This window comes from Amphiprion ocellaris, chromosome 5, assembly GCF_022539595.1.
Source record: "Amphiprion ocellaris isolate individual 3 ecotype Okinawa chromosome 5, ASM2253959v1, whole genome shotgun sequence".
NCBI classification, from domain to species: domain Eukaryota; kingdom Metazoa; phylum Chordata; class Actinopteri; family Pomacentridae; genus Amphiprion; species Amphiprion ocellaris.
The window spans coordinates 17,318,750-17,371,141 of record NC_072770.1 but is presented as its reverse complement, the minus strand read 5'-3'; the positions used below and the strand labels follow the sequence as shown (position 1 = coordinate 17,371,141).

General features: G+C 39.4%; 4 protein-coding genes across 7 annotated transcripts; 1 reads left to right on the top strand and 3 right to left on the bottom strand.

Moving 5' to 3' along the window:
* Positions 1-370: 370 nt before the first annotated feature.
* On the bottom strand, positions 371-5,056 carry tada3l (transcriptional adaptor 3 (NGG1 homolog, yeast)-like). The gene is made up of 9 exons (XM_023275965.3): positions 4,763-5,056; positions 4,008-4,255; positions 3,646-3,893; positions 3,378-3,483; positions 3,101-3,236; positions 2,860-2,963; positions 2,561-2,667; positions 1,028-1,219; positions 371-915 (listed from the first exon to the last, which is right to left on the bottom strand). The coding sequence occupies exons 2-9, from the start codon at positions 4,215-4,217 to the stop codon at positions 723-725; spliced, it is 1,296 nt and encodes a 431-aa protein (XP_023131733.1). The 5' UTR covers positions 4,218-4,255; positions 4,763-5,056; the 3' UTR covers positions 371-722.
* Positions 5,057-5,256: 200 nt separating this feature from the next.
* Positions 5,257-8,026, top strand: LOC111572316 (actin-related protein 2/3 complex subunit 4). The gene is made up of 6 exons (XM_023275938.3): positions 5,257-5,402; positions 6,116-6,234; positions 6,539-6,650; positions 6,754-6,849; positions 7,162-7,332; positions 7,495-8,026. Exons 1-6 carry the CDS (start codon positions 5,400-5,402, stop codon positions 7,498-7,500), a joined length of 507 nt encoding a protein of 168 aa, XP_023131706.1. The 5' UTR covers positions 5,257-5,399; the 3' UTR covers positions 7,501-8,026.
* Positions 8,027-8,806: 780 nt separating this feature from the next.
* LOC111572310 (6-phosphofructo-2-kinase/fructose-2,6-bisphosphatase 4) lies at positions 8,807-25,487 on the bottom strand. 4 transcript variants are annotated; one of them, XM_023275919.3, is made up of 14 exons: positions 25,279-25,487; positions 18,458-18,574; positions 18,194-18,290; positions 18,033-18,099; positions 17,858-17,932; positions 17,715-17,771; positions 17,502-17,623; positions 15,768-15,975; positions 15,516-15,662; positions 15,184-15,288; positions 14,337-14,466; positions 12,887-12,949; positions 12,705-12,769; positions 8,807-9,748 (listed from the first exon to the last, which is right to left on the bottom strand). In XM_023275919.3, the coding sequence occupies exons 1-14, from the start codon at positions 25,325-25,327 to the stop codon at positions 9,689-9,691; spliced, it is 1,362 nt and encodes a 453-aa protein (XP_023131687.1). In that variant the 5' UTR covers positions 25,328-25,487; the 3' UTR covers positions 8,807-9,688. The 4 variants fall into 4 exon arrangements, with proteins under 4 accessions (XP_023131687.1, XP_023131685.1, XP_023131686.1 ...); XM_023275917.3 differs by lacking the exon at positions 25,279-25,487 and adding an exon at positions 19,609-19,873; XM_023275918.3 differs by lacking the exon at positions 8,807-9,748 and adding an exon at positions 10,576-11,349.
* Positions 25,488-29,175: 3,688 nt separating this feature from the next.
* On the bottom strand, positions 29,176-48,530 carry mapkapk3 (MAPK activated protein kinase 3). The gene is made up of 10 exons (XM_023275934.3): positions 47,847-48,530; positions 41,179-41,318; positions 36,960-37,024; positions 36,532-36,611; positions 36,323-36,449; positions 36,044-36,119; positions 35,292-35,416; positions 34,111-34,196; positions 33,932-34,012; positions 29,176-30,360 (listed from the first exon to the last, which is right to left on the bottom strand). The coding sequence occupies exons 1-10, from the start codon at positions 48,135-48,137 to the stop codon at positions 30,205-30,207; spliced, it is 1,227 nt and encodes a 408-aa protein (XP_023131702.1). The 5' UTR covers positions 48,138-48,530; the 3' UTR covers positions 29,176-30,204.
* Positions 48,531-52,392: the final 3,862 nt, after the last annotated feature.

Below are 52,392 nucleotides of genomic sequence, written 5' to 3'. Positions count from 1 at the left end.
ATTCTCCAGGATTTTCCTATACTTTTCATACAATTTACTCATCACCTTTTCAGTCATCACACATCCTGCAATGCCTTCGTCGTGGTTCTGAACTGTAATCTCAAATGAGAAGCTGACAACATTAGTCTGCACGATGACCAGAATTATGTCTGCTGTGGCTTCGTGCTCGGGGAAAAGCGCGTCTGCCTGCCAGCGCAGACATGGAAAATGGACAATTAGCCCATTAAAAGCGCAACACAACAAATGTCAACAAATCTGCCATTTGAATAAGCAACAAGTCTGTTTCTGTTGTGCAAGTTGGTGTCATTGTTTGCTCTGAAGCACACATCTCCTCTGATCTGCCTGTTTTAGACACATACAAAAACTGTCCTGAAGTGGTACTGATTTATTCCAACAGTTATTGTTTTCATAGCATTACAATGGTAAACAAAGTAAAAAGAAACAAAAGAAAAAAAAATCCAAAAAAGGTGTAAAAAGTCGAATGCATACTGAATGTTACCGATCAAATGAGCTTTCTGCTGATGGCATAAAAACTACTACAGAAATATCCCTACACAAATCATGCAGGCCTGCAGTAAACTGCATCTTACATCATTATGGAGACAGTTTTTCACAGACCATGTGGCATCTGTTCTAATTGGTGCCAGTTTGTGGGGGGAAAAAATGCTTCTTCCAACATTTTTTTCTGGGTGAAAACAAACCCACACAAACTGTTGCTTCCTCTATCCATCCAGTAACTTGAGGATGCTCTCCCTCTCCTTTAGTGCTTTCCAAGCCTGGTCTTTCTCCTTCTTAGTTGGCGTGCGCTTCTTCTGTCTGGCTGCCATGATTCGCCGGAATCCTTCCATCACCTCGTTGTCAGACACCCTGACCCTCTGCCTTAATTCCTGCTTGCGCATCTCTTCTTTCGCCAGCCTGTGAGACAAGAACAAATAAAATGTTTCACATCATCCGCTTCTCAAGGTGTTTTAATACACTTACAGTTAACTTAGGCAGTAAATGGAAACGCTGTCGGCCTTTATCTCACCGGAGCAGCTCCTGCTTTCTGGATCTGTTGTGAGCACTCAAGGCTTTGAGTTCTGCTTGTCTCTTCTGCAGCTCTGCAAGAACCTCGTCCTCAGAGTCTCCTCCTTGTCCCGGTCGCTCCTCAGAATCCAGCAGCCCCTGAGCTACCAGCTCCTCTTTGATTCGTGCTTCCAAGGAACGTGTATGAGGAACACTGGAGAGGTGAAGGAAAGACTGAAGAAATGAGACATGTTGGTGCAGAAAAGCAACTTGACAAGTAAATAACCCTATACTAAAGGTATGAATGACCTAAACTCACAGCTCAATGAGAGCCTCAGTCAAAATAATTTTACCACCAGTTTATTATATTATATATTTTAGGATCAGAACCAACATGTAACAGTCTTAAAAAGGAAAGCATCCCCAATTTTCAGACGTCTCCATCTTAAATTTTACCCCTCAAAATGTGAGAAACGGAAGTAAACAAACATATCTGTATATGCATAAATAATCTTCTATCCATGCATAGATGTAATTTCACACACCTAAGTCCTTTTCAGACATAAAACTGCTGCTTTATTAATCTGCTGAAGTGACGGCATTCTGCCTACAGACACAGGCCACTTTCACATTAATGCTCCTCATGGCTTCACTCAGACAAACTCTCTACAATGACATGAGGGAGCAACCTCACACATGCCATATACGACATATAATACATAACAATGCACTAATTAACAAAAGATTAAATCTAAACTCATATCAAATATACTTAACTGTCCAGAAGCCTAATAGCCTAGTTTATTTTGATTTCTTAATCCCTGAAATGTATGTCCACGTGTGCAAATAATCTAGCAACGACTATACCAAGAGAGCTGTGTTGGAGCTCAGGACTCAACTTGAGGATGGCCGCGAGGGGATTAATTAATAAATCTCATGTTCTGCCTTCACTGCAGTGAAATTATATCTTATGGACATTTCAGTTCAGTTAAGAAAACCATGGAGAAAAATGATTTGTGATTTCTGAACGCAAAGTCAACTTGAGCTCTCTGTGCTGAAATACGGAAAAAGTCTTTCCTAAATCGCTTCACACAAAGTATACAGGCTGTAGCTGTCTATCTGTTAATGTGACGACATGATACGGAAACGTTACTCGGTCTGACCTTGTGTAATTGTAGCCGCAACTTCTATGAAAAAGCTACCAGGTTGTTCATTTAGACATGGAGGCTACACGCTCAGATGCTGTCAGATTAACAGAAAGTAGTGCACGGCTGGACACACATTTAAATGATCCATGTTGAGTGAATTTATGTCTACTTTTGGGAATCATAGCTGCAGACCTGTGTATTATACATGACAGTGACTGACCCATGATAGCAATCTGGTTTTAAATGACCAAACACAGATTGAGCATGTGTCTATTACCATCCTGCGTCATGTATTAGGGTTTATGTAGGAGAGGAGTTTGTGTTAGAAAAATGTTGATCTTACGCAGAGAACTGATGTTGGTGTGTCAGATATCTCATACATTTATTTCATGTCACAAAGACTATACCTAAAAGCTTTTCCTTGACTACGAGGAGAAGTCCCAGCACCATCATTAGCATCCTTTCCTGAAATGTCTGGAATAGGAGAATCCTCCATGGGGGATATAATGTTCTCCTGAAAGAAAACAGAAAAAAAAAAAAAAACTATCTCAACAAACTGTGGTCATGTTTTAGTGTTCATACAACATTTAAACAATATATACATGAACATCTCAGATGCCACCTTTGCATTACTGTATTTTCAAATGCCATTATGCATTTTGGGAGATTTCTAGTAAAAGCTGGATCACCAAATATTCAGTCTAACCTCTACAAGGGCCTGTAGTAGACGCTGTGTGAGAGGACCAAAGGGACAGCCGTCTTCTGGAGATTCATGCTGGGATTCTGACTTTTTCAGCAGCGAATCCACATCTACGGTAGTTTTACATGAAGATGCGCATTAAGGTCGATGCATGCCTGTGCAACAACTACAGTCTGCTACGTTAGGACATGAGAGCAAACTAGTCCATGTACAGCCATTTTAGGTGCACGCTGTAGTCTCCTCTCACCTTTTGCATCCAGTTCAGACAGCGGCCCTCCCATGAGGTTCTTCTTCTTGTCGTTGGCTCGTGCTCCTTCCCTCTGTTCCTCCAGGAGATCCTCCTGAGCCCACCGCTGAGAGTAGTGTTTCCCCAGTGCTGGAATCTACAGATAACACAATCAGCAACCATAGATCAATGTATTTTCACAATAAACATTATACATCAAAATGGCAAAAATATAGTTGTTGCATTGAGTGAAGTTATTTGTAAAACTGCAACAGGTGTGGGATTTTTTGTGTCATACTTTGAAATACTCAGCCTCATCGTCAGGAGGTTTCAGAAGCTCCTCTAGCAACCGGATCTCCTCATTTGTGATATCAGCACAATATGGCTCAACTGATGCCCAGAATCTAAAAACCAAAAAATATGCCAATAGAAACACCAGAAAGAAAATATTTGATTCTTTTTTTATTTTTATTTTTTTACTACGGCACACAGATTAAAATAGAAACATAAATGAGAAAAGCCAAATATAACAGAACTGATGACTGATATTATGCAGAGCTGCTGACCTGTTGGGAGCGTCATTTTTAGGAGTGCGTGGAATGTCTTGTGGATCATCTGTAAATTCATACTCTTGAACTTTTGGCTGCAGGTTTTTGGATTTGGGTCTCCCAGGACCTGGTCCTGGCCCGTGACCTCCTTTGCCATCCAATTTCTGCTTCTTTGGTTTGTGACGAGGCGTGGCAGCAGGGTCTGGGTCTTTTCCCATTTTCAGAAACCGCTTATCTCCTTTCTTGTCCTGCCAGTCTGTGAGGATCTGAGATGCAGCACAGAAGAATGGAGGCAGAGCAAACAGTGGAAAATGTGTGTTAAGAAATGTGGTTACATGTAAGTGAGTTGTGGTGAAAACCTGATTTCACATAAATCCTACCTGTCTCTGCTCCTCCAGGGCTCGGAGGCGGCGGCTGGCTGAGGACAGGAGGGTCTCCAGCTCCAGCTGCAGGGTATCCAGCTCTTCGATGCCGATGCCATCGTCCTCTGAGCGTCCCAGGACAGCAGTGTAACGGGGACATACCTTGACATGCTCCACAGGTTTGAAGTCGTAATATTTCAGTGGGGGGCAGTCCTTCAGCTCACTCATGATGCTGTGCAGCAGGAACCTGGCAGTGTCTGATTAAACTGTGACAAGGAGATAGACAGTGTAGTTGATTGATCCATCGTAAAACTCTATCATCTTGAGTAAAAAGCGACTGCACTTCTCTTTTTTAGATCTTTAAGATTTTCACCTCTAATTCAAGAGACTGACATGAGATGAATCGTCTTAAACAATTGAAAGAGATGTCCAGTTGCTTTTTACTGATGTTCTGAGAATTAATATGACGTGGATTACTAAGAATCTACATAGACAGTTATTAAATTCACACACAGTGGAGTGCTGCTCTGTTTTTCCATCCATCTTTTAATACAAACACAAACACCCCAATAAACGGCTGCTTTATAGAGCAGCAGCCCGCTGGGCCCAAAATTGACTCAAGTTACTCTGAAATTTAAACAGTAGCCGCTTGTGCATTCACGATTTGAACACAGACATTTTACACGAGTGTGTCTGAAAACCACTAGAGCTGAAATGTACAAACGCAGAGAACAGACGTAAATTTTTGAATGTTTAAGAGGAACGATAATTACCGTCAGTGAATAGCGTCCATGTTGGAAACAACCATTGTGATAACAGGAGTGTCTAAAATTATTTCTAATCAAATTATGGCCTATTTTCGACAAAATGATACATTTAAGACCTTAATTAAAATTAAGACAGTGGTACAAAAATCAATCGAGTATTTAAGTCATAGCAGCTAGCAAAACAAACGCGACGAGTTTTAAATACAGAGACTCGATGCTACATTGGTATCATCGGAACAAACCATTTTCTGTCAAGGTACGTTAAAACAAATAATCTGTCGCTAAACTTGTATTTTAGGAGTCAAAAATGACACGAATGTATTATAAAGTTATTATTGTACATAAATTATTATTATTATTATTTTTTTTTTTTTACAAAAGTTTATAACAAGTCTTAACCTAAATGAGGCTGAGCAACATGTCTCCTGAATGGGCGCACCTTCGGGTGTGCTCGTTTTTAATTTTGTAACACTCCACCTGGGCGGAGTGACAGACGCAAACAGCACGATTACTCTGAGCGACGCTGCCTCGGGCGAAGAGTTACAACAGAACAAACGCACCCCAGCTTTACTTGACTATGTAGGATTTACGGAAGAGTCGTCCCAGGCGTGGCTGAGGAACTTCCGTCTTTTACAGCGCAAAAATGGTAAGTGTCCTGCACTAAATCTATCGTTTTATTTTGTAATTTAGCCACTTATCCCTGCTAACTACGGCTACATTCAAGGCGAGATTAGCTAGCTAGCTCCCTGTTGCTCATAGACGGGGTTTCTGGTTGGCTGCAGTGAAATGAGAGGACGGGCATCCTTGATACGGTTTACAGAAAGTAGAGTGACTGAGCTGAACTGTCTTTTCCTCTCGGCCCCTTTTTCCTCCTCGTTACTGTGGCTGTTAGCTCTCTCGTAGCTTTGACATTAGACGGTGGGAAAGCAGCGTTTGTCCGTAGCACAGACAGCCATGATGCTAGATGTGAATTATTTGGCTGCAATCTCGGTCACCTGAAAGCATCACAACCACTAATTCAATCCAAACCATTCATATCTATGTGAAATGTACTTCTAACTAAATTGCATTTGATTGGTGCTTGTATATTCCTCCTAAAATTACTGGTAATGACTTTTTCCAAAGTAAAAAGTGGGCAAACTGATATTTCAGCCACTGCATCCCTGCACACAGCTCATTTTGGACACTGGTCAAACCTGAGCTCATAGACTGACCCTGCAGGCTGATTCACCACACCAGACTGGACTGGGAGGTTCACTTTGCATGTACTCTGACCTAAATACCGAATAATGTCATCCAGCAAGACCTTCCCTGCAGAGTTTTCCACCCAGGCATTGACTTTATTCATTTTGTCCTCAGACAGCGACTCTGCGCCCCTACTTAAACGCTGTGAGGGCCACTCTGCAGGCAGCCCTCTGTCTGGAGAACTTCTCCTCTCAGGTGGTGGAGCGTCACAACAAGCCGGAGGTGGAGGTCAGGTATGTTGCAGAGCGTTGATTCTCACAATTTGTCCCCCCCACTTTGCCTCTTCGTGTTTCTCCTGCCCTTAGGGTCTATGTAGATCATCTGCTGCTGTCACACAAGTTTGGACTTGTGTTAGAAAATCTAGGAGGGAGGAAAAATGACAGCATGCTTGGGCAAGGCTCTAAAATTATTCAACAGGGGCTTGTCACAGCCTGTTTGCAGGTGTCTTCCCAAATACGACGAGGAGTGTAAAGGTAACTACAACCACTAGGGTTCTGTGTTGGAGACTGAGAAGGCCTGTTTTTGTTGTCATTACAGGAGCAGTAAGGAGCTTCTACTTCAGCCGGTGGTGATCAGCCGTAATGACAAGGAGAAGGTTCTCATTGAGGGATCCATCAACTCTGTCAGAGTCAGCATTGCTGTCAAGCAGGTAATTAAAACTGGCGTGATTTTGGCAGTTTTTTTGAACCGTTCATAATTATCTTTCACAATCTAATGCGCTTTTTAAAAACTTCTGCTATAATCGACTATAGGCTGATGAGATCGAGAAGATCCTTTGCCACAAGTTCATGCGCTTCATGATGATGAGAGCAGAGAACTTCTTCATTCTGAGGAGGAAGCCAGTAGAGGTAAGGGATGGAGGAGGGGGGGGGCTAATCTGGCATGTGTGCAAGACAATAAAAGCAGTGACAGAAGAGGATTCCATATACAGTGTCTGTATGATGAGAAGAGTAAAGATATAAAAAGAGGAACTGTGTAAACTCTTTAAATAGCTTTCGTCATAAGGCTGTTCATACACAGATGTAGAAACAGCACAGACTTATCTCATACATCAGTAATTGCAACATCTGTTTTCATTGAATACAGTTAGTGATGTTTTTTGTTGTTCTGACTTTTGTCTCTGATTTCTTTCTTTCTCATTCCTTCTCTTCTGATTTCAGGGATATGATATTAGCTTCTTGATTACCAACTTCCACACGGAGCAGATGTACAAACACAAGTTGGTGGACTTCGTCATCCACTTCATGGAGGAGATCGACAAGGAGATCAGCGAGATGAAACTGTCCGTTAATGCCAGGGCTCGTATTGTTGCTGAAGAATTCCTCAAGAACGTAAGTGACTTCTTCTCTGCTCTTAAAGCTCAAATCTTAATCTTATATGTGTTTTTTTGGAATGCATTTAAAGTCAGACTCGCGACTGTAATTTAATTGTGTGCCAGTGTTGTGCAAAAAAACAGAAAGATGGAATCTAATTAGACCTCATCTTCTCTGCAGTTCTGATGACAGTGTTGTCCTCGGTCCGTACAAGCCTGGGAACACTCAAAGAGCCAATCGGCACGAGAGAGGAGAGCTAAAGGAGTAAACAGCCAATCAGCGAGGAGATGAGATGAACGTGACCAATCTGGCATTGACAGCCTTTGCACCCGTCTTGAGTATTTCCCTGTACTCATGAATATCAATTACTGTATATAATGAAATATTTACCAGTTTCATTTTCAGCCACTTAGAACAAATCCCCAAACAAAGGCGGGTCCTTAAAGTATTAATCAAGTTGATAGCCATGAATACAGGGGCATCAAGGACGTGTTGTTGCAATTAAAAACAACCAGGTTTTTGTATTTTGTGTATGTGAGTCTGTATGTTCTGTCACTGCTGTTTCAAATTTGTCTCCAAATTTTCTCTGTTCAGGACATACGTGTTTGAGGAAGTAGTCTGTGTGGCATTAATTCACATGGAGATGTCTGTAAATGGAAAAAAAACTCACCATGACCCCACAGTGAGAGACAATAAAAGTCTGTTGTTTGTACCTTTTGGTGTTCATATTCGAAAACTGTCATTTATGGTTTGCTGCTCCTATAAATGGATCACTTCTGCTTCGAGGAAGTTGTCTTTAGTTAGCACTTTGGCCACATTTCACCGTACACACAGTAGCTGTGTTATTTCAGCTGGGAGGAAGGGGAAGTGCTGCAGACAGTAGGTTTTTGGAGCAGCGTTTGTTCTCATTTACATCTTTGTGATCCAAATTCTTTACCTTTAGAGAAGAACGTTCTATTTTATAGATATATATGCTATTTAAATTAACTTTTTTCTATTACTGTTACTGGCTGGATATGCCTCTACAGAAGAGGTAACAAATATAAAGGCCCAGACTCTTTTCTTCATCTACCATCAGCTTCTGATTGTGAGCAGTCAGTTAAAAGCATCACAGTGTCACTACATCCCATCAGCATCTTCCACAGATCACCAAAAAATATTAAAGCTTGAACAGTTAGTTGAGTTGATAGTTGCTTTTACATAAAATGCTTAACATTCTGTGGTTTAGCTTCTTAAATATGAATGTTTGCTGGTTTGTTGAGTCTCCTAACACAGTAAACCTTTGAGTTTTTAAACAAACAAAACTCTGTTTATCAATGTCAAAATTTGTCAATTTTTTTGGTGTTTTTCTGACATTTTATTAACCAAACAATTTACCAGTTTATTGAAGAAAATAATGGCACATTAGCTGATAGTGGAACTAAACCCATTACACAGAGTATACGATGACATAATCAAACGCATCAGAAAGTAGATCCCATTTAAAGACTGCTTGCTTTAGAAAAATACCGTGTTTATTATAGAGGAGCTGCTGGGCTGTACATTTTGAAGCCATGACCCACATCAACAACAACAACTGAGCAAATGTTGCGTGTTTTTTTTTTTTTTGCATTTCCATGCTCAGATATGTTCTTAACAAAAAGCTTTAAGTAGATTTAATTTAATCAAAGATGTGTGTAGAATCATCATTTAAATATTTCTTTCCATTTAGAAAAAACAGTAGATGTACTGTGCACCACATAGCTACAGAAATTCATTATTATTACCCAGTCGTATAAAATTTCAGTGACTCTTTGTACACCATAGAAAACCTAATAATAGTGACCCAGTCCGTTCACGTGTTCGTTGAACCAGCTCACACTTAAAACAGTACGCTTTGTTTTCTGAGTAGGTTTGTAACCCACAAATTGCACGTTCTCACTGAAGACACCTTCACATGAAACAATGATTGCACAATACAGCAACATGTCGCACCTGTAGCAGAAAATCACATTATTTGATGAAGTCACGTGATCAGTACTTCTAAACATACACCTTCAGTGTCAATTCTACAGTACTAACACCACACTGGATATAGTAATACAGGAGTCTGCCGTGTGCAAAGTGTGCACCCCTCTGTGCAAGAAAGATTAATAAATAACGTGGACCAGCTATGATCAGTACCAAAAACAGATGCCCAGACTGTCATGTGTTCTGGTTGAGCCCCTTTAAAATCCCTTAGATAAGACAAGAGGTGTGTTTGTGTGGCAGCAGAGGAGGAGGAGGAGGCACATCACCCCGATGGTCACCAGCGAGAGCAGACAGGAAAGGTCCGTCACAAGAGGAGGAGAGAGGAAGAGGTCCAACTTCAGCATCACTGGCTCCTACAGAGCCATCAGAGGTGAGGAGGGACGGTCTGCAGGGCGTCTTCAGTCGTACGGTGGATATTCACATTCTGGAAGGAGGAAGGTAACAGTGTGAGACGTCATTTTATAGGGAGTCAAAACACAGCGAGGCTTTACAACTGTGTATTTACCACATTAAAAACACCACAGATCACCGGTCCTCACTGTCAGCACACCATAATGTGTTTGAGTCTTGATCTCACAGTTTTAAGGTAAGTTTTCCAAGAAATCTGAAAAATTTACAGCCCCATCATCCAGACCCAGTGTGACCGGGTAGCAACCACGTTTCTCCACATGTGAAACTTAATATTTGCCACCAGATGTTGCTTAAAAAAAAAAAAGAAAAGCAGTCAGCCTATTAAGATCCACCTTTATGGCAGCATATGTGATCACCATGTACATAACACGAAGCCTTTGTAGCATTTTTTTTGTTCATTTTTAAAAATGTAATTTTTATTTCCAACAACATTTACACAAAGCGGCAGTATTACAACAAGCGCACACTGTGGAATTACTTTCACTCTGAGCAGACAGAAATCTGTGTACGGCACAGTGAGCGTTTTGTTCTGGCTGATGAATGGCAGCAGTTTTTGCTATTCACCCCAGGGGAGTCTTTGCATATGAATGAACGAGAGAAATCTCAGTCTTCAGTTTGCTCGGCCAAGAAAAGCAGAGACGGCACTGCACTGGACATTTGATCTACAGAAAGTGAAAATATGAAGGAAACGGCGAGTCTTGTCTGATTTCCGAGTAGCATCAGACATCCATCAGTTTCTTTACCTATTTTATGTTTTCCTAATGTTATTAAGCCGTCAAGCAGCTTTCAAGTCAAGCTTTTGAAAATGAAGCACAAAAAGAGCGTAGTAAGGATACGTGAAATGGTTCAGTGGAGTTTATTCAGAAACAGTAAACAGAAATACCTTCATCTTAATTCTTATTAGTGCTATGAATATACTTCACATAGTTTAACCCAGAATAACAACGGACTTCTGTATTTCCAGGATCTTCATTAAACAGTGCTAGACATCCTAAAAGAGCTTCTGAAGAAACTAAACAGTTTATTTTCTTGTGCAAAATACAGAAAATGCACAACGTTGTTCTTCCTGTTGTGCAGTGAAAGTAAGATTAGAGTTTCCTGACTTGTACCAACAAATATATGGAGTGATGAGACACTGGTTAAAGTTAAATCAGCTCAACAGAATCAATGAGAAAATGAACGACACGCAATCAATGCTTCAACAGAAAACGTGCTGGAGTTTGATGACTTCACAGTTGGGATCACAGCATCATTCAAAAAAAATAAAACACAGCTTCATCTGCTTTTCATTCATTCTCCAAAAATAGGAGATTGTGCACGACATAAGATCCGTGACAGGATTAATAATCGAAAATTAGAAACTGGATTCCAGTCAATTATCACCATCATCACGTCTTAAAATGTAAAGTGAAGGAAAAACTGAAGAAAAGACACAGTGGAGAGAGATTCAATCAAAAGATTTGGAAGGTACATTGTGCATCTGAAGGGTTCAGTGTGCATAATGAAGGGTGAGTGTGAGGGGTGGGGGAGTCAGGGGGTGAGGGGGGCACTGCCTCATTGGTGAGCTGGCACTGTTAGCAAAGCCTCCTCTGACATCCGCGACACGTCTACGTTCTGTTCGATAAAAAAAAAACACAGACAAAGAGGAGGACGAATCAAAACACAGGGGAGACATGAAATCCACTGCGCACAGACGAGGTGACAGACTTGGAAAAAAAGATCATTTAGTTTTTCACATGGTTGAGGGTTTTATCTTTATCAGCTGTATAAGTCAAGCAAAAATCAAACCACGCATGCATATTTCTGTTCTTGCTTTTCTAAGGTTATCTTTTTTAAAATGCATCAGACAAAACAACAAAAAAAATCCTACACTTGGGTTTTAATGGTAATAATCTACTAGAAACCGCAACAGTGAATAGAATACTTTCTGAGCCTTTAATTATAAACACAATAATCCTCTGATTTAAAAATGCATATTATCTTTTGAAATAAATCTCCATTTATTAGAGCCACAACCTTGAAAAACAGAAAGAATGAGCAGATATTTAGCTTTCTGATGCTCCTTGAACTAATCATGTGACGTGCCATTCTGTCAGAAAATTTAACCACCACTAAAAATCATACCATTTCATCAAAATGTTTTATTATATGGACATCACTTAAAAATTCTAATTAAAAAAAAAATAAGAAAATAAGGCGTTTGCTCTAACCACATTTTTTTTCAAAGAAAAAAAATCTGCATAACTCAGCACAACTATGACAGCAACTCAGCTACGACCAAGATTCACATAAAAAAATAAATAAATTCTGGGACTCTGGTTCAACTGCAGCTGTGTTTACACAGAGCAGACAGGACATGGAAACTAATTCTAAATGGAAGTATCTGTAGTATGTCGAGCCACAGTGTTTTCCTAGTATGTGTAAAACCTGTGAACATTTGGAAAATGTTGTACATGATGATTTTTGTACAGTATTTTGTTTGTTTTTCTACATTTATGGCATTACAATTTTGTCATACTACACAAAAGACATTTTCAGCTCTCTACTTCTAGCCATGGTGGTGTTTTTTCCATAGAGGTGCAGGACTTCATATAGCAGGAAGTACAAATGTAACAGAAACAAAAAACACCCAGAAATTGCCTGGGGTTCAGAAGGCTCACAGAACAGGAACATAGTTCACTCTGTGGCTTATTTACCTAAAGGGTGTGTGAGTAAAAAGCTGTAAGAGCATTAGCCATTGTTTCTGGTAACCTACAATCCACAATAATCTGGTGTAAATCCTGCTCTGCACTCATTATGAAAACACGGCCGTCAGAGCAAAGTGCAGAAAATAAATCTGTAATGTCTGCACACCATGATGTTCAGCATCTGAAACTATCAGACCAGCCTCTTTGCCAACCACATCACCTTGCAAAAAGTGGGTCAGTTGATGTTGTGTGTCTGCTTAGTGTGTGTGTTTTTATACCCACCTCGGGTCTTTCTCTGTGTGTGTTGACTGCATCCACATTTAGGCTGATGGACTCCACTTTACAGCCTAAGTGTACATACACAAGGTTTGTTTCATTAGCTCAGGTAGCAGGACAGTTTTATTATGTTTTGGAACACAAAGATGTATTTTGTGCATCTCAAGCTAATAGGAGAGCAGTCCTACCGTAGGCCACCGGTGTTAGCTTCAGCACAGTGTGCAGTGGGCACTTCAGATATGGCAGCTCCTCTGTATGGACAAAATATCAGTATATCTTATATGAAACTGCCAGAAGAAGCAGGAAACACCAATTTCTATACACTGTTCCTGAAGATTTCTACTATCTGTAATTTAGCCGTTATTGTTGTGTATTTTGCAGTCAGTACCATGTAAACTTCTGTCTAAAAACTACACTGTGTACTGTGTCATTTAAAAAAACTGAAATATGTAAAGTAAAATTAAATCTATTTTTCGGGGCCATAGTCTCCAATTCTGTCACGTGACCAAATTGTCATTGGTCGGATAATCTGTGGTTTTATTTTTGTAAGGAGAAAAGTGCCACATCAGCAGCCTTCCAGGATGAATTCATTATTTTTGGCAGCAGAAGAAACAGACTACTTGTGAATAGCCCCTCGTTGTCACAACCCTGAGCCGGCCCATCCATCACTTATTTACCATATACTGAACATTTATTCTGAGTCTTTTTCCAAATTACTTTACATTATGTCAAATAAGTCATCAGTGTGGCTGCATTTTGTTAAAATGGATAGACAGTGTTTCAAACAGCTCAACAATCAACATGGCGTATCACCTAAAAACAGCAGGCTAAGTTTTCTGCATTAATATATTAAATAGTTTTTGTGTTGGTAGTAGTACACATGCACACTAGCTCGACTCCTGCTGTTGTCATTCAAGTACAAAACAAGGCTAGCTGGCAAAGTGCTCTTAGTGATTAATTTAGTTATTCTAGAGATTTTTTCTTTGTGCCACCAGTTGATTGGTTAAACTGTAGGTACAGTCAACTAACATTTTCTCTGACTACAGCTCTTCTATTTTTGCTACAGTGCTCTGGTCTGCAACATAGAAATTGGGTCAGTCAGCCAGGAGTGTAGCACACATTTTCATTTTGGTTCTATAAAAGTATGTCAGTGCACAAAGCATTTTATTTAGTATTCTACCAGAACAAGGTGTGAAGACACTCAGTCCTGAATTAGGATGTGATCTCATGTTTCTGACATGGATAACGCATAAATATTGATCAGGGTGATCACCAGTGTACAGAGGTGACAACAGTTCATAGTCTGGTAGTGTGAAAATGTATTGAATATAATGATAAACGCACAATATGCTTCAGTTTCCAAACGCAGCCCATCAGTGATTCTTCTGGTCAACCAAGAATGTGTCAATGGTCAAAACTGAACATTGTACACGTTTTAATCGAAGTAAATGGGATTCTGAGACTATATGTGCCCAGCTGAGTGTACATGTCCCTATTATTTCTGGTCTGTGACTTGTAGCTTACATTAATAGTGAATCCCCTGTGAAGTTAGTGACTTTTTAAAATAATAAAAAATGTAATTCAGTGATATTCTCCAAAATTCTCTCCTCCCCCTTGAGGTTCAGGTAAAAGACGGACCTGCAGTCTTATCCAGAAAGTAGGCCAAGAGGCAGCGCATGACAGCCTGGTGGCAGATGACCAGCACGTTCTCCTGCCTTTCCAGCTCCATGATGACCGGCTCCAACCGCTGCACCAGGTCTTCATAGGACTGAGAACAACAAGACATTGAACAAAAATCAGATTAACGGAAAGCAGAACAATAAGAAATAGTAAATTCAAACTTTCACTGAATCCGTTTTCTTTACAGATGCTGCTCAGTAACAACTTGGAGATACATTGACATTTTAGCAAGTGGAAAAATTCACACTGGCTGTCTAGACAAACCCTGGCTTTAACAATACATCCTAAAGCGCTCCATCAGCACCGTCCACATGGGCAGCTAACTAATGCCTGTATCCATCTTCCTGTGTGAGATTAATGGAGGAGTAATGAGATGGACGAAAGGTGAGAACAGACCGGCGGGCATTCAGGCAGACAGTTAACGACCTGACCCCACATATTTGGCACACACTCGCTGTCACGGACAGTCACGGACCAATGTGAAGTCTTTGTTTACCGCAATCTAGTGTTTAACCAAATCTGTCCAAGAAGCTGCTCTCCCAAGCTTGAGGTTCATTAGCAGAGTGTAAGTGGCGAGTAGCCATCTGGATGTAGTTTAATAGTGTGTTTGTGCTTGTGTGCGTGAGTGGAATGAGAGAAAGAAAGCGTGTTAATATGCTCACAAAGGAGAATCAAATCTGCATCAGGAATTTTTTTAAATTCTGAGACACACTGCCCATAAATGGAAAAGTACTTTATGAATATTTAACCAGACAATACCTTAAAAAAAAAAAAAAAAAAAAAAAAAAAAAATGTAGCCACTGACCTCTCCTTTCGGGTACCGATAGCGATATTTGTCCTGGTCTCTTAAGGCAAACTCTAGAGGGTAGTGGTCCTGGATCTCTTCATACATCATCTCTTCACACACCCCCTAAAATGATAAAACACACACAGACACACACACACACACACACACACACACACACACACACACACACACACACACACACACACACACACACACACACACACACACACACACACACACACACACACACACAGACACACACAGACACACACACACAGGTCAAACGCTATGAACACTGCACAAAGAAGTAGTAAACTCAAGTGCTTGGAAGCAAAGAGAGCTCAACTTACAGCATCAATCTCGTTCAGGACCTTCCACTGTTCGTAAGGCACGCTGAGAGCCTCGGCGGTCTGGATGGTCCTCTTCATCTGACTGGTCCAAACCTTCAGGTCACTAATGCTCTGTGCCTGGATGAACTGACTCAGCTTCTTGGCAAACTGCACAGAGCGGATAAATGAGTGTTTAGTGGGTCATCTTGTCAGGAAAAAGGAAAAGGTAATCGTTCTGTTGGCACATCTCTTGTATCGTAATGTTTGTTGTACCTCTTTTCCCCTTGGTGTGAGGCCCGAGTCTCCCCCAATTCGACCCTTGACATTGAGCTCACTCTCTCCGTGGCGGCACAGGTAGATCGAGCGCGGCGTGATGTGGATGTTCATAAGGTAATAGACTATCCTGCTCTGGATGTGGTCCAACACCCTATTGACCAAGTACCGCTGACCCACATCCATGATTTTAATGTAGGAAAGATCCCTAAGAAGAGACAATTTATTAATGCCCTGATCCTTCCTCATACGTCAGAAAGAACAAGACGTTTAAAACATATAAGCATTATTGTATGGTATCCCAAGTATGGAAGCCAATATACAGTATCTCACAAAAGTCAGTACACCCTTTACATTTCTGCAAATATTTAGTTATATCTTTTCATGGGACAACACTGAAAAAATGACACGGTTCCAGTAATCCATGCCCTTAGTCTCCTTTACTTTAGCAAACTGTTTGCGGGCTTTCTTATGCATCATGTTTGGAAGAGGCTTCCTTCTGGGACGACAGCCATGCAGACCAATTTGATGCAGTGTGTGGCGTATGGTCTGAGCACTGTCAGGCTGACCCCCTCCACCCCATCAACCTCTGAAGCAATGCTGGCAGTACTCACACATCAAGACAACCTCTTGGATATGACGCTGAGCATGTGCACTCAACTTTTTTGGTCGACCAGGCGAGGCCTGTCCTGAGTGGAACCCGTCCTGTTAAACCGCTGTATGGTCTTGGCCACTGTGTTGCAGCTCAGTTTCAGGATGTTGGCAATTTCCTTATGGCCTAGGCCATCTATATGTAGAGCAACAATTCTTTTTTTCAGATCCTCAGAGAGTTCTTTATCATGAGGTGCCATGTTGAACCTCCAGTGCCCAGTATGAGAGACTGTGAGAGCGATAACACCAAACTTAATACACCTGCTCCCCATTCACATCTGAGACCTTGTAACACTAATGAGTCACATGACACCAGGGAGGGAAAATGGCTAATTGGGTCCAATTTGGACATTTTCACTTAGAGGTGTACTCACTTTTGTTGCCAGCAGTTTAGACATTAATGGCTGTGTATTGAGTTATTTTGAGGGGACACTAAATTTACACTGTCATACAAGCTGTACACCAACTAGTTTGCATTGTATCAAAGTGTCATTTCTTCAGTGTTGTCCAATGAAAATTTCTAATTAAATATTTTCAGAAATGTGAAGGGTGTATTGACTTTTGTGAGATACTCTATATCAGTTTGATGTAGCCTCCAGCCTCCACAGAGCGTGCACTTCTAGCTGAAGTAGGAGAAATATTGTGTTTAGCAATTACTGAAATTACAAATATTTGAATGTTCATAGATTCAACTCAATCGTTAATTTTTTTTGATGGACAAAATTATTATCTTTATGTGTTTTAAACTGTTTAAGAGAGGCTTGTTAAAAAATAACTCATCTGCAAACATGAGCAAAAACCAAAACAAACTCATTTCTACCCAGACTGACATGCGCTGTGATGCTAAGTGAAATAAACAGTAATTTTGGAACAATTTTCCTTCATCAATCATACAGCTGTGAGCATTTTTTATTCATACTTAGTGAGAGTTAATGCTGATTAGATTTTTCATGAAAGAATAAATTACTGCCAAATCTATTCAGGTTTAAGCGCCAGAATGTTCTTCTAAGCTGGTAAGGGCTGCATTTTTGCACAGCTGGAACATCAAATCTAACACCTCCTCCAGACCAGCTTCCACCTCACCTGTCCAGAACCTCATCCAGCGTCTCATAGGAGTTTTCATAACACTTGATCCTCTTCATGAAATCTTCCACTGCTTCTTCTGTGTTGCAGTTCGTGTAGTCGGGGCTGCCCAGCTTCACTTGCTAAACACAGCAACAGCAGAGGCGTCAGCACAACACGACCAGAGGCTTGCTTCTTATTTTGTGAAAAAATTAGACACACAAAGCCACTCACCACTATGTTCTCCTGTATGACATCTGGGTCTTCACACACAGACTCCACAAAGAACACCTGAGAGAAGATGGAAACAACATAGATTCAATATGGTCGTCAACAAAAGCAGCGTACTCACTTGGAACTGTGACCCAGCAAGTTACCTTGAAGCCATTCTGCTCTGCAAACTGGATGATAGTTTCCCTTCTTTCTCTGGTAGTGTTTGTGGCATCGAACACCTGTACAACACACACAGAGAATGACGTCGTCTCTAAACACTGCATTTTAAAAAAAGGTATAACTCATCACTGCCAACACACAATTTAACATTTGACCCACCGCAACTTGGCCTCCTTCCTCTGTGAGGTATTGTCGTACATCATTCAGAGCTGCTGAAGCACACTGCCTGCAAGGATCACAGATAAGCACAACCATAAATGCCACGTTGTCGGTAATTAAATAAATTACTCAGATAATCTGGTGCCCAAAGCCACTCTCACCTTCTGATCTTTAACCCCTCCTCGTTGTCCGGACGGAAGAATTCAAAGGACTTGTAGATCTTCACAAACTCTCTCCTGTACTGTCCAACATTGAACTCTGTGGAAAACAGTGGAGACAAATACCCTTCTTACAAAGACTTTAAATTTGCACACATCATACTAAATTAAAGGTTTCCTTTAACCGATGTTTCCACAGCTGTGCTTCTATTCATTAAGGTTTGTTAGAATCTGTTCACTGCAGATGACAACCCAGAGAAGCAGTACCTCTGGTGGGCACTCCGATCCAGTTGAGATAGCGGGTCAGCTTCTTGGAGATATAGGTCTTTCCTCTGGCAGGAAGGCCCACAGTCACAATCAGAGTGGGACAGTTGGTCATACATACTGTAGTGAAACACAAACAAGGGGGATGTAAAATTGATTTAATTGTCAAATTTGTAATTGCTCAGTCAGTCTTACTAGTTTACCTAAGGTTCTGTTCAACAGCTGTCTGAATGAATACAACCTTACATAATAAAAACATATAAAGATTTAATATTAACTTTAATGTGACCTTATCAGCAATGATTTCATTATAATCTTGTACAATCTGTCATAAAGTTAAGGTCACGTCACTCCACCCTGAGAATGTTAAAGCGTGGCAGAGAAGCAGAGGTCACAGTGGTCCAACGTGTTGTGAAACACTGCACTTTCGTCCCCAAGACATCTGGAGAAAGCAAACAGGCTGTTTCCACACCGAGCCGCTGTGTGCACAGATGACTGGGTCAGGGAGCATGACAGCTGTCCTGTGTGCTGCTTCATGCATTGGGTTTTAAGATACTGAGCATTATGCGGCAATTTTCACACACTAGCTAACTGAAATCTGAATATTACTGTTTTGCACCCAAGTGTGCCACTCCATCCAAAACACACGATTTTAACAACTCTACTGACTGAGTCACGCCATAGTGAGGAGCCACTGTCTATGCAGCAGATAAAAATACAGCAGCAAATCACTCACATGACTGCATGGATACAATTCCTGTTTTCCAACAACTAGAGCTTGACTTGGCACAAAGTGACAATGAGATGGGACATCATCCCTAGTGCCAGTCTTTTCTCCTCGATGCGAGCTGCTGCCTTGAGTGGCAATCGTGTGAATCCTTACATAACCGTGAGAGGCGGACGGCAGCAGGAGCAAGACATGAGGAGAACCCGGTGAACTGTGGTGGTTGCGTTGGTGACTGTGGTAACGCTAGCTGGTGCTTCAAAACACAATGATGCTAACGGAGCGGCGCATCAAGCTAGCGGCATTTATTCCGGTACACACGATGGCACCAACTAATAAAAAACTATCCAGAATTCAAAATATCTACGTATGAAAGCGCTAAACAAGGATGCTAGTGAACCTGTCGCCACGTCGTCGTCGTCATACGCACCCTTTCTCTGGGAAATGTGTTTTTCGGGCAGGCCATTTTTACACGGCATCCAGATCTTCTTCAGGGGGTTCTGGGTGAGTTCCCGCGGATTCGACGGTGCTTTGTCCTCCATTCCGTCTTGTGGTGAGGCGGAAGCGGCCGCAGCGGGAACACGGGGTTTTTTCCCGTGATGCTGCTCCGAAGGTGACCGGTGTTTCATCGGCTCTGCGGGGATGGAGACTCTCCCGGTGCCTTTTCTCTCTCTCTCGCTCTGTGCCGCCGTCACGTGCCCTCAGCTCTGTCCGCACAACTGGAGCCAACGGTCGGCCGTAATAACCGCAGCGGGGCGCAACGTGTTTCCTGCTCTACCGTAAGTACTTGTCTAGTGCGCATCCACAACACAGAGCGGCATGGAATTTCACCTATCACAGCAGTATGGTGGTTAAAGATAAACTGATTATCGATAAAACAGATAAAACTCTTGTTGTTATGCATTGTACATTTTCCTTGTTCACCGCCTTGTTTTTATATATATTTATGTCCAGTCTGTTATTTGTGTGTAAGGAGAGAAGTCATGTACAGTTGTATTATACACTGTATAATAACAATAAAACTGAAAAAACTGACCAATCTCAGTCCCACATAAACAGGAGAATGTCCTAATTTAATCGCTCCTATTTCTATTTTACATATTCAGTTGTAGTCACCCTTATTAATGAAGAAGCCTAGTTATGAATGACAGGATCTCTGCTATCACATGCCTGTAAAACATTACATGTAATGTATATCAGTCTCAGATATCGGTCATCGGCCTTTCTTGAGAACCAATAATCAGCAAAGGTATCGACCCTGGAAAACCTCTATTGGTCGATTCCTAATAGTAGCATTCTTAGATTGATTAAAACTGTGCCAAATGCTGGAGAACATTACATTTCATTCTTTCTTATTATGTACAAATAATTTTTTACATTACCGTTAACGCCACTGGTCACTTACACTTTTATTATTTTTGCACTACTTGCACCATTTTTGCTGCTGCATATTTCAGATTTAGATTCAGATTCAGATTCAGAAAACTTTATATGTCCCCAGGGGCATGTAGAGCAGGTAGTGCAACAATGACATAATATTTAAGAAATAGGGATTAATATATATACAAATCATAGCAAGTAATATAGGAATAAAAATAAAAAAGAGAGAAATGAGACAAAAAACACAGCTTGGTAACATATTAGTGCAAATATGTCATAGTAGTGCAAATACGAATGAAAAGTAGATGCAATCTGGCAATGAGGTAGATACAAGAATATATCATGTAGATATAAATTGTAGCGTGCAAAATGGCATAGGTCACATTTTGACATACTTCTATTTTAATATATACTTTTATATTCAACACTTACTTTTTATATCCTAAATTTCATTCTGTGTGCACTTGTTCTGTTCTGGATGACAATAAAGTCTGTCTAAGTCTAAGCAGTTGAGCTATTTCAATTGGCTTTTTTCAAAATATACATGTTGACAGGTCACAGCAGGTTAAAGCAGGTGCAATAGTAGTAACAGCTGCATGGAAACAGCTGCTCCTTACAATTAAAATCAGAAATACTTTATTGATCCCCAAGGGGAAATTGTTTAGTCTACAGTTGCTCCCATTCAAAGTCTTGGAAATGTAAGCAGTACAAAAATTATATAGATAAACAAAAGTAGCTAAATATGTCCTAAGAAATATAAACATAAGTAGAAAATGTATTAGCATAAAATGTTAAGTGTGCATTGTTCTAAGAAAAATAAAGTGTCTAGTGTAATAAATAGTAATGGAGTTATATTTGTGTTGTTGCACAGACGTAGTTATTGCACATTACTCAATGCCAACTCAAGAAGTGAAATGAAAAAATTGTTATTCGCTATTAACTCAGAGTGTCTGACACTTTCTCAACTTTCTTGATGAGCAATAACATTATATTAACACTAGTTTTTTTTTTTTTGTGGTTGACTGTAAGTGTTGCTTAAGGCTTGACGCTAGTTCAAGTTTGCCTGACTCACAGGAATGCGTTTGCAAAAGGTAAAGTCTGAGCTAACCGGTGAGTGTTAGGCACTTCAGCAACAGGAAGGAAGGCATAAGTGTAAATAACAAGAATGATGGCTGAACACTATTTAGTTGCCTTCTGTTTATCAGGCTCAGAAACTAGACTGAAGCCTTTGTTAATGATTATCAGTGCTTTTTTTCTGCAATGACTAGTCAAACCAGGGTGAGAACTGCAGAGGAAGCAGGTTGACTTTGATAAGAAATCCCTGAACACATGATCTGTGAAATTTTGTGACTCTCTATTTGCAGTACACCCTGTGATGCATTTTTATTTTTCAGTATTTTCACAACCATGAATCATGTGTAAAGATTAGGCTGTTACTGATGTTTGATTCAAGCATGAGGGTGATTAATCACTGAGGACCGGAAAAAGACAGCTGCAGCTACTTTTCTCACCTGTTTTCTCTATTCTTCATATTCTCATTAAGAGGCATGATGAATAAAATTCAATACTGAATTGAATAAAAGCCAAATCCTGTGCAGTCAAGTTCAGTTTCTGACCATGAAAAATGAAAAATTAATAGTATAGTTCACACACTGAGAAACTATTTGCTGTAAAATTGTAATCATTAAGTTTAATTATCTGCTGTTTTGTTAAGAATTTAAAGGGAATACCAACATATATTGTGTGGTGGTAATAAGTGTTAACTTTTTCTTATGCTGACTCTTCACTCGTTAGCCCACAATGTCCATAAGATGGCAGCATTACTCTCTAAATCTGTATGTGTGTTTGAAGCAGGCTTGCAAACTATCGGCATATTAAACCCCGGAAACTAAACTCATCAGGCCTTTAATAAATTGCATTTCCTATGACTGTAATGGTTATAGTCATATTTTGCTGTTAGTAAGGGGTCAGAGCTCATTTGTTTGTTTATGAGGTGTTTATAATATTTTGTCCACCTCAGCTGAACAGGACACCTTTTGCTATAATGCAGTCAAGTACAACACAGATGAGCACAGAGATAAATCCATAAAAGACCAAGACTTTGTGAGCAACAACTAAACAAGCTTTACAAGCTTTTGCAGAGTTGTGCTACTGGACTAAATTAAAGCACACAGGTACACTTAATGGAGAAAGGTTTTCAGGTTAGTAGGCCTATCTGTTCATCTGTTTATTATGTGGTGTACTGATTATTTTAAGCTTAGAGACAGTCTTGATGCTGGAGCAACAGGGCCTGTGACCTAAATATGGCAGAGATGGAGGCTTTCTAATTAAATGGCTCCTACGCTCTCTCAAATTCCCTGACTGCTCGTAGACGATAATATATGTCAGGTTCATCAGGTCCACAAAGAAATGGCACAGTAACTCATGCTAAGAATACATTTTTAGAGTTTCAGCTGGGCAAAGTAAACACGATGTAGAATTTTGCTTGTAGCACACAAACTGAGGCACACCCGCTGGATAAAAGTTGGTTGGGCAATGTTTATTGTGGGAGGCCTATTGAAAGTCTATGCACAGAGTCTGTACTGCTTATGTGGTTACACTTACAGACAGAGCTTCAGATCTATTTTGTAGTTTAAAAAAGTACCCTTTTGTATCATATTTAAGTTCAATTTTGAAGTATTTGAACTTAACTTGAGTATTTCCATTTTATGCCACCTTCTTCTTCCACTCCACTACATTATAAAGGGAAATATTGTACTCTCTACTCCACAACATTTATCAGACAGCTTTACTTACTTTTAGGTTAAAGATTAAACACAATGGATAAGATCTCAAGCTTTTTAGAAAACATTGTATTGTTATAGTTCAACTAGTTCCAACAGTAACAAGCTGCTGACACACTGATGCTTCAATATTAACAATCTAGGGAGCTCATATATAATATAGAAGGACCAAACCAGTACTTTACTTACTTCAACTACATTTTGCTGCTTATGTAGCATGCTTTTGCTTATGGGACATTTTTAAATGAGATCGGATTGGAAAATTTGATAATTGGAATTAGTGACACTAATAAACAGAGCAGACTCAGTAGTCCAAAATGCAATTTCACTGCATTAATGTGCAAAACAACACAGGGTGGACTGTTAAAGATTAAACCAGCAGTTTGCAACCTTTTTGGCTTCTTCCAAAAAGCAGTGTGTAGTCAGTCACATTTCAGATGTCTGAGTTGTTAACAGCTCCACTATTTAAGTTCTCTTCATAGAGTAAAATATGAATATAATCCCTCCAAACTCCTTGCATGGTTTAATTATAATAAACATTCAAATGATCCAATGTCTTACTGACAATTAGAGAAAAATTACAACAGATATGTGTATCAGAGCTTTTTTTTCTCTTTCCCTTTTCAACAATCGTGTTTGGAGTCCTCAGATTTTTCTTCTATCCCTGTAGGGAAACCTGTATATGGGTTGTTCTGCCTCAATTCATCTAATGCCAGTCACAGGGAATAAATAAAGGTTTTATAGCTGGTGGAATATCGAACTATAGGAAAACATGGACATTATCTGACCAATCACACAACTGATTTGTAGTATTCTGTCAAAGCACGGTTGTACCACGGAATACCATATATCCATATCATCAAACCTTCAAAATTTCAGGACTCTACCTACATTATTTCTGAAGCTATGCCACTTCAAACATTGCTCCACAGATTTGACGCAAAGAAAAGGTGCAAAAATTTGCACGACCCCAGTCCCCTCTAAGAATATCTGATAACCCCAGAGTTTACACGGGGGAATAGAGTTAATCCACATCAATCAATAGTCAACACTTTTTAAAAAATCAAATTGAAGATGTTTACGTGTGAACTCGCAATTGAAGTGGAGTGATCCATGTAAAATAGTTCAAACTGGCTCCACTATTAATAATGTAATGATGTCATATATAATAATATATCAGTCAGAGGGACTCAAACAGCATTTTTACTTGACTGCTTTCCTTTAGATGCTGGACTTTTACTTGTAATAGAGTATTTTCACATTGCTGCATTGCTTCAGTAAAGGATCGTAATGTTTCCCCCACTTTTGCTGCTTTACATGAAAAAAGTCAGAAATTTTCCAAGGAGGTTAAATGAGGACTCTTACACACTGCACAAGCACAACATGAACAGGAAGCAGATCTGAGCTCCTCCTCCTCCTCTTTCTCCCAGCAGCTCTGATTGCAGCCTGAACTACAGCAGAGACAAGTCATTTCCCAATATAGCACCCTATGTTAACGTTACACTGGGCAGTAAATCAGCCCGCTGGGGGATCGTCCGTTTAATTTAATGTCATTCATTGCATCCACAAGCGCACAACAACCATAAAACTACCTGCAACATCACTGGATGGGAAACTACAGTAACAGCAGCCCCGATGATACACAGCAAACATCTGATTGTTGCTTATTCTAAATATAAATCCAGCAAAAGCATCCTAAAATCACCCCCCTGCCTCTTCCTCATCCTCTGTTAGAATAATGTGCAGCTGCTGAGTGTGAAGCGCCTCTTCTTGTTATGTAGGGTAAAGGTCTCAGCGCAGCCACAAGCACGTCGACTCTTGTTTACGTCTTAGAGAGCTGCTCGACGTGCCCCCTTTTCTCTCTCACACACACACACACCCTCGGATTAAAGCTGCACGATCCACAAAGTGTCCCCCGAGCACACCGATCGTCTTACCCGCTCGGTCCTGGTTCTGCTTGGCCCGGCTGGAGCAGCCTCTCATCATGGGCGTCTGTCTGATGGAGCGCAGTTTCGAGGCGGACGGTGTGTACGTGCGTCCAGCAGCAGCCTGCACTGATGCTCTGAGAACACACTCCCACTGAGTGTGTGTGTGTGTGTGTGTGTGTGTGTGTGTGTGTGTGTGTGTGTGTGTGTGTGTGTGGTGGTGGTGGGGGGGACCTGGAGTCTGGAGGAAGGCTTTAGGAAAAAAATGGATGCAGTCAAGTAGCAGCCTACCTGTCCTCTGCACCCCCCTACACCCCACCCACCTGTTTTTTGACAGCTTCCCCCCACCAGCCTCCCACTGGGCTGGACTTCAGGATACTGTACACACGCTAAAATACACATGCGTTTCACAATTCATAGCCATTTCTTTATAATGTCACAAATATTCAGTCTTGAAATCTGGCATTTGCTGTAACGTCTGCACGTATCTTCTAGGATACTCTTTAAATGATGCAAAAAAAATATGACACAAACCTTATTGGAAATGTCACTTATTTACACGAAATGCAGTAATCTGGATCTTTACAGGCATTAAAACAGGAAGAGTTAAGAAGTTTGCCAGGAACAGTCCAACTGGCCAAACTTGTTTTTCTGTACTGACTATAAGTAGTAGTCACCACACTTTGGAATTTTTAATAAGTTATTTAGTATCACAGACTTTGCATGTGGTTTTATTTGAATTAATGCTCAAATGAGCCAATATCGCGATGAAATCAAAGATTAGACAAAAAAGTCCCAAAAGGTTTTTTTTTTCTTCTTTCTTCTATCATTAATCATGTGAGCAGCCCTCAGATAAATCTGGAGTCACTGTTTACAAAACTGTGTATAAAGTAGCTCAAACAATTCCAGCACTAACAGGCTGCTGACACACTGATGCTTCACTGTTGTTAATGTAATGATCTCATTTATAATAATATAATACTTTAATTACATTTTGCTGCAAGTGTTTCTTGCTTTCACTTAAGTTGGGGTTTTCATGCATAACTTCTGCTTGTTATGGGGCATTTTTAAATTAGATTGGACAATTAGATAATTAGGATTTGTGACACTGATAAACAGCAGAGAGTCAGTAACATCAATCTGAAAGCAAGGCTCAATAAATTCACTCACTGTAACTATTTAAAATTTGAATTTCACTGCATAAATGTGCATGCTTTTACTATTATATACCTGAGAGTCTGTTTAAGGCCTTACACTTTTTAATCTTTTCGTGCTGCCACTTACCAGGAAGTACTGCATCAGTTTCCATAGTTATGCTGATGACACACAGTTATTCATTGCTGTGTTTCCTGGTGACCAGGAGTCAATGTCCTTTTTAAATTTTACACATTAAGTTATGGAAAGTTGAGAATTTTCTGCTCAATCAGGACAAAACTGAAGTTGTAGTGACTGGTACTGAATCTCACAAAAAGAAACTCCAAGTGAATCCACAATAACTAACATTTAATCCATGTGGAGTGAAAAAAAATTCAGTTTTGCACTTCACACTATAGAATTATAGCTACAAATGCATTTTATCATTTAAAGAACATTCCCAAAGTGCGCCATTTTGTCACCAGTACAAAGACACTACTGCACATTGTAACTACCTGCAGGATTGACTATTGTAATGCTGTCTGGTCTCCTGTAGAAGAATATATCTCAAGTCAGAATGTGTTGAAGAAGACCAGGAGAACATACATTACAATACAGTACAGAACAAAAACCACAATGAGCCTTTTTGTTGTTGTTGATATTATGATCCACATGTCTGGAACAGGATCCCGAAGACATCGGAGAACGTTAATATTTTCACACACAAACTTAATAACTACCTCTTTAATCTGGCTTTTAATGGATTATTTCTATAATTGATATTACTTTATACATTTGAGCCTTTTTATCTGCCATTTAACATTTCTTTTAAATGCTGTTCTGTTATTCAGAATTAATGTCTTATACTGCTTTTGATATTTCTTTATTACATTTTTTTTTTTAAACAACAATGTTTCTTCAGATCTTTAGTCTGTGCTCAGGTTGAGTTCTTCATTTATGAAGGGATTTGGATGATTTATATTCTGTTTTAAGAGTGTTATTCTAATAAAGTCTGGTTGATTGATTGAATGATTGATAGATAAACAGTGATGGAGGCAGGCAGATTCTGTGAGAAGATTTCCATGGTTCTAGGGAAAGAAACTTTCATTTTTGTACTTCTTTTTTTTAAATTTTCAGGTATTACCAGTGTCAAAACCCCCCAACACTGTCCAAATCTGTAACACAAAAGCATAAAAAAATAAAGATGGAGACAAAGTACATGCATGAATTAAGTAATACGTTTATCACTGATTATCATACAATGCTATGACGTTGAGTAAACTTGGTCGGCCAGAGGAGACACTGACATGCAGTGAGCTGCAGCACTGAGACCCTCTGGAGATAAAATAAGCATCATGTGACCTGCCTGTGAGGACCTGAGGCTATTTCAGTGGCAGTAATGGCACCCTTGCTCGCAGCCTGTGATAATAATGACACAGACTGTCGAGCAAAGCCTGCAAATGCACATCTGTGGATGAATGCAGCCTCACCTACAAACACATTAAAGACTGCGGGAAGGAAGACATCGGCCCAGATCTAAACAAGACAATGACAATGAAACTTATGGAAAAGGAAACGGGAGCAAGTATGTCACTGCATGAGAGAAAGGGGGGAGACACAGTGGAAGGTCATAATGCTCTCCTCTGACCTTTAATACATTCCTCCCTAAAGGCCAAAGTGATCAAACCCACCCACCTCACCCATAGCTTCAGGCCTTATGTGTAACAAAGTAGTCAGATCTGTGCTTTATCACCGAACCTGACTCGAGATAAAACTTTTATTCTGCGCAGCATAAATGTAAATAACACCCAAATTCATCAGGACATTTCATATACGGATGCAACTTTTATTTTTTTTATATTTAAGGAGATACATGTGTTAATGAGGAGATACTGCATTTGATTATAGCTTATTAACAGTAGCCTTAATGAATCAATCAAAGGCATTGTTTCTGCTCCCTGTTGCACAGGCTGGGAATTGAAATGCAGCTTTACAAGACAAGAATAAAGCAACAGTTTAGGAATCCACCTCTAAAAGCAGCATATCCCACCACCTCCAGTGAATGATTGATGACATGACATGTGTTGGGTTCAGGTGTGCTTATTATGATGTCAGTTTCTGTGCAGCGGCGGGAGGATTGGTGGCTTCTGTGGAATAATACTAATAGGAAGTGTACGAGACACTGTTATGTCAACATCATATTGGTGGTAACAGATACATGTCATAATCGTGGCTGAACTTGTCTCAAGAGAGTCGCTGACTAATATAGAAAAAACACTTGTCACTGTGTCTCCCTGACTTAATAGGTAATTTGCAACACACTGTAAAATTCCACCTGCAAACACTCTCAGACTTTTTTATTGTTTGTCTTATTCAGAGTGCGTGTGCGTGTGCGTGTGCGTGTGTGCGTGTGTGTGTGTGTTTTGTTTCAAAGTCATATAGCAGCTGAGAGGTCATGCTTTAATCATGACCCATATTTACAGCAGGGAAGCCAAAATTCTTAGTTTCCCTTCACCCGTCCCCTAAATACTGCAGGAGGACCATGTGATCAAAGTGGGGGAAAGGTTCTTACCATATAAACTAAACATAATGTCGACCTTTTCCAGTTGCAAGTCAGATGGCTGCGTCCCAAATGACTGCTGCTGCTATTTATAGCAATCTCACAAAGCCCGAAAGGGACGATTAGAAAAACAATAGTTAAGACGTCCACATGAAAATGAATAAAAATGAATGTTTACATGGATTAGATGCATCCTACAAATTAGTTTTCCAATATTAATGGCAACACTGACACACTTTATTGCGAAGGGAAATTGCAGCCGCTATTTAGTAGAAGCATTTTTGCTCAACCACCATAAACACAAGATGCCTCTGAGGGAAAGTGTCACAACTCATCCATGTAGCACAACCAACTGTTACCCCACTGCTGTGGCCTGACACTGACAGGAAACTGCCTCACGTTGCTCCATTAATAGGACACAATCTTGATCTGCGACTTTCAGTCAAACATTTCACTCGATAGGGAGCGGGAGGCCATTTTATTGTTGCTTCAGTGTAAAATAATGGCTCGAGTTGAAGTGTATGTCGTTACAGAGGCTACATTTATTAACAAGACAGTGTTTGATTTTGCTTTGACCCTGAAAGGAAGGAAGGCAGTGACAGAAAGACAAGATGAAGACAGCACAATCAAAAACAAAGTGTTCTAGTTTCACAGTCTGTCTGCAGTTGGTTTCTTTGTATGTGTGTGGTCTGCATGCTGGTGCATAGTTGCAAAGCAGACCTCAAACAGGCAGTTGAGGATTAAACAAATTAGCTGTGTGAGTTATAAACATCTGAAACTCCCCATCAGTCAGTTAGAACTGAAGAAGTCTCTTGAATGAGAGATGAAACGTCTTCAAGAACCAAGAGACTTACTTTCTACTGAAGCTCCAGGGATTCAACAAAAGATTACCACTGCAAATGCTTCATGTCTGCACACACACGCACGCACGCACGCACGCACACACACACACACACACACACACACACACGAACAGGCAAGCTCTAAAAAGTACAAACATGTATAAAATAATTGACGGACAGGCCCACAGTGAGCAGAGCTGTTGATTTCTACTGACAAGAAACAGGTGATATCATGTCTTGATATGTCCTATGAACGTCCAGCATCGACACTGGTGCTCCAGTATTGTCCCTTTATTCCGGAGAACACTTCCTTAGCGTCCAGTCTCTCAGGAGTCCGGAGCACTCTCTAAATAATTTTTCTAGCTGCTTTTCTTTGTCATTCGTTGTTCTGTCTTCTCGGTCTCACTGACTCTGGCAGACCGTGGAGCCACCCTTGGCGCCTGCAGCCGCCTTCTTGCGCCTCTTGTTGAGCAGTGGGTTGCTGGACGTGTCGAGATCCTTGATCTTCACCTGGTCGTAGTCCACACGCATGGTGGCTAAAGCGCTCGTCATCTCCTCCTGTGAGAGACGAGGCAGAGGATCAGGTTTAGCTGAGTGTGTTGGCTCAACAAAGTCCACTATGGTTTGTAGTAACTGGACAGGAGGTGTACTATAACAGGCCTCTACTTAAGCCTTTCAAAGCTGGCATCATTCAAACTGGTGCTTTAGGAGTCTGAAACAATGTATAATAGCTTGACAATTTATTTGATTTCTTACTGAAAATTAGCATAGAAGATTTAAACTACTAAAATGCGGTATACATAGTAAAAAATAAAGACGCAACCAGCAGTCAGTTATTTTAAAATGGCATCCAGTGGACTGAAAACAGGATAAACAGCTGCCTGACTCTGCAAAACCTTACAACTTTTAACAGCAGATATATCTAAAGGTCATTAATCATCACATTATATCCAGTTTTTGTATTGCACTTGGTATTTGTTGTGTTTTCTGTGGGACTGATGCAGGCTGCTGGAACGATATTAAGTTTTTTTGTGTACACAAAGAAATGACAAATAAAGAAATCTTGAGTCTTAAATCATAATAAAGACAAAGTATATCAAGGTCAAGATGTGGTTTTAGTGAGGCTTCAATGCTGCTGTACTTCTCAGCAGGCAGCAGTTGCCAGGCAACCAGCAGCGACATCAGGAAGTTACTGCTACTGGTCTAGAAATATTCTTGTAAATAATCTGTTCATGTATGGATTTATGTGGATTATTATATTTTTGTATTATGTATTACAACAACTACAGAGATAAATGAGCACTACATTCATTAGGGAGCTTTAGACGTGTTAATAGAGTTTATTAGTTTTAGTCAGAATGGCTGTTTCCAGGCTTTCTGCTAAGCTAAACTTGTCCAAACTTCCTAAACTGTCAACTTTTTTGCAGCAAAACATAAACAAACATGTAATCGGTTTTCAGATATTAATTAGATTATTTGAGCAGGAAAAAATAAGCAAAGATGGACACTGAGGAGAGTTTGGGAACTGACGTCAAGAGACGCTGGAGCCAAAACCGGCCTCAGTCCAAACTCTCCAACTGTTCGTCCTTTATTGTTCAGAAATAAAGGCTATTCTGATCCATACTGTCGATGTAGAAATTTTGTTCTATTCCTTTTTTGTGCTTTTTGAGAAGTGGTTTGTTCTTTTCACAAGTGCAATCTGTGAAATTTTTACGCAACACAGCAGTGTCCGTTGCAGAACCGAACAGTGGCGCATTGTGTGCGTATCATTTTGGAGAATGGTCTTTTCATACCTTATCAATTCAAACACGTTCATTCACCTGTTGTGAAGGAATCTGCCAATCTACCCATCATTCACAGCCACTGAAATAATATGTGATTACCCAACATACTGGGGAAATATCCCAACACTGACTTGAAGTGAGGAAACAGTATATTCATTTCTTTGTATAAATCAGAGGGGAAATGTTGGGCTCTTTTTGTTCTGCTCCTTTGTGCTCAGCTGTTTGTGTTAAATGTTAAGCTGAGTACAGACTGTGACAACTTGTTCCCCCTGGTGGCAGTTAGGGGATCATCAAGATGGTGACAAAAATTTAAAAAAAAAAAAAAATTAAAATTTTTTAAAATTTCACTTAAGGATAGCAATCATAATCCTAAAAAATGTGTCCCGAGATTAATTTTACTTCTGAAATTCTATTTACTGTCTTTTAAAAGGTAAAAGGTTCCATATTGTGGTCATTTTCAGCAGCTTAATGAAAATGTCATTTGTCCACAGACTGGCATAATTTTTCAGCTCAAAATACTGCATAGACAGTCCATCTATCATGGCTGTATAACTAATAGTTATAGTCCTGTTATAAACAAACTGCAATAGTTTCTGTAGTTTTAAATGCAGCTGAACTGCTGTCTACGCCCTTTCAGGACTAGAGGACAAGACTATCGCTGCATCTCTGACTGACAGTATGAGATTAACAGTTGGCCACAGCTGCCACAGCTGCTGATATGAATGTGAAAGAGTTTGTGAGATCATTGCTTCTAATTTTCTCTGAGCAATCATTATACATGCAAATATGCTCCCTTCTTCTTATATCCTGTTTTTGTATTTATTTCTTGTATTGTATTTTAATTGTGTGTGTTCCTAACTACTTTGTTAAGCATCTTTGAGTATCTTCAAAAGCACTATATAAGAATTATGCATTATTATTATTATTATTATTATTACTATTATTAATAATGATAATGATAATAATGATAATAATAATAATAATAATAATTATCACTTTACATTAAATTTGAGTACATCAGATAATAACAATCTTGTAAAATAAACTGTATTTTAACAGTGCAGAACTGCAGCTTACTGGCTCCGAAGTGACTGGCAATTACATATAAGGACTAGGTTTTAGTCACTATTTCATACTCGCTCTGTTTTCTGACAACAGAAATAGAAAAATATGTAAATGAGAGCAACTTTGTGGGGAAGTCTGCTGTATTAAAATCCAGTATATGTGAGCCCAGTGAGCAGGAAAGAAGAAAACTGATGTAAGCACTGGCTGACTTCAAGTTTCACTGAGACAGAACAATCAACATAAAAACACAGTCCTTATTTCCTGGTTTCAGATCAGACTTAAAGTTGCCATCCTCTCTGAATTTCTATCAGCATTACAGTTTCCACAAAGCTCTAACGTGTGGACATATGATCAACCTTAATGTTAGCTAGATTAGCTCCACAATGCGTTAACACTAAGAATTTTAGATTGTTGTGGGGACACTGGCCTCAAAAATACAAGTAATCCACTAGATCTTCAGTTCTTTCTCTGCTGGCAGTGCATGAAGACTTTTATGTTCACTCCTGCAGCCAACAGCAGAACGTTTGGTGACCTTTCTGGTGGTCGAGACATTTTAGAGTTAGCAGAAGCAGCTGTAGAAAGTAAATAAACCTGGCGGACTGGGAGGCAGCTGCTTATTCAGAATGACTCAACTGGAATCAACCAGCAATGACGACGCAGGATTACACAAAGGTGGATGACTTGGTTTTTTGGAATATGGCAGCTCAGTTTCTAGTTGTGTGGAGGCTTGAGTAATGGCAGCTTTAACTTTAAACCTCCAAGTTTAGAACAACCACAAAGCACAACATAAATGGATTTCCATCATCTGTGACTTTTTAAAGCTGTGGTTAAAAGCGACCTGGATGGCATTATTTCAGTGTCAGTGTCAGGAGAATCTCAGCTTCAGCTTGAAAACTCCTAATTTTAGGAAACAGCGTTGCAAACTTAGAGATTGGAGTGGGGAATTCTGCTGTATTCTGGAAGGTCTAACACTTTTTCCCCCAATTCTAGAGACTAGAAATTTTGAAATCTAATCCTTAAACCGTATTAATTTTTTACAGTTTGGTCAATATTTGTGCAATACTTCTGTCACTGAAATAGGAAATGGTCTTTAGGTTGCTTTTGTAATGTTGAATATAATCTTTTTTTATGTCAATTTTGATCCCCTAAATTATCCCTATGGTCTCTGCACCACTGACCACGTCCTCCTTCCCTCTACAGTCAAACTACAGTTTTGAAATGCTGTCAGTAACAGGATGTAATGCCAACATATGACCAGAAGGTGTCAGTGTCGTTCTGACCTTTACATCCTCCCACATCTCTCTGTCTTCAGTCAGGACCCGGGTGGTGTGGAGGGGAGTGGAGGGAACCACCATGGACTGCTGCAGAGTGCAAAGACAAACACACTTACAAATGCAGACAGCTGGTGCACAGATAAACAGGACAGCAGGTATATGAAGAGTTTCTGTACTTGACATACATTGATCCAGGGGTGGTTCATAAACTGAGTGATGGTCATTCTCTCGTTGGGGTCTGTCTTCAGCAGCTGGTGGATCAAATCTTTCGCTGGGAGAGCAAAGGCAATGCAAAGATATTCACATTAGTCACAGCAACACACACCGACATGCAAATATCGCAAAGCTTTTCCTGGTCTCAGGCACAGACTGGCCTACTTACACAGCAAATGGGACTATTTGAGAGAGTGAAAAAATAGATTGAACAGAGTCACACGCTGTCATTGTTGGTTAAGACGAGAACACCAGCTGGCTGTTTACCCTGAGATATCTGTAAGGAGTTTAGGTGGGATTACTTGATATTGTCGTACAAGTGTAAAACTAGAAAAGCAAGAAATTGATTGTGAATGAGTGTGGAAAATGGAAATGACCTTTAGAAGGATTAAAGCAGAGTTTTTCCCATGTGGAGGAACTTTTGATGTCCCCAGAAGAGGCTTTTAGCCAATTTACTCAAGAATATTATGCACTTTTATTTATGAAATTATCAAAAATAACTGAAAAATTTAGTTTTTGCCAAATTCTCACCATGCACTAAAATAGCACTAGACTTGAAACTAATCTAAATTATAATCCACAATTTACCTGAAGCATGAAGGAAAAACATTTCCTGTATATTAAAACTCAGCTTTGGTGAGTGCACATACAATCTTAAGCGTAGGCAGCAGCAAGATGTAAACTGAAGTCCCATGACGTAGCATTTTATACCAGCTGTTCCCCATCCTCCCGCTGAAGTTTTCAATATGAGCATATCTCAACATGACTTAGTCATCCATCAAACCTGCAGAGTCAGAATCAGTGCAGCGCTACAGTTTCATAGTTTCCTCTGCAAGCTTTACAACAAGGTCAGACTTTCCACACTGTTGCAGACAAACAACAGCGCTGCTCACATCACATAAGTACTTTCATATCATTTTGATAAAGTTTTCTAGTGGAAAACAATAAAATTGTGCATTTGCAGCTTAGATGTTCTGCTTGGCCTCTCATATTGTGTACTGAATACGTCTGAACACACAGTGCATGTGTTGTAGCTGCCATGTCTTTCTGTATATGTTGTTAGATGTATGCAATGGTTGTGATTTACCAAACAGAGATCTTTTTATTTTTAAGATCTATAGTGGGTAATGATCTGGGTGGACCAGATTCTCACCTTCCTGAGACACCTCAGCCCACTCTGGATTAGGGAATTCATACTGGCCCATTCTTATCCTCCTCTTCATCCCTGGAGAAATGGCCTGGCCTGTGTTGGAGTAAAACGGAGGGAAACCACACAATCTGCAGAGACAACCACATAGAGACAGTCAGAATTAGTTTAAAATCTTAGATTCACCTTTAGTCACTGTTTAAGATAAATATTTTACACAACGGACAATATTACAAGCTTTCAAACCACAACACAATATTAATGATTAAAGCAGCAGTTTCAAATCTTGTTGGCAAATAGTGATTTTTCTTTTTTCCGCTCAACTCTTAAGCTGGTTTCATTTCAATAAGTATTCAAATGTTCCAATATTTTGAAAAACAAAAAGATTATAGAAAGACTGAAAACTAATTAATTTATCAAAAACCACATAGATGTATCAGCTGTCTCTCTGTGTAGAACTGTATACAAAATAGTTCAGACATCCAGCAGTAGCATGCTGCTGACACACTATTAAGTATCTAAATATGTATATATAAAAATATATTAGGCAGAGGGACAAAATTAGTACTTTAACTTTAACATTTCAACTACAATTTGTTGTTAATGCTTATGTACTTTTGCTTCAGTAGGTTTTTCATGCAGGACTTTTCCCAGAAATGGAGCATTTTTGCATTGATACTTTCACTTCTGTAAAGGATAGAAACACTTTTAGCACCTCTGGTATCCACATACAGAAATACTTGACAGCCAGTACTCACAGGATGTACATGATGACGCCCAGAGACCACATGTCACATGACTTGTCATATTTCTCCGGACCCAAAACCTCCGGAGCTTATCAGCAACAGCACAAACACAGACAACATGCAAATAAAGATTAGGGGCATACTGCAGAGGCTACAAATGACTAAAAAAGTATACTGTTTTCCTTTTTAAAATCTCTGTTAAACCGCTGTAAACACAAGAATCAGACTTTTTAAATGATCCATCTGTCAGCACACTTAAAGATTTCAAGAAAACGGCATAAAGCAACTCACCCACATAATAAGGTGTGTAGCAGGGCGTCTGCAGAGGGTTGTGTAGTGTGGTCTCTTTAGCGAAGCCAAAGTCTGTCAGTTTCAGGACCCCATTTCTCTCTTTAGTGGTGTACAGCAGGTTCTCTGGCTGTAGGGGGAGGCAGAAGAAGAAAAGATCAACATCCCAGCTTTATAGATCGTATGCTTTATGGTTTGGCGTCCACGCTAACCTTGATGTCTCTGTGCGCGATGTTAATGTTGTGGAGAAAGTCGATGGCCGTGCCAATGTCCCTCATAATCTCAGACGCCTCTGGGAGAAAACACATAAACAAACTCTCTCAAACCGGAAGCAATAATATATATTGAGGGGCACCAAACAAACCTGGGATTACGTTGAACAAAATGAGAAAAATATCAGTTAATTCAAAGAACCAGACTTGCATCATCGCTGTATATCTGGTACTGTTCATTTATGAAATTATAAAGAAGGGATTCAGTGCTTGTTGAGTATTTCATCAAATCAAACTGCAGAAGTGTTTGATATCAATGTGTGCTTCCTTTACGGTAACTAAAGTGCCTGAGTGGCTGAAAACAACATCTGTATATTCTGTCCTTTTCTACGTGTCTAATGTCCATCCATCCATCCATCAGTCCTCACCTTTCTCAGTAAAGGCCTGATCTCCTCTGGCCTGGATTCTGCTGAACAGCTCTCCTCCCTCCATACTGGACAAACAGGCGAAGAGAACGTCACATGAAGTGTTTTAACTCTGCATTCAGTCACAATCAGTATGCTGATCAACTTACTGGCATTAAGGCTAGTCAAGCCAACAGCACATTTAGAACAATAGAGAATTAAGACTCATCATGAATGTAACAACCAAGTTTAAATATTAATGGTAAGATCCTACAGTATTATTTATCATGTAACTATTTGCCTGAGTGATTGAAATATAAGTAAGACCCAAGACTACTATATAAAATATAAATGTACCTGACTATTGTGAGATCTTACAGTGTTATATATTAAAATATTCTGATTAAGACCTCAGAATATTATATAAAATACTAATTTATCTGACTAATACAAGTACAAATATTTATTGCACTATGACATAGAAATATATCATACATTTCTGCTGTTATTTGGTGTTTGGATACTTAGACTACTCATTTGTTAAATGCACATTTTTAAGCGTGCACTCACTTTTAGCTTTTGTATTCAGTTTGGACACAACATATTTGATATTTTTCTTAAAATTATCAATTCAAAACAGGGGAAATGTCAAGTGTTTGACAGATTTTAAGCAGCCAACTTATGATAAAATGTCAGAGCTATTGAGAATGCTCCACCAAAATAAATGTTACATGTTTTCAAAATTCAATTGTTGAGGTATAAAGTCACTTTAGTAATACATCCTTCTTTCTTTCTTTCTTTCTTTGTATAATTCAATTATTTAAAAATGCATATATTGATTTTAATTTATTAATGTCTACTAAATTAGTCACTCGATCAGATAGAAGCCAATAATGAGAACAGCTTTTGGGTTGCCAGGTTGTGGCTGATATTTACCTTTTCCTATTCACCTTTTAAACTCTAGGATTCATCATGGAGATCCTGTTAGTTGTCATTTGAGCCTTCTGACCTCTTATAAAACAGTTGCAGGGCATCTGATCAACAACTGACTTATTAATACATTAAATAAACAACTACAGCTGCAGATTTGATTGTTTTCTAAGGAATTATTTATAAAGACATAGCAATATTATAAATAGAGGAAAGAGAAATCAACCAGTTTTTTTTTCCTTTTTTTTTGCACCCTGGCAGCTGAAAACCTGCTGTTTGTTATTTCTAACAGTTATACCAGTTGTATTAGTTGCAGCTTTGAACTTTTGATGAAGAGTTTCAAAAACACAACAAAACATCAACACTGTGTTCTACACTTTGAGAAACAGAGTCAGATTCCTGTGGAAATTTGTTGTTTTACAGTTTAAACACAAATCTTTTGCTCTAAGTAGAGACGAAACTTTGAGGTTCTTATTTCACTTCAATTTCATTTAATTTCACTGATATCTCTTTAGGAGAAACGGTAAGTGAAACTGAAGTTGTAAAAACAATAAGAGTCTAGGTTAGGCTGTGGCCACCTTTTACATGAAATGGGAAGTATTTCACAAACTAACAGCAACATGGCAACTATTTGTGTCCTGTGTAATAAAAAATAGTTGCCATGATCATACGTAAGCCCCATACTCTTACTAATTTCTGGTTTAATAATAACTAAATAATAACAATAATTAAATGAACACAGATATTCACCAAACAAATATACATCTATTTTGTTTAGACACTTGGTTACACCCCATATATGAGATCTACCATTTAATTCTTCAAAAGTTCAGAGACTTTCACCACAAAAAACTTTTTGTGTTGAATGAGATCTTTGAGCTTCTGACCCCGCAACTTTCATAATCACACATCCTAGTAATCACTGACACTAAAAGTCTCCCTTCAGTTCCTTGGAAAAAAATGTTTTTGCTCACTGCCAAGTGGGTGTGCTTTCAAGTGCATGAAGTAAGAGCGTAGTTTTTGTGGTTTACATACAGAACAATCAGATAGCTGACTGTTAAACTGACTACCTGCAGTGGAGTGAACTGTCCTCTTTTGACCCTTTAATCAAGCTGGAAGTAGCAGTGAATCTCTCACTGTGTACTGAGCATGTGCACACAGGCAGGCACAAGGTATAACGCAAACATTTAATGTGTCAACAGAAGTGAGAATCAGTAGGTTACTGTTTAAAATTCCCACAAACAGGACGGTGTCATTTCTCTTTACTTGCTCTCTGTAGTTTCTCTTTTTGTTTTCTCTGGACTGTCATGTGTTTTTCCATTTACAAAGACGGCAATAAAAAAGTCCAGAGTCCAGAGACGCACGTATGTAAGTCAAAGCACACACACACAGTCATTGGAAATATTACTATGGACGTGACACCTGAAGCGCAGACGGAATTCAGAGTTTATCTCACGATCAGTGCTGACGTCTTCACTTTGTCTCCTCAGTGTCTCTGATTGACCTTTAGCTTGTATAGATGTTCTGCTCTCAGTGGCACAGAAATTATATGAGTGCCTCTATTTTAATGTGACAACAGTACATTTGCATGCTAGATATCTTAAAAAAACAACTTTCTTGATAATTTACAGGAGAATGGTTTTAATCGCAAGAGAAATCCCTGTGCAAAATCGCTTAAAGGTCAGTGGTCGAGACTACTAATCAAAAGGTCGGATCAATATATGGACCCTTAACTTATCATCCTCATGAGCTGGGAAATGCGAAAAGACAATTTCTCTTGCAGAATCAATGAAGTATACATCACCTCTTAATAACTGCATTATTTCTTAGTTGACAAGTTAGTGTTTCCTCTTATAAACAACCAAAAACAAATACACTATTAAACACTATGTTGAAAATACAGGCCCCAAAGTGCAACAAAAGTGAAAACATCAGTGATCACTGACACACAAGTTAAAAAATGTGTCAAAACTGAGTAAACCTGTGATTTCTAATCAACCTCACTGTATGAACATGATTATTAAAAAACTTTCTCAGTTTTGGACCTATGAACTGTGCCTATATGCATGTCTGCATCATGGCTTCACATGGAAAACAATTGACAAAAAAGAAATCTGGTTGTGAGAGTTCACAAAAAGGAAAAAAGGTACAAGGAGATAGGTGATCAACTGAAAATGAGTGGAAATACAGTTGCAGCAGTGATCAGGAGGTACAGAAGGAGGGATAATATCACTAATCAGAGCCACGGTGGTCGAGTACATAGTCCTGACAGTGAAGCACAGAGGTGGGAGTGTGATATTATGGGACTACATGTGTACAAAAGGTGTTGGGAGATGGTGACATTTATAAATGATACCATGAATGGCTGTGGAAACCAAAACACTGACTGACAGGATCACTCTTAGTCTGCTGAAGTTTGGTAGAATAGGAATATAATATATTTTGAAGACAACGGAAGAGCAACACAAATACTCTGGCAAAGAGCAGCTAAAAAGATCTGAAACATGGTCATATTGTAGGCTCTTCTGTTGCACACTTACTTACTTTGTCTTACAATATAGTCTTTGACTGAAGATTCACAAATGACATTTAACTTTCTTATCTTCATCATTGTACAAGAGGAAACCCCATATTGAGAAGCATCTTGATTCTTTTGAATATTACTATGAGGCCTTAAAATCCTGAATTATAAAGTCAAATTTAAAAACTTTCTCTTTTCTTTTTGTCACAGAAAATAATAATGTGGTCCTGAAAAAAAATCAGCAACAGTTTCGTGTTTCAATCTGTGCTATAGGTATATGTGCAGTTAAAGCATGATATGGTGATGCTGACGTGTGGTGTTGACATCTTGTCAGAGGAACATGTAGGGAGGTTGTAAATCTTTATATATATATATATATATATCTCATTTATAAATAGGATGCATGATATTTATCTTTCTTTGTTTGTCACAAAGCAAATGTGAATCAATCTCAGTGCAAACCTGAGATTGGAAACCTATGAAAACAGAGCAGTGACACTTGAATTTCCTGTTTTCAGATCTGCAAATATGCAACTATGCTGGATTTATCTGTTCGTATTTGTTGAAAACAAGTTTGTTACAACAACTAGTTGGACAAATCCACGTCATTATTTGAAAATCTTTGCTCCCACTCACAGATTTGACTTCTGGGAATGTGTAGTCACTGTTTGTGTCTGACATTAAAATATCGTGACTCATCACCGTGTCCAATGGAAAACACTCATTTACCGAATGTCAACTTTCCAGAAAGAAAAAAATAGCAATGTTAAAGTGGTGAAATGTGAATCGTACCACTCCATGACGATGAGCAGACACTTCTTCCCATGATGCATGTTTTCATACAGGCTCAGGATGCGAACAATGTAGGGCCCTGCAGACACCCTCCAGTGAAGCTCCACCTCTCGTCTCGCTTTGGGACTGTCGTAGAGAATCTGGGAGAGACAAGACGATAAATAATTAATTAGTGGTTTACACCCACTCGGTATTATGATCCATTCACTTTGGTGGTTTGGGTATGTAGACTTCAGCACATATCTGTTGTCTGAGTTAAGATTCAGACCAAACTGTAGTTAGAAATTAGATAATAAAGTTGAACATATCTTGAATTTCAGGTCTAATACAACAGAAATATATGACATCAGTCTAATTATTTCAGAAGACATGCTGAATTAAATTGGCATATAATAGTAATACATACTTATTTTTACATTTATTTATTAATTTATTACCGACATGCAGCAGTGTCATAAAGGCAAAAGAGAAAATAAATCAAAAAAAAAAAAAACAATCCAAAACCTAAACTAATGTTTGAAAATGAGTAGAATGAACCTTAAATTGATTTGATTTAATTGAGAGTGGGATTTTAAAGCAAATCACCCGTTTCCTGTTTCCATCTTTTCTATTGTGAGCATGTATTGCCTTTTCATATTTTTATAAATTCTCTACCATTGGAGGTTTGGTTCATCAGACAAAACGAGAGACATAAAGTTAGCCATTAGAAAGCTGTGGTGGATATTATATTATATAACATAACCAAGGTGGTAACAGGGAGATTAACCTTCTGAACATCAAACAGTTTCTGGGCGTGTTTTGCTGCTGTAGCATTTTTACTCACTGTGGGCTCATTTTTCACTGCAATATAAAGTCCTGCACCTCTGTGGAAACAGCACAATCATGCCTAGAAGGGGAGAACTTAAAATGTCTTCTGTGCATTATTACACAGTTATGATGCCATCTGTTATCAAAAAAGTTGGATCTCTTTGATTATTCAAGTGGCAAAAATAGAATTAAAAAGAAAATGGAATCAATATGCAACTTACTTCCAAGTGCCCACAGATGTTACCAATACTGGAAAATAATCTACTTAGATTTTTGATTTGATACCATACTTGCCCGCTATCTGCTTTGTGTAAACACCGCCTGCTGTTCAGCCAAAAAGTTGGTGAATTTTTGGGAAGTGACGCAGTTGAGTCACTCACTGCATCAAGCAGCGTAGGATTTTTTGTTATTTTACACAATGTGGTTAGTCTAAACTGTTTGTTAGTCAGGTTTAACATGAGACATCCTTATTCTTCCTTGCTTCAATCTTAAATTAGGTTAATTTTCCCGACACAGCGACAAGTCACAGATGATTAGTTCAAGTACCATCTGAAAATGGAAAATCTCTTGATTCTTTGTGTTTTCTACAGTTTTTGCCTCTGATAAAAGGTGTAATTTAAGCGACTTTGAAAAGATAATATGCCTTTCAAACCTGCCATCGGGTTTTGAGGTTCAAAGGGTTAATCAATATTAAATATATGCATGTTAGTTTCAGTTCTTTAGTCAAAAAGTTAAAGTTTGATCACTAGCAAAGTAAAATAAAAAGGATGACAATAATAAAAATCGACAGTAACTACTGACAGGCTTTAAGGCTTCATTACCTGTAAGATGAGAACATATATACAGTTATCAAAGCAGTGTAGTCACATGACAGGATGTGTGACATTAGCAGATGCAACACACACACGCACGCACGCGCACGCACGCACGCACGCGCGCGCGCACACACACACACACACACACACACGCACGCACGCACACAGCAGGTGGCCGACTCTGACATAGCACACGGTCATGGTGTATTTTTAGAGGTGACAGTGATGGAGTGATGTTCTGCTGTTCACGAGGCCCGAGTCTGTAACACACACCGAGACTCACTGACGTACGACACACACATGTGCAAACAAACCTGTGTTGTCTAACAGGTGATATTGAAATGATCACAAATTTCAGACTCAGCTGATGGTAGGCAGTGCAGTTTCCTGGAAACTCCAAATGTCTGAAATAACAGCCTGTAACACTGTGCTGTTCAAGAGGAAGTGGAGAGTTCAGAGCCCAGCAGGGTGGAGAAAGAAGAAGTTTAGGGTTTCCGGTGACTTCACTTGTCTAATCTCCGACTACATGTGTCCTATTTTGTTCCGCCTCGGCCCCTTGAACTCGACTTTGACAAAAGCAGTGAGCCAGTTTGTCTCATTTATAGCTTTATGACTCGAGTCGGTGCACACAGATTGTGAATTGGTTTCCTTAATTTCCTGCAGTGAACCTGAATTGGCCACAATAAAGAAGAACTGTGCAGATTAAACACACACAGAAAAGAGGGAGGCAGACAGTCAGAGGATTAGACGAAGGAGACGATTAATCTTCTGTGAGAAGACGTTTAAACCAATCAACCACATCACGACACTAAAACCGACCAGATCTGTGTCAGGAGAAGCTTAACTCGACCTGAGACACACTTTACCCGATAATTCCCACTGAGTTTAACAGCACATTAGCTCTCACTAGAACCTCATTAAACACACACTTCAGTTGCTCTAGCTTGTTTACTCTCTATTAAATATTTGTGGATGTCTGAGCGCTGGTCTGTGTATGTTCATAAAAAGGTGGTTTATCTTTACAGCTTCTAGGAATAAAGTACGGATCATAAAGTCTGCAGCAAAGTCGTCTAGAAAGTCTTTTTCAGTAACATGCACTTCATTTTATTGTCTTTAAAGGTTGTTGATATGTTTCAATGTGGACAAAATGGACAGATGTTGCCTGGTAGAACCATATATAATCATTAAAAAAATGAAACTAAACGAACCCAACATACTCGAGAGTAGCAATGGACTGATTCTCAGCCTGGCTGATCATCATGGTCGATATTTAGCATTTTTCTGATTACCGATGTCTGTATATTCATTAACCGATTATTGATAAATTAAATGCTTTACTTCAGGTATGATGCAGCTCCTCTCTCTGTCTTTTGTCACTCTGTAGTCTCAGAAATGTCTCTCAAGCAGCAAAAGCCTAACAAGAAACGTTCCCACAAACCAGGAAACTAGCATGTGTCACAGTGGCTAAGGCTATGCTAACGGTTAGCAGCTAAGTTAGCAGGAAGCCACAAATTACCCAGAAACAGAATCTGGAAAACAATAATTAATCATGATTTAATTTAATATGGACCTTAGTGGACAATAAACGTAATAGAACAGTGAAAGATTAAGAAAATAGAGAAGAACAGCAAACTGATCATTCTCAGTTGATCCTACATAAACAGAGGAGAGCGTCCTAATTTAATCACTCCTATTTTTATTTTACATATTCACTTACAGTCACCCTTATTAATCAAGAACTGTAGTTATGAATGACAGGGTCTCTGCAATCACATGCTGTTAAAACATTACATTTAATGTATACTGGGTCCACAATTTCGGTTATCGGCCTTTCTTGATTACCAATAATCAGCACTGGTATCGGCCCTAAAAAACCTGTCTTGGTTGATCCCTACTCAAGAGGCTTCAAACCTCTGACTTAAGTCTGACTTAAGAACATGCACAATATTTATAAATAGATTTTCAGAGACTTCAGAACGCTGCTGTCTACTTAACACAAAACTTTGTTGTAAAATCCATAGTTAATGTCGAAACAAGGCAATAAAAGTTTAAAACTCCTGTGCTGTATCAGCTAAAGATGGCCACAGGAACAATCAACACCAAGTTAACCTTCAGCTCTTTTGAATACTACAACGATCCTCAACCACCAAATGTTCTGATGTATTAATTCAAAAACAACCTCAAGCCCAAATCTCTGAGAGTGATTAACTTTTCTACTGCACCAGCTGCTTGGAGGAGATCTGAAATCCGCTTTCTATGCAGTGTTTAACCAAACCACTGAGACTTTCTTTGGCACTTTGGTGTGTGTGGGCCCCAGAGGACACCCAGTGGGCCGACCACAGAGGTAAACACACTCAAACACATTATCAAGATGGTTTTAAATTGAATGGAAGCCTCCACATAAACCTGCAGCTCAGCTAGAAGCCACTTCATGCATTGAAATGAAACAATCACAGTGCAGATTTGTGCTTCTAATGGTATTAGTAGTTAAGCACTTCCTAACAGTTCAGGTCTCTCTCCATCCCCGAGTTAGACAAACCCAAGTTTAAAGAATCCTAATGAGTGTAACTGAATTACATTAAAAGGATGGCTCCCCTCCAGCTCTGCTGCAAAGTAGATTAAACCTGTATTCATCCATTACATTTAGTGCTCAGAGCAACACTTAATTAAAACACCAGTGAACTGGTCAACTCCTTTCCCTCTCCCCTCCACATCAAACACTCTCGGTTATTTCCCTTCGGTTTCTGTTTGCCTTGCAATAAATTAAACACGAGGAACGTCATAAATTAGCTCAAATGGAACATCACATGTACTCAAAAATCTGTCAGCTAAATTGGTACAGTTCAGGTTCAAGAGCAAACCACCAAATATGTCAGAAGGCCAAAAGAACTACGCTGAACAAAAATCTAAACGCAGCATGAAGGTGGTCCAATTTTCTAGCTTAGAGAAAAACGTAAAAATCTCACTTCTGTTGTTGTGAATAGAAAATGGTTGAATTTAGCCAACTGTGTTCGGGCGACAAATTGTAAAACAGTCAGTTAACCCATACTTTAGTCAGGTGTGGCTTTAAAGATCAATGATCAGATAGTGTGACCAGGACACAGACGCTCCTTTGACCAGTGACTGTAAAAGGCCTTAAAATCCAGCTTTATTCAAATGACACAATGACGCAGATGATAAGAAAAGGACGAGGACAAGCCTCAGACACTTGAACGTCCACAACTCCAACATCTGTCGTCTATTTTTTGCTTGACAGGTACAGTACCTACCACACGATGCTCTGGATGTGTCCAGCAGTGTGATCATTTTCCCCAACGGCGAAAAGCTCTTCAGGAGGAATGAGGCAACATTCCTCAAGCAGCATCAACAACCTCATTACCTCTATGTGTTGCAGATGTGTGACTTGTTTCTGACCTCACTCTCCATCTGCATGTTATCATTTCCAACACAGTCGTACCTGGTTGTTTCATGACGTCCATTCTCTTGTAGAGATGTAGAAGAGAATTAAGTAAAATATGACATGCTGTACTTAAATTTTTCTTGACAGCAGAGACTGTCTAGTGTTTGGTTTGCCCTCTCTAAATCCTTTTTTCTCGGAGAGCAGAGATGAGTCAGAGGCTGGTTATGGTCATTTTGTGATGTTTTATAAACTGTAAAGCACCAGGCGACACTATGATGATGCAGTCGGCATTAAAAAGTGTTTCTGTAGAAAAGTAAAGTGGACTTCATTGTTAGGTTCTTGAAGATGTTTGAGCTCTTATGTGGAAAGTCTGTGAGAGAACACACAAAAACACTGTAACAGAATAACATGGCAGCTTTAAAGTGCCCAAACATCTCTTGAGCTGTTGTACCATTAAACAGCTCCCTATTTCATTTCCAGCAAAACCAAAAAAAAAAAAGAAATAATAATCTAGGATTCAATTCTTCAAGTAGCCCGAGGATTTTTCAGATTACATTTTTATTGTTCTCCTTGCAGCCATGTCTAAGCAGTAATTGTTTGCTGCTCTCTCCCACTCTGACATGATGCTATCAAGCATCTTGTCCCTTTTGGCCTCTCATCTTTTGTCTGTCTCCCTATTTCCTGTTATCTCTGTTTCGTCCTTTGTCTCTCCTTGTGTCCCCCGGCCTGGTTTCTATGCAGCTCTGCTTGTGTCGCTGCTGCGGCCTCGTTTTGCAGCTCAGATCCAGATGGATTACTGTAAGCCAGTAAATCTCTCTGAGTCTGTGGCCCAGTGCTGACAGGTGTCGCCCGTCCACCCGTGCATGTATGAGTGTGTGAGGGAGTGCCTGAGTTTCCAGTGGTCCCAGAATAAGGTGCCACCGTCAACATCCGTGTGTCTCTGTGAAGCTGTGTAATATGTAGAAGCATATGGCTGGATGACCACATGTCCCTTAACTTGCATCTGATCCTGCACTGGGCTGAACTTCAAGGAAACTCAGCACCACCATCGCATCCAGCTTGCCAACACATAGCACGTGTGAGCTCAGTGGGCAACATGCACAGGAACATGTAGGACCCGGTGTTAGCAGTGGGTACATGCAAAAGCATGTGCATGTACCAATCACAGCCAGAATCTGCTCGTCATGATGTTAGAATCATTCAGCATCACAAAGATGGGTCTAGTTTATCACTTTTAAGCTCTGCTTTGGTAGTCTGCATGTTTGTGACCCAAATCTGACCTCAATAAAGGTCAAAGTTCTTGATTCTTGGCTGCAGAGGAGGCTAAGTTTCCATCCCACAGCCTACACACCAAATATGTTTCCATATCAAGATCATAAACATATCCGGATGACAACAGACAGATATTTGAGACTCATTTGTACCTTATAAATGCTGGAGCAGCTTGTGATATAGACAAATATATGTACCAATCCAACAGGTGCCTGTTACTAGACAACAACTAAGTTATTATGTAAAGCTTGTGAAGGATAAATGTGTAGCAGTTTATTTGAAATCCTAATAATCCTGTAATTGCGTGTACGTGTGAGCAGATCTGTGGGTTTCTGTTGTTCACTTCATAACAAAGTGTCTGTTGACTTTATTACCTTCAGTGCGCACTTCTGTCCAGTCTTCTTATTGAAACACTCCAGCACTTTGCCATTGATCCCCAAACCCAGAACCTGAGTGGAGATCTTATAATCGTCCGTCACAGCGTTGCGTTTAATGTCCAGTTTGGGATAAGCGGGCATGGAGAAGTGTGTGGGCTCCGCGTCCTTCTTGTCGGCGTCCGGAGGAGCGCACTGCTGCTGCTGTTTGGGGTTGACATCCGTCGGCGAGTCCGTCTCTTCCTCCTCAGCCTTTGGCGCTTTCTCCTTTCCGTTTCCATTTTGAAGCATGTTCAAACCGACTTCTTGTCAGCAGCTTAGGAGGGGAAAGCCTGAGTAAGTCACCAAAATAGTGCGATGACTCCTGCTGCCCTCCGGTCACTGCGTAAAAGAGGTTGGAGACCACTAACGCATCCGCCTGTCCGAGACTCCACAGCCTCTGACAGAACTCAGGCTCAAAGGGCAATATATTTATTGAAACTAAATTATTTTCTTAAAATATTCGCCTATTTTTTTGTTATTTTAAAATTTCTCTGTCAACTTTTCGGGTCAAAGTTTCAGAAAATGTCCAAACAATTTTGCGCACAAGAATAAAAATCTAGTAAAATCCAGTCAGATGTCTGTCAGACGGTTCTCTGTTGACTTCGGTGATCTCAGTGCGTCCTTTGGCTGCGTTCACATGTCCAGTCTCAGTCGGTGTTGGTTTAAGCACCACCCTCTTTCAGTCAAGTCGCACTGAACCGGTCCTTAAAGGAGCAGCTCAGAGGACAAGCGCAGCCAAGAGCCAAATGCTCATAACCGTATTATTTTCTGTGCAGAAAATAAGTAAAGCTCCTGATAGGTTACAGGATAAACCAGGCTCATGAGTCCATCTTCAATAACACCCCTTTAACCACAAGATCAGTTTTCAGTTCAGGTCTTTTCTATGCATAATGTTGCACAAATAAACTTTAAACAGCATAGATTTTTTTAAATTTTATTTTATGGTGTGAGAAAATGAAAAGCAGAGGTTCTGAGGCATGTTGGTGTAACATTTTGACAGAACAGAAAATTTTACGTTTTTTTTTTTTTTTTTACAGGAATATACATACATGAATTGAAAAAAATTGAGAGATTGCATAAAAAAATAAAGACTTCATGAGTAATATTTGAAAGTGTAAGAGGTAAGAGTAGGACTGTTGAAAGAAGATTCCCCCCGTAATAAAATAAATGTAAAAAGAAAAAAATAAGATGAAAAACATCCCATTTGTTGATGTATAACTGCACACGCCATAAAAACGATAGTAAATCAGCTCAAATAAATAAAATATTAAAAGCATTTAAAAATTATGACGAAATAATATAAGAACTGTCCAGATACACGTTTGTAACCTCCAGATCAGATAAAACAGCTGTAACTGATTAAAACTATTCCAAAACAAATACACACAAGCAATTATCAATGGAATAAGTTGGATAATAGACCCAAATGTGTTAGAATCAACATACAGCACTGTAACTAGCCATTAATATACCAAAGCAGGACTAGTTAAAAGAATATTCTTGAGGAAGTACGGTTTTAAGTAAGAAATATATATTTTTAAAAATGTAAAAATGGGTATTAACATTTCAACACTTAACCTTGCTATTGTTAGATTTCTGATAAGTTATGTACGATATACTCTAATATAATAGCAAAGCAAACAATGGAACGTTTGATGAACATTCTACAAACATTAACTGAAGGTCCAGGGAAAATTTGCTGCCCTTTTTAGTGAATATTTTCTAATTGTCATTTTGGAACGTTTTCTTAGCATCCAAGAACATCTGCTTTATTAAATAATAGAGTTCCACAAACTTCAAGGTTCTTTGTTGTTCCCCGAAAGTTTTACAAAATGTTCCCTGAACCCATCGATGTCCTTGGTTACAGTTACCACACGTTCTTCCATGAACCTATGGGATCTGTATACTGTACGTTCCCAGAACATTTCCTGAAGGTTTCCTGAAGGTTCCCTGAAGGATAGCCTTTCATTATTTTGTCAGGGTTCTAAAATGTTTCACCTTCAGGCAACCTTTGAATGTGTCACATCATAAATTTCATTCCCTGAAGGTTCCTATAAGGTTCCATGAAGGTTTCAGAGATTAACCTTTAAGTAACCTTCAAGCAACGTTATTTAAATAGCCAGCAATATCAGTGCGCTACAAGCTACCTAGCTAGTTCAAATTCCTGACTACTATTGGTGATTTTACATTATTTTTATTACAAGAATTCAAATTTATTATAATAAAGCTGTAGTTAAGTTATAACTCTTGTCTTTATGCCCATCAATTCTAAATGAATTGGCATAAATGACATTTAAAAATATCTTAAGAGGCATCATATCCCGTTCTATCTACTTTCTGTTCCTAAACACTGCAGGAGGATCTGTCAAAACAAGTGATTTAATCAGTTAATCAGTGGAAACGGCAATATTGTGTTAATATTTCATTGTGAAAAACATTTTAGACAGTTTTAACAGAGTTTCAGAGAACTGATTTCAACTGTGATGGGATACAGACAGAAATTTGTGTTTGATTTGATTTTGAATCACTAGTGGATGTGAGTGGTTTTGGTTGTAAATGGGAAAGTTTGTTCAATATCTAGTACACAGACGACAGTAAATCCACATTCGATTCAGTCAGTGTCTCTGAGTCTGGTCTGTAGAGTCTCTACAAAAGCACCCAGAGCAGTTCAGTGACGTAAAACACACATTCAAACTGTATTTTTCGATCCCTGCACTGAGTTGAGTGTTTGTGATGGTCTGACGTGCCAGCACAAAGTGTTGGCGTCGTGCTGCGGGTGGAAAATACAGAGCTGCACTTTCAGACACTTCGTGAAACAGGACACTAACCGGAGTCTATTTCTGGTGAGTAATAAAACCACCAAAAGGAGATGCATGCAAACACTCGACAGAGCGCCTCAACACCTATATCACAACATCTAGTGGTGGATTTCATAACTGTTTCAAACACGGGGAAAGCCTACTAACTTTAAAAAATAGTATATAAGAAAAACATCAACTAATCCAAAACCCGTCACTCTCAGAGGCTGTATGTACCGAGCAGCTCGAGTCAGCGTCTTGTAGATGAGGCCCATGAAGACCCTGGAGGTTTGGTGTTATGTTTGGCCAGATGATGGACCTGTGGAGCTCTTTGACCTGCCTTGTTATCACAGCTCCCTCCCTCCAGGATGTAGCAGCTTTTTTCTCTTATCTCTCACACTGACTTCACTTTCACCTGAGGGTGGACGCATAGCGAATGGAATGAAGATAAAAGACACTCAGAAAGTGGGCTAAAGGAATGTAGAATAACATGTTTTGAACAAATGAGGCAGAAATTTTAAGACCATTCTGCTTCAAGTTACCAAAATCCCACGCCTGAACATCTTCATTTTGGCTGATTTCTTTTTAAAGTGGTGAGCATTGATTGGGTTGGGATGGAGTCATGTTGATTTTTACATTGTTTTTTTCGTGCCAATCTGCCAATTCAGAAATAATGTCACTAGAGTCTTGAAATGTTGCCGGTTCAGTCATATGAGTCTTCAATGGTACAACCTGCTTTGATAGAACAATACAAATCAGCATGACCCCACCCCTCTTTAAGAATTCAAAAACTAAAAGCTACCCATTACCCCAGATTTTACACATTTTGCTTTATAACATACATGGTCACAGAAAAATAATCTGACAAATATGAGATGGTTTAGTGTTAACTTTGTTTTTTATAATAAATAAATGGTGAATTATGGTGGAATGACACAATAGTGACACAGTCAGGTGACCTCAGAGTCTGATCCGGCTGTGTTGTGATTCTGGAGAGTTCAATTAAGAAAAGCCTGCAGGAGTGAAAACAGGCTAATCCAGAAGACAGGTGGAATGCCATTAGAGATGCATCTGTTGGGGAAATTGATCCTCTGAAGCAGATCAGACACCCAAGAGGCCAGAGGCTTTAGGCTGGCATGCAGAAAGATAATGTTGTATTAGCTGTATGTTCCATGTATTCTAAAAAAGAAGAGCCTGTAATTAAGCAGGACAGAAATGTCACCAAAGGTCCATTTGATGACCTGAAATTACACATTAAGCTACTCAGAACTGCTGAAATATTTAAAAGAAATGTTTCAGTAATTGTAACTTTAAATAAGAATGAAACAATGATTATTTCACGCATGCATCCAATTCAAATGAGCTAATAATAAACTAGGTAGTTCAGGGCAATATGTGGTCTTACAACGCTTTGAGACGTTCCACAAGTGGATAGACATAAAATAACTTCATAGTGTGTGCTTTGCCTTTGCTTTCCAAATGTCAGGCGCCTCGTTGTTGAACAAGCTGCGAGCCATATACTCCAGATCTGATGCTAAACCTGTCTGAGCTTTCACATTATCACTGAGACCCAGACAGATGACCACCAGCAATCTGTTACCCCTGAGAGACTAAAGGCACAATTACTGCTCTAATATTCGTCTCCGAACAGTTTACTCAGTCTGTTGCTACTCATGTGGCCTTGCATTAAATAACCACAAGGAAAG

Coding starts and splice junctions, on each gene's coding strand:
- mapkapk3 (XM_023275934.3), bottom strand. CDS start 48,137: ATGCTTCAAAATGGAAACGGAAAGGAGAAAGCGCCAAAGGCTGAGGAG. Junction 37,025..41,178: donor CTGCTCATCGTCATGGAGTG/GTACGATTCACA, acceptor CTGTTTGTCCAG/TATGGAGGGAGGAGAGCTGT. Junction 30,361..33,931: donor AGATGTGGGAGGATGTAAAG/GTCAGAACGACA, acceptor CGTCTCTCACAG/GAGGAGATGACGAGCGCTTT.
- tada3l (XM_023275965.3), bottom strand. CDS start 4,217: ATGAGTGAGCTGAAGGACTGCCCCCCACTGAAATATTACGACTTCAAA. Junction 2,668..2,859: donor TACTACAGGCCCTTGTAGAG/GTTAGACTGAAT, acceptor GTTTTCTTTCAG/GAGAACATTATATCCCCCAT. Junction 1,220..2,560: donor AGTCAAGGAAAAGCTTTTAG/GTATAGTCTTTG, acceptor TCACCTCTCCAG/TGTTCCTCATACACGTTCCT.
- LOC111572316 (XM_023275938.3), top strand. Junction 6,651..6,753: donor TCAGCATTGCTGTCAAGCAG/GTAATTAAAACT, acceptor AATCGACTATAG/GCTGATGAGATCGAGAAGAT. Junction 6,850..7,161: donor TGAGGAGGAAGCCAGTAGAG/GTAAGGGATGGA, acceptor TTCTGATTTCAG/GGATATGATATTAGCTTCTT.
- LOC111572310 (XM_023275917.3), bottom strand. CDS start 19,807: ATGAAACACCGGTCACCTTCGGAGCAGCATCACGGGAAAAAACCCCGT. Junction 17,772..17,857: donor CAGAGCAGAATGGCTTCAAG/GTAACTTGCTGG, acceptor ATCTTCTCTCAG/GTGTTCTTTGTGGAGTCTGT. Junction 14,467..15,183: donor ATCGGTACCCGAAAGGAGAG/GTCAGTGGCTAC, acceptor TGTTGTTCTCAG/TCCTATGAAGACCTGGTGCA.